The 72,089-nt window shown below is 40.7% G+C and overlaps 2 protein-coding genes across 2 annotated transcripts; both read right to left on the minus strand.

The window, feature by feature from the left end:
- Window positions 1-1,124: 1,124 nt before the first annotated feature.
- On the minus strand, window positions 1,125-2,804 carry LOC131256717 (transcription factor bHLH146-like). Its single transcript, XM_058257727.1, has 2 exons — window positions 2,634-2,804; window positions 1,125-1,919 (listed from the first exon to the last, which is right to left on the minus strand). Exon 2 carries the CDS (start codon window positions 1,893-1,895, stop codon window positions 1,218-1,220), a length of 678 nt encoding a protein of 225 aa, XP_058113710.1. The 5' UTR covers window positions 1,896-1,919; window positions 2,634-2,804; the 3' UTR covers window positions 1,125-1,217.
- A 21,700-nt stretch (window positions 2,805-24,504) lies between these two features.
- LOC131256718 (plasma membrane ATPase 4) lies at window positions 24,505-34,789 on the minus strand. Its single transcript, XM_058257728.1, has 16 exons — window positions 34,552-34,789; window positions 29,860-29,979; window positions 29,533-29,769; window positions 28,689-29,450; window positions 28,119-28,241; window positions 27,913-28,017; window positions 27,678-27,822; window positions 27,426-27,590; window positions 27,077-27,315; window positions 26,937-26,969; window positions 26,769-26,850; window positions 26,530-26,690; window positions 26,179-26,352; window positions 25,491-25,673; window positions 25,180-25,361; window positions 24,505-24,876 (listed from the first exon to the last, which is right to left on the minus strand). The coding sequence occupies exons 1-16, from the start codon at window positions 34,606-34,608 to the stop codon at window positions 24,780-24,782; spliced, it is 2,865 nt and encodes a 954-aa protein (XP_058113711.1). The 5' UTR covers window positions 34,609-34,789; the 3' UTR covers window positions 24,505-24,779.
- Window positions 34,790-72,089: the final 37,300 nt, after the last annotated feature.

The raw sequence follows: 72,089 nt of genomic DNA on the forward strand, positions 1-72,089 counted from the left end.
ATTGCACACTTGCATACAAATAATACACTGAAACAATCCAATCATCGGCTGTATTACTAAAATCACACCCATTGAATGTTCCAAACGTTAGTCATTTAAATGGACATTTAGAAAGGTATATATTTTAATGTGCTGATTATAATTATTCCTGTGTTTGTAGCCCACCCATAGATTGAAATTTTCTCATTCATGGTAAAAGTATATATTTTAATGTGCTTATTATAATTATTCTGTCAGATGCCACGTATCTACACTAATTTGAGATATTAATATTGATTTAGTTAATTAAATTTAGATCTGTGTGAATATGCTAAAAATTTTGCTAAATGCTTACAATTCCAATTACAAGTTACCAAATATATTGGATGATTCGAATGTAATCCTGAATTTGGATTCCAATCATTTTCAATTATAAGAGCCTGCACTTAATGCAGTCCACGGCGTACCAACTAATGTGAAATCACTAATAAAACCTCCAAATTTTAAAAAAGTGTTGTATGTTTGAGCTTGGATCAGCTTAATTTTACTCATGTCTCTTCATCCTGATGGAGGTACCAGATTAACTGGTTGGATGGACTATAGACAAGAGGTGGGAATCAATACATGGTAGCGACTCCATCTTCAGTCTTCCCTGTTTTGTGGTCCACTTAAGTCGTGGATCATGCTGATTTTTTGTTAAAGGGCCTATCATTGGGATTTGAACCTTGTGAACCGAATGGATACTACACACAACACCGTGGGACCCAGAGCTAGGGTGTTGAATACGCTGCTTGCAGCAGGTGTTGTAGAGGATTCCGGTCCGGTTCACCTTGCTGCCTTACACTCCAAAGACACGAGGTTACAACAACATAAAGAGATGTGCATTTGCCAAAACTTGCTGCATTGTTGCAACTTCTAGCTCCACCAACACATGCAATACATTGATGCCAATCCGGACCATCCAAATAGTGGACCCCATTGTGGATGGAGAATGGTGCGAAGATCGAATTCATCGGGCATTCCTATCGATCTGATCTCCCCCTTTAAATACTTTCACTCTAGAAATACATAAGGCCACCTATTAGATGGCTAGGATTATCCATTCAGCATCATTTTTTGATTATTCTCCATCAACAAGGGAGCCATGATCTAAACGTTATTAACAAAAAGAACGCATTTACGTTTAAATGTCATTTACATTGCTTATTCCTTAGAGAAATGTCCTATCTTAATACAATTTAATCTGCATTGACTAGGCTTTGAAGAACACTCACCTGCAACTGAAGACAGATGATGTAGCTCTGCACTTCAGAAAGCAATTCATGCATTCCCATCTCATCGCCGCCGGGCAAAATCCTTCTTAGAGTCGTTAAACGACCGCCCAACCCCTCCTCCTCCCCTATATTAATCTTACTTGGCTCCTGTTTTCTTGGTCGATAAGATCGCCGTGGCTTGTTTCTTGAAGTTTTAGGGTCAGGGTTAGGGTTAGGGTTCCTGTGAGAAGCAAAGGAAAATGAAGGGCTGAGAAAAGGTGGAGATGGTGAATGGTCACGGATCATTTTACTGACTGTGCAATTTCTGTTACGTTCACACGTGGGATGAAGGGTTAGAGATGTTGGTTCGTGTGTGGGAGTGTTACAAAGAGATTTTACGTTCATGTCAGTCTGGAGCTTGTGCTTTAATGCATGGCTCCAGCTGAACCCAGCGGCCGATGATATTAATGCCATGTCGACTTCGAACCGTATCATCTTCTCCTGCTCTTCATCTTCATTTCTGTTGGATGATATATTGCTTTGGATTTTGAGTAGAGCTGGTAAGAGATAATTCAGGTAGTTTTGTAAGAAGGATGCGCGCAATGTGGTGTTTGGATCAAATGAGTAAACCCTCTTTCGTTTATGTCTTTGAACCTCCTCCATTGCAGCTAAGGGTGAAGATGAGTGCTGTAATATGGAAGAAGATGGTGATGAGAAAGAAGAAGAAATTGTATGATGATGATGAGGATGGTGGTGTCGTAATAACACTATAATGGTAGCTTTTCAAGGGGGAAAAGGATAAAAAATGAATTTTGAAGAGAATAGAGTAAATGAGAATAGTATAAAGAAATGAAGAAGAAAGAAGAAAAGAAACAAAGGGCCTGGTACGAAGAAGAACGGAGAGAGAGAGAGAGAGAGAGAGAGAGAGAGAGAGAGAGAGAGAGAGAGAGAGAGAGACCAGTAAGATGTATTAAAGAATATAGAAAGAAAAAGATGAAAGAAGAACGTGAAGAAAACGAAGAAGAAAAAAGAAAAGGAAAGTGAGAATGAAAAAGAAAGAAAGAAAAGATAGCAAAAGGGGCAAGAAAAGATACAAGAGTAGTATTTATGAGAAAGAGACTAAGGAGAAGTAAAGAAAGAAAGAAAGAAACATAAGGAGTGGAGAGAGAGAGAGAGAGAGAGAGAGAGAGAGAGAGAGAGAGAGAGAGAGAGAGAGAGATAGAGAGAGAGAGAGGTGAAGAAAGAGGAGAGTAGCAAAGAGAGAGAGAGAGTATCAAAGAAAGATAAGAGGAGAGAGAGAGAGAGAGAAGTGAAGAAAGAGGAGAGTAGCAAAGAGAGAAAGAGTATCAAAGAAAGATAAGAGGAGAGAGAGAGAGAGAGCGAGCGCTATCCTTGTTCTACCTTGTAATCGTTAGAGCTTCATGCATGCAAGCGTAAGCTGAGGAAAAAATTTTAAAAAAATAATAATAAAAGCAATTCATGGGAAAGGCGAAAGAGCCAAAGCTTCAACTTATAGAAGAGCCGCGCATTAAACTCCAAAAAGCCCAACCTTTTCTACTCCCAATATCTATCACATGTGCATGCCAGCCCGTGAAATAATTGACAGACAGAAACGCCCAGTCTCATCTACTGAGCTGGCCAAAGGACATTAGTAGCCCAACACGTGACACGTGGCAGATGACAATCTAATGGATTCATGTCCTTGGATATTCCTTGGTAGAAATAACCCATAATCAATGGATGATCCTAGCCATCATTTTCTTCTTTTGACTGTCTTCAAATCCAAGACACTGCCCAACTGGACAGCAACCCCTATTTTGGGTGACTTTCAATGCATTCAACCCATGTACAGCACCCCACCAGATGGACGGTCTAGATCTCCCTCAGCCACTCCCACATGTCAGATTTCAACAAGGAATTCTTCTATTGCATGCCCAACCCAAAACCCCCCCTAAAAAAAATACATAAAAAACATTAACAAAATTGAAAAATAAAAACAAAGAATTCAAACCGTTCATCAGGAACTTCTTTTTCCAATGCCTAAATGGCCAACCAGAAACACAAATCAGCTTGGACTTCAGATACACATGCCATGAACGACCATGATCTCTTACACATGGGTCTCATTGACACTTGTGAGCACAATTAGGGGTATTTCAACACCTACTCGCTCCAATCATAGGGTCTGTGTGCATGTTGGAGATTGCACATGGTTGCACATGCAACCCTTTTGCTTTCCCACACCAACCAAAGGTCAAACACACGGCCATGTGCACTGGAAAACAACACCAAACCCAATATAAATGCATTCACATGATCCCAACCCCAAATGCCACCATTTTCGCCCTTTCCTCAACTAATTCACATGCACTCTCACACCAACTTCTACAGTGGTTTAAATGTCATCCGATCGATTTTAGACATTATTTAAAAACTTCTATAAAGGTTGACCTGACTCAACTAAAATTTCAATAAGACTCTAGAAAAACTGATGCACGACATGAAATTAAACATGATGTGTGAGATTTCAGGCTTAAAATCACCTTAGTCTAAAAACAATTACACAAATTTCATATCCCACATAAAAAGTCTAAACATTCAAGTAAAGGGGAATCTATGCGGGTCTAGGCCTACACAGATTAAGGCTGGACTAATAAAAATTATAAACCAAATGATACTCAAAGGGAAATAGAAATCAACCACACATGCATAGCAAACAGTCCATAATCCAAGAGATTTTTCAATCTCAATTTAAGGAACCCTAGGGTGAAAAAATGAGTAAATAAATTAGGGCTAATACAAACTAAGGCTATAGTTTAGGAAATACGAATGAAAAGAGAAAAATCAGAGGAAAACCTGACTCGAAGAAAGCTCCTGCGTGTAGATAGTGGCCCGGGGCTGATGCACGTGCGCGGGTGGGCTGGCCGCACGTGTGATGGAAGCCCGCCTCCCCAGAGTGACACGTAGGCCTTGATTGGCCAGGGGAGACCTCTAATCCCTCCAAGTTTGATGACGATCCGATGTAAGGTCGAGGTATAGTGCTCCGCCGAAGTTTCAGCCCTCTTACAGGTGAAGATTCTGAAAACTGACTGTAGGAGGATGAATAGTTGCAAAAGATAGAAAGTTCAAAGCAATAATGATGATAGAAGATGAGATATATGGATGAGAGAGGGTAGAGACGAATGAGGATAGATGTGGCTTCACACCACGTAGTTTGCCATTTGAAAAGGGAGAGCTTCGCACCCACTTTTGAATTATTTCACAACTCACTAAAAGAGTAAAAAACTAAAGCAAAAATTTTTATTAAGCTTCAATGAATCAAAAGAACTACAAGGGGTGCCTATTTATAGAAAAAATCATATACCCCTAAACTCGTGCTATGTGCGCAACCTCTTACTTTCTTTTTTTTTTTTTCAATGATGAGTGTACGCAACCTCTTACTTGGCGATGAAGTAAACTAAAATAAAAACCAAATAAAGAAATTCAAAGCGGTCATGATATTCTAAATAATAACAATAAGCAAAACCTAAAATATGAAATCAATTCGACTAGTGGGTCACGATCATGAGATCCTATAATGGGCTTTTCTTGACTATCGGGCCCACTCTTTTGAATCAAAACTTCGTCTTCTAGTTAGGAGGCCCTTCATGGACGTCGTCATTGAGCCAGATCAATGGTGGGACCCTCCTTCTCCTTTCGTACGTGCGTAGGGGGCGACGTGCATGCGCGTGATGTCCCCATCAAAAACTCTATCTAATTGTAAGTTGAATATAAATTAATTGAGAAGAACTCGATTTTAATTGAGTGAAAGAAACTCAGCTCGACTCGACTCGAACCCATATCAAATTAGCATGATTGGATCTTATGTGTTAGATTTCTTTTTAAATGTAGCAGAATTTAAGATTTTTAAGATTCAGATTATTTTTTTTTTAATTTAACCTATGGAACCCATTTCGATATTGTTAAATTTCTTAAAAAGATAAAAATACAAATTTTATGGCTAAGATTGCCTTAATCTATGCAAACGAGAAAATATTGATTTGTCGACATTGATCCTTCGAGTCAAATGGTCTCCCTTCAATCTATTCCAAATAAAGGAGAAAATAAGAGTCAATACATTGGACCAAGAGGTGGGTGTCTGATGTAAGGGAGGACGTGATTAGATTGATCACCATCTTCCTCGATTGATAACTATCTTGAATTCACAAGGATCTCTTGAATCCACAAGAGCTTTCTCAAATCCACATGAAGAAAGAAGAAAATTTCTAAGGAATTGATTTATTAAAGTAATAATAAAAATGAGTTATTACTTTTTAAATAACTCTAAATTAAAATATGATCAAAGAGTTCTAATCAAATAAGGAAACAAATTTCAAAAAACGTATAAATTTTTGTCGTCTGCCAACTTGTTGTAGACCTGTCGAGTCCACGAGTCGAAAAAACCAAAAAGTGTCAAGAGATTTAAATCGAAAATTCTACTATTTTCAACTTGTTGACCCATTCTATCGACTTGTGAACAGTATTTCGACCCGTCGAACAAACCTGTGAACAATATTTTGACGTTTCTAAACTGACAGAAATCAACCAGCAAGCAATTTGGAATTTCAGGCGAAATTTTGACCTGTTAAATCTATGCTTAATTTTGTCGATTTATCCTTGGGTTTTTCCGGTCCATGTGTGTTAGTAATGTGCTTGATTCTCATCCTACATCAGTGTCCAGGTAAGGACCCCACACATGTGGAACATGTGATCATGTGGAGGAGGGAAGGTTAAACACAACTTTGTGTGTACATGTGCACATGCACATCTCTCTCTCTCTCTCTCTCTCTCTCTCTCTCTCTCTTTCAAGTGACAAAGGGGGCAGAGGGTAAGGCTCTCTTTCGAATCTTTATGAAATATAATCTATTTATAAAGAAAAGTTAGGTTTCGGAGAGAGCCACCAATGTGATACTCTATCAATGTATAAACTTAAGTATGCCCTATTACATCTAAAGTCTATGATCTTACCTATCATTGTAGTTAATTATTGATCCAATCTCTCTACTATCATGGCTCTCCACCATTGCCCAACTCTCATGCAAATCAAGTGGTGGACCACAAGATCTAAACTATCAAGGGAATTTTTATTTTTATTTTACAATTAAGCAAAAGTTTAACAGTTAAAAATAATTTATAACATTTTTTAATATTTGGACTAGTAGAAAAATCACTTGATGAATGCATGTTCTCAAAATCTAAGCCATAAGATGGTTCATAAGAAACCAATGGATCTCTTGTTAAGTCATACGCCTCAACCGGACATTGATATATGCACCCAACTATATATACTCACTTTCGTTAGTCATAAGATCACTTTGGAAATCAAGAAAAAACATATGTTATCAAGACCTTAAACTCCTTACATGTCCTTAGGTCTCGGGATTAATAAAAATCTAGTTTATCCACAACTCAACCATAGTCTAAGCATGATGAACCTTCTAGTCTACAGACTTAAATTGATATACCAATGCAAGTGTCCAATAAATCTAACACCATGAGCGTATCCCCATCGTACACTATGCTCACGCTCTCTACACGAGGCAAGCGCGAGCGCACTAGCAATTAGTACAATGGTGTATGGATTGTTTGAATGCATTTGTAAGACTTGGAGTCACCGTTAACAAATTTATGCCTAGAAGCTACGTTGAGCTAAACCCGTAGAATCGCATTGAGTTGGGAAATTAGAAACTCTCCAAATGAAAGATAACTCCCACATAAAGTCTATGATCGGAAATTATAGGTAAGGACCACATTGATGGAAAAAGAGGGTTGTCAGGCACCCTTGTTTGCTTCCACTTGCATACGGTTTCTATTTGCAGGATTTTAGATTATTTTTTTTAAAGGATTTTCAGAATTCCAAAAAAAGCCTCATACTAACTGACTAGCTAGTTGCTGGCAATCTCAAAATTTGACTAGTGAACCACTACTTGAACTAACACCAATGAGATCATGATGTCTCACCTAGGTTAGATTCGAGAAGATATTAGCTATAAAAAAGGAAGAAAATGAGGACAAATATGATATATATATATATATATATATAAAGAGTGTCCAAGCAAGACTTGACTTCTGATACATCAGGATTCGAAAGTTCGACAAGTTGTAAAACATATAATCAAGAGTTGTTTAAATTATAAGCAGGTGGTGTATGAAGGGGATGATATCCAAATGCAAAGACAAAGTAAAATGGTCGGTTGGATCACTGCCCATGCATGTGGAGATATGTGAGATGGAAAGAAGAGATATGATACTCCTCCTAAGAGGACATGATCGTAGATCTTAATTAGATCTCAACTTTACTCCATTGATCTTGAACTGCAAAGATCACTTAGATGTTAATATAAGCTGGGTTTGGAGGTTTTGGATGAATGGGGTACACTCTCATTCATAGCTTTACTCTCACTCTACTCTTACTCTCACTTTCTCCACTCACTCTCACTGTCTAAGCACCTAAGTTGGTTTCTTTCATCGTGTATTTCTCCTCTTTGAGATGAAATGGGTAGACCTCTATTTATAAAGGTGGCCTGTTTTTTGGTTGGTAGCAACTTATAGAGGGCAATCATTCCATATAGAGTGATCTGATTAGTTGGGGGACATGTGGCATAATAGACTTATTTTAATAAGTGGTAAAGCAAGTAATTTTACTTCTTTGGAGAGGTAAAATGATTGTTTTACCGTTGACTTTTCTTTACACATTTTTGTAAAGACTTTTGGGAGAGAGCCTAAGATCTTTTCAGATTTGCAAAAAATTAGGTGGCAATGACACTGCTGCTCTCTCATAAATTTTACATTATTAGGCTTAGCGACTTTGAGGTGACCCTCTTCGTGCTCAAAGTTGTTGAAACGGGCTTAGATCACAATATTATTGCCGCCCATGTGGACTTTTCCATCACAGCTTGAGGCAACTTCCTGACAATCCATTGTGTTGACAGATTGTCAAAATAGCCTTGAGCGGCAATATTATTGTCATCCTAAGTAAAGTTTGCCTTCTAAAATTCTACTTAGAGTTCAACAACTCTAAAAGACCTTAGGTCTTATTATGGATTTGGGTTTTAGATTGAATGGGTATGCTTCCTAAGGGTTTTGAGCTCACAAGTCATCTATTCAAGTTTGAGATAAGTACACTATTTGTTAGGGTGGAGTGTCTACATACTTACACTCCTATGTGGATAGGGCAATGCACCAACTTAGTGTTGAAATTGATGGCGGAGATTTTTCATTCTAACTTGCCATTAGTCCGCTCGCACGGGATGAAAAGATATAATAATGATAACCATATATTTGTTCTATAATTTGGTAAGTGATCCAGAAAAAACAAGGTATTGAAATCCATCACAACAAATATCCCCATGTCATTAACCATTGTGTCCAATTTCAAGTTTCAAAGACAGCTAAAAGAATTCCTCTCATTCAATAAATATTTTCTTGTATTTCAAGTACACCTACATATTAGTCATGGTATAACCACATATTCATGAAGAATCAATGGTAATAATGATCTATGGACAAGATCCTTGATATAGCATCCATGTTGTTAATGGATAAGATTTACATTGGTTTTTCAGGTACAATGCCCCTAATTTATATTTTACATTAGGGTGGCGATGTGCTAGGCAGCTCGATCACCACGATTGAGAGGTTTGAAATCTAGGGCTGATCTCGGCCATGGGCCAATGATGCATGCTCCATTTGACCTCATGACCTGGTCTAATCATTAAGTGGGACACTATGACAAATGAAAAGAAAGACTACTTAAAAGACACTTGTGAGCAATTCAAACGCTAGCATTTTAAAGATGTGTTGGATCCTAGTCATATTTCAATAATCCAAACCATTCATGTGATTGGACTTGTCTTACCATTTCATTTGTTATTTTTTTCTTTTTTCATATTGGATTATTTCATGCCTCTCCGATCATTTAAAAACTTTTCTTGACCTAACTGGCTCTAGCCCGCCAAGGGCAGCCTAAGCCAGGGTTTTGGAGAACAGGGCTGTTCTAGGGTCAATTCCAGCCGAACTCTAGCCTGACCTATTGCCACCCCTTTCATATATATATATATATATATATATATATATATATATATATATATATATATATATATATATATATATATATATATATATATATATATAATCATTTAAAAACTTTTCTTGACCTAACTGGTGCTGGCCCACCAAGGGCAGCCTGAGCCAGGGCTTTGGAGAACAGGGGTATTCTAGCGTCAATCCCAGCCGAGCTCTAGCCTGACCTATTGCCACCCCTTACACACACACACACGTTCATTTAAAACCTTTTCTTGACCTAACTGGCGCTGGCCCACTAAGGGCAGCCTTGAGCCAGGGCTTTGGAGACCAGGGCTGTTCTAGGGTTCTGGCACATGTGTGTGTGTACTTTTAAATATTAAATAATGCTGAAAAAACTCCCGGTAAGTGATACGAGTTTTGTCTGAGTCCAGTCCAGCTTTTGAGTTGGGCGAGTCGTACTGGTTTTGATCTCCAAGCGAGCCACACTCTTGCTATTTAAGACCATGTGCCAGATGTGGTCAAGGACAGACCCAAACCGGTTAAAAGTGCTAACAATAGGGCTAAATCTGGTGAAATTTCCTACAAAATGGTAAGTGGGGCCCATCTAATTTCTCAATGAGGTGGCCTCTTTATAGCCATAGGATGGTCTACTTCTAGTATTTTTGTTAGGTAGACTAGATGTCCTTAGCTCCAGGGCCGTAATAACTCCATTTCTTTTGCTGACGTGTGTGCGTAGGAAAAGGTTCTATCAGGTGGGCCTCAAGGACCTTCCCATGTGGTTGAGTTCTGTGGGGCCCACCATAATGTGTTTCATACATCTACACCATTAATTAGACCGACTATCTCATGATGGACCATGGAAGCAGATAGCTAGCGTACTGAGTAAACTTTGTGGGGTCCACCTTGGCTTGTGTATTTTATCCACTCCGTTCATCCATTTTACCAGATAATTTTAGGACCAGACCCCATATTTGAAGCATATCCAAAGCTCAATTGGACTACACCTTTGGAAACAGTGTGAATTGAACGTCCACCGTTGAAAAAATCTTGGGGGTCACGGAAGTTTTGGATCAAGCTGATATTTGTGATTTCCCTACATCCATGTCTTTGTGATCTTATGAACATATTGGATGACAAATAAACATGACTTTGGGCCTTAGGAATGTTTCAACGGTGGAAATCATTATTCTACTGTTTCCTGTGGTGTGGTCCACTTGAGCTTTGGACATGCTTCAATTTTGGGCTCAACCCTCTGAAAAAATGGATGGACGGCGTGGATAAACTACCAAAATTCACGGTGGGCCCAATAGAGTTTACTAAATACGATGGGCTTAAAAATTAGGCCAATCCCTGGCTTAGGTGAGCCACACAATAGACAACGGTTGAGAGTCTATGTCGAACCCATTCATTACGTGTGTTCCATTTAGATGAAGGGTCACACCAAAACTGGGGCCATTGCAAAACTTAGGAGGGCCCCACCAAGTGCTTTTAGATGTTTTAGGCATGATTGCATGGTTTCAGATTGTGTGGCCTATCTGAATTTTGGATACAACTTCTGTTTGGGACATCCCATAACCTGGAGGGGACTCGTCAAATGCATGGTGTGGATGTTCAGCATACATCACGGTGGGGCCCACAGAGCTCAAACTCATGGGTAGACCCACAAAATCCGTAATTTGAGAGGCTAATGGAAAGGTAGATGAGGTGGGCCACTGCATGCACTATAAGCATTGGCAATAGGAATTTTGTTAGTGCACTTTCGGTTCAAACGTGTGCACGTAGCTCACTCGTGCGAGATCCAATATGCCCTCGCCATATTGATGCCCTAGCTCAAAAATCCATTTCTCCACTCATCAGGTGGGCCACACGTGTACAAAGGAAATAGGGATGGTAGGGCTGACTTCACGAATGGCATGGATCTTACGCACGTGTGCAATATTGGAACGTGTGGAGCGAATCTGGTTTCGCATCTCCACACACTGCTCAATTGAGTACACCATGGAGATGATGTGGACAAGACAATGGAAGAATGAGGTGGGGCCCACTTGATCAGAGATCCCCACGTGAAAACTCTGAGTGGATGTACTAAGGCTTTCACAAGAACCTGGAGCTGCATGTTGATATGCAAATCGCCTTAAATACGAGCTGCTGCACCCTCCACTGAGAAAAAACACACGGTGATCTTATCACATGCTACAACATGGGCCCCACACGGATTTTCGTTCATTGCCATCCACACATCAATGTCTATGAGAGAGAGAGAGAGAGAGAGAGAGAGAGAGAGAGAGAGAGAGAGAGAGATGGTCTTTGTTGTTTTGTGAGTGGTGTAATTGGAAGCTAGAAGGCAGCTAGCTTTGTAGATAAGCTTAGCCTACAACGCTTTGTGTGGGGTCCATAGTGATGTGTTCATGAAATCCAATCCGCACATCATGTTCACCACCTCATATTCCTTTGGGGCCAAAAAAAATCATGCTGACCCAATATTCGGATAGGGCCTAAGACCTCTAAAATGACTTAGTGTGGCCCACTTTTGTTTCTTATAGATTGATGGATTTTATATTCATCCTGGTGGGGCTCACCTTTTGAATGGATTGGATGGAATATAAAAAGCATGGTGAGGTCCATGAACAGTCTGGGAGGTTTTCGATGGTGGTTACCCTTATCCCGACTGTTCTCTGTGGTGTGGTCCACTTTAGGATTTTAACAGCATATTTTTTATTTTTCAGAAATAAAATGATAGGTCACATATGATGGACGGAGTAGATTTCATGAAAACATCATGGTGTGCCCTACACATGGCGTTGTACGTTAGCTTAAGGTAGACAGCTTTGGAGTGGCTCCGACTTCAACATCTTTGTGCGTTACTGTGGTTCCGTGATTGCTTTGAAGCTCTTCATTCATGGTATCCATTGTACCGTCAAGATTTCCATGTTAGTTCGGCAATATTTTACAAATGGTGGTGATTCATTTTCCACACACGTGGCGCTGACTTATAGCTATCCAGACCATCCAAATTGTGATCCCCATTATGGATATGGAGACTGTATCCAAAAGCAGTCTCATAAATCAATCCTAACCATCCAACTAATAGCTATGAAACGAGTGGTCCAAATTTGAAAGGAACAAAAAATCAGATGGATAGTATTATCTTCTTGCTATGTATTCTTGGTTACAATCCATCCATAGTTGGATGAGCTGTTTGAACCGTCTACGTTTTTGTTCGACCAGGTATTTTGCTTAGTTGAAGAGCTAGCCCATGACAGGTGTGCAAAGGTGCACACAGGTTCACACGTAAGAAGGTGCGCATATGAGCATTCCTCCATACACATACTTATCTATGTTATAATATTACACTATTTTCTTACATTGCACATGTGCCATATTTGCTATAAATACTACATACCTTCCCTCTTTTAAGTGCACATGCTACATTTAATCTTCATGTACTATATTTGCAACATATGCTAAGTTGTCCATCATCACATATATTGTTATAATACATGTCAAGTACCCCACATGTTCTATTGTACGTCTTCAGGCACTCCACATGTGCCACATGTGCCCCCACATGTTTTCAAGCACTACACGTATTATCTGTTGCAATTTTTCTTTCTTTTTTTATATTACAGACAAAAGTACTACAAGTGTCAAACATTCATTCCTCCTAAATATTTGATAAACAACATGAGAATAATTAATCATGGACAACATAACCCAAACACAAAAATATCTGAACAAGCTAAAAAAATATGTGGACAGCCTAACCTACAGAAGCTATCCAAGACTAATTAACCTTTGCCGCTACGAAACCAGCCTCAAATATCAACTAATAGCAGCCCACGTATCATTTTATGAGCATGGCCGGCCACATGCATGGACAGGGTGTACGAACTATTCACCACCACATGTGCCAACGTGGCAGATAGGTGCAATGTCTAAGCCATTCATCAAATGGGTCCAACCGTGTAGACTTTCTCTCCCTAAAATAAAGCTGGTTCATTCAAGAGGTGGGCCATGGTTAATATGAGCTGACTGATTGGATTTGGATTTTAGTGAGGAGGAGCACATGGGGTTCTTTCAGGTGGGCCCCACTACCCTGTATGCTTGGATGGGTCATAGATGTAGATAATGTCATCACATGCATGGACCATATGTAGCCAAGATTCAAATGGCACAATCAAAGACTCAGGAACGTGAGTTGGGATAATTTCAGTGAGTTGTGATGGGGCCCACTCAATATATGGAGCTCAGATGAAGAGATTGCACAATGATCTGAATCGTCCATCTTCTGGGAGCTATGATGAATGGTCTACTGTCAAACTATTATGCTGAAAATATGATCCTAACCAATGGTTTGTTGAGATCATTGAGAACCGTTGAAAATTTTCTTTTCAATGGTCCACATTAAGTTAATGTAGCTACAATAAGAATCATATGCTCGAGATGGGTTTTTTTTTTTTTTTTGTGGACCATCCACAGTAGCATGTGAAAGATCGATTCCAATGCGCACAGGGAACCTGGTGCGCACATTATCTCAATCAAGGTTCCGTCCGTCAGTGGGCCCACTGGCATGTTGGGCTTTCGGGCCTGTCAGACTGAAATACATCATGCTTGGTGGGACACACTTGAAGAAGAGCCCAGATCTTTACAAAAGTGGCTGCCCGGCCCGTTGGGAAGACAAGACTGTTGTGTATGATTTTCAAATTGCTGATTTTGAAATTCATGCTGAAGATTCTCGCCTGTCGATATTGGATGGTGGGCCAGGCGGAGGTCAGCCCAAGCTGTCCTCCAATCAGCCAACGTGGGTCTGATAATAGGCCCAAACTGGGCCCATGGGAAATGTAAGTAGGGCTAGATTGATCGGATCCGTTAATCAGGTGTATCTCCATGAAGATGGGGCATATGGAAAATATGTGGCTATTGGACAAATCCTATCAGTTCGTTCTTTGTGAATTTCCTCTGTTGGATATAGACCATTGATCTCTTTTTTTCTCATTTCTCAACCTTCTTTTAAATTCCCTACATCTCAAGTCATTGATGCAACAACTAAGATAAATGGACGGTCCGGATAATCCGTGCTTTGGGGTCTATTCTCTCTGCATTTGGTGGTACCGGATCAACAATTCCTACCCCATGAACAATCGCCAAGTGTACGGTGGAGATGATAGAAATATGGGCGGGGAGAATAATCAATGGTTTAGTTTTTGTGTAACAATCGATCACTTAAGAAGCTGTTTGGAACTTGAATTTACAAATCTAAGAGATTTAGATATTGGAAAATTGGGCATCTTTAATATCGACAAATCTTTTGTTTGGTTAATATATAGTATTGAGAATTGGAGCGTTAAATAGGTGGGCCATCCTATCCGGTCCGTCTTCTATTTATAACATCAAAAAATAGAGAAAAACCCTTACTCTTACCTTTATAATATCAAAAGATGGAGGAAAAATGCAGGGGGCTTGCATTTGAGCGAATTAGCTTTAGTTGAGCGGGGCTCAAGAGGGGAAATGATTAGGGTTTAAGGTTTAGGGTTTAGAGTCCGGCTTTTTCGCACGGATTCTAATGATAAACCCATGATAGATTTTGGCCTTGCCAAGATTATAAAAGAGGCGGATTGCCTGGGTGGATCCCACCATGATGTTTGTGAGAAATCCCACATCCATCCATTCACTAACTCATGTTAGGATATGAGCCCAAAAATGATGAACATCCAAAATTCAAGTAGGCCACATGAGAAGAAAAAGTGGGGATTGAATGCCCACCATTGAAAATTTTGTGGGGACATGGAAGTTTTGAATCAGGCTAATATTTTTGTATTTTTAGTTCATCCCAATGGGAATGAGCTTATGAGCAGTTTGGATGGCATATAAATATTTCAATGGATCCTGATGGATCTTTGGAAGGTTTCAACAATAGTCATTTTCCTCCCCACCTTTTGTTCATATAAATACTTGAGTTTTGAATCTACTTTGTTTTTTTCTCACAAATATAATGGTGGGACCCATCTAGCTTCGGACTGCAGATGTAGAAGACAATCCACATGGACTAGCAAGTCTTAGTTGGAGCCCCGTTACGAGAGTCACAAAACATGGGGTTTTGTAAATTGTTGGATGGTTGAGAGACTTACATAAAAATAATGAAAACATGTCCGTTGGTAAGCGATTCCATAAGGTCGGATGGCAACCCAAAAAAATGAGTGGATGACAAAGTTTTAAGTATTTTAGGAAACAACTATGATATGACCTGATATTGATCAGTACCATCCACACTCGATATGCCTGGGGCCTGTTATACACTTTGGTTTCGGTGGCAATAGATATGGACCAGAGGTGTACATGAACCGAGCTAGCTCAGTTAGCTTGCTCAACTCGACTCGAAAAAGCTCGATACGTCTTGATTCAAACCTATTCGAGCTGATTTTTTGAGCTCGAAAATGAGTTCGAGCTGGCCCCAGCTCGACTCGACTGAACCCAACTCGAATCGAACCAGTTGGGTGACTCGATTACTTTGATATTGATGTTGCTCACCAAGTGTTTGATGAAATGACTCAACGATGTGTGGGTGGTGGGGTGTTTGGTCTCACTATCAATCCAGTCTTTCCATAAGAAGTGTATTCCTCTTCTACGAGGAGTCCAACAGTTCTGTTGCCTAGTTATCAGACGCAGCGGGAAGAAAGAGCAGCAAATGCAGAAAGTTATTTCTGGATTCAGATTGCTTAGGAATTCTGAGATTTCAAAATTGGTGGTGGATTGGAATGTGTGTTGGGATATCGAGTTTGAAAAACTATTTAAATAAAATAAATTTAAATTGAGAAAAAGAGAAAACTTATCGGTTTATAGAAGTCGAGGCGTGACGTGAGTCACTCAGCTTGAAATCGAATTTGCTCCCCTTGGACAGCGTCCCAAGTGCAACAGGTTTCCAGAGCAATCGACCTCCAGGATACAACGACTATGACCCGGTCCCAGCGGTGCACTTACTGTACATGGGCTCGAACCACTTTGTAGTCTTAATCCGAATGAGAAAACACTTAAACCGTACTTTTAATATAAAACAAACTTTTTCTTATTTTTTTAAAACAGATGAGAGAAAGTCTATTTATAGACTTTGTGAAGACACTCTTTCACAAAGGGTTGTGACTATTGGGTTTAAACCCAAATGGTGCGACCCTTAGGCTTCAAAAGACACAACCTTTCAATGAAAAGACACATCCGTAAGGCACATGCGCACCTATGGCCACAGCCATGGTCCGTCCCAACGGATATTTTGAAATACTAAATTATTTTAAAATAATTTAAAATACAACAATCCCCCACATGTTTCAAAATTTTTGACATTTCGGGTTAAGATGGAAGAGTTGTGCAATGGTGCCGGTGTCATCATAGACTTGAACCGACATTAGAGTAAACATGACAGGTCTACAAGAATCAGGTGACACCATAGTCTTTAACCTGATTTCTTTTGATGTAAATCGCAAGTACATGCCACTCACACAACTTTTCCGCTACAAGTAATTATGCGATTCGATACGTTTCGGCCATACACCATTACTTGAATTTCATGAGTGCTCTAAAGAATTCACTTAGATTCTCATAGGAAGCGGCCTCCACCTCCACACCCATATAGGTGAATTTCATCAAGTGTACACAGTAATCGGGTACACCACCAAATATATGGCTATGGATTCATTAAGAGTTCAAAAACTCATCTTTCTTCATTGTTGCTCGCACTACACCATTGAAGGGACTCATTTAGATCAGTGCAATCGTCTACCTTGTATCTTGTTATTTACTCATTGAACTCATCTAATAAGATCTCAACTCGTATAGGTTGGGTTGCCAACACTGGTAGCTCATATATTAGGCTCAGCCCCATTCCCTTCGATGTATCATTGACTAATCTTTTAGATAGTTACTTGGTCATATGATTTATGACTCGTAGGCCTTTTACCTCTACCCGTCTTTGCTCCGTCAGGCTTTCTTCTTATACGAGTTTGGCAATGTCTTAGTCTCATTGTAGCTAATCATCCTTTCAAATCAACTAGGGATCATCGTATTGGCAAGCTATTGGCTTACCAACTAGCTACTCATAAATGAGCTTCTGCCTAGACCGATTCCTCCTTTTGCTCCTCAATCAAGTCTTTGGTAGTCAGTTGCAGCCTCTTTGATTATTCATATCTCAAGCCAGAGCATACTGAACTCATTTCTAACCTCACAGAGTCAACAATTATGACCCCATCAAGTAACAGATACTGAGCATCACTTTTATTATGATAGTTGTTATATCACCGGATCTAAATACAACCAACTTTCTTAGTCTTGAATGTACTCTTACAATTCAAGCAACTTCACTAGCCCACCATTCAACTAACTGGTGGTAAAGTTAATCGATCTTATTATATCTGTAATACAAAGAGGTTATAGTAATCTGTCATGCATAGACATATGACAACAAAAATAAAGTATAACTTTCATATAATCATATCTCAATGTTATTAATTATGTTATCATATGTTCCCTAACACATGAAAGGTTGGTCAATTTATCAATTAGTGATTAGAATTCAATACAATCAATGAATATTTGGCAACTGAATATGGAGGAGAAATGTCCAAGTTCATTATCAAGTATCTTGATCGATGGATTGAACAATGAGCTCCATATGTGTATAAGTTTGGCCATTAGATACATTTGTTGATGATAAAACAACACAGTTTATTACATAAACTTATAGTCTCATATGAATACTAATATCAAATGTCCAAATGTAGCCTTCAATGAGAATAGAATATAACCTAAAAATCTCATTGATCTAACAATTATCTTATGAATTCATACCGCTATCAATATTCTTTCTACCATTCATTTGATGGCTACCAATTTGATCATTAAAACATGTAATATGTTTAATTACAAACACTTTGTCTCAAAGACCTATACATCAACGTAAAACATGTGTATATTGATCCATAACATTCAACATATAGTTTCCTTAGTGCAAATCTTTAATTTTATATCAACCCATTTATCAAATACATATTGACTAAATTTGGATTCCATGCGTTAAGTAGTTTATGCATCCGAGTGCACCCCCACAATTTCATATTTAGTCTTGATAGATATATCTATGGCCCACCTGATAAATCTATTAAAAAAATCTTTCATAGGAACCATCATATGAATTGACTAACACATGTCTTAGGTTGACACATGATCGGATGGAATTAACATTTCCTCTATCTTTCTAAGCAGGTAATATTGTTTAGAAAGTATTGTGAACGATGCCAAAAATGAATGTTACTTATCTCATAAATTAGGCATGCGTACTGGTCACCCTATGAACAACTTTATGTTTAAGATCAATAATATGAACCGTTTATAGAAAAGCGACAATAAGTGTGTTAAACAGTTAAGTGATATGTACCGATGGTCTGTCTGTTATTGGACCCAATATTGTATAATATCACTTTCTATATAATAAAATGTAAGTCAGAATTAACATTGAATTAAAACACATTCACTACTAGTCCATTTGATAAACTCAAGCTACCCATTGTTTCATGGTAAGTGAAACTCCAGAGAGACAAGCATTCATATAATGTGACTTATCAAGTATTTAATATTCATAAAAGTAATACATATGTAAGATTTAAACCTTTCATTTATTGGGCCCGCAAAAGGTAATATTTTAAAAATGCACCAGCCTAATCATCCCACATGAACCAATATAATATTTGTATGGAACGTTGTAGTGCATATAAGTATATAACCCCCATAATTTCAAATATTTATAAATGAGAAGTTTTCCACATATGTACAAATTCTAAGTGTCTATGTATCAAGAGTCATACATTGTTTAATGTTTCATATTATAATGGGAATAATATATTTTGTACATATGGCGCGCACATGGATACAAGATTCAAACATATCAATCATCAATCTACATAGGATGTATTAAAGACCACAAGATACATGCAATTATACAAAATGAATAATGTGTGTTGTCTATAGATACACAATGATAAGTGAGCCCATGGTTTGATAGACTTGGTCATTGATCTGATTAAGTTCAATATAATATACTCATTTATTCCTCGTGTGCACTCATTATTATAAAAATTATTCATACTAATGGTTGGTCCACATTATAACTTAATTTTTAGGTCACTATAAATACAAAGAATAACCCACTAATGAACTATTTATGTTACAAACATGCATGCAGCGACGCCTTAGTGTGAAACCGTGCATTCTACTGTATTTCTAAATATCACGTCAATATATGTATTCATTCTATACGCATCAATCACACAAAAATCAACTTCTTAACATGCACTTGATTAAAATAATATGTTATATTTGTTCTAGCACCAAGAATATAGTAGGCCTCATCTTTTCACGATTTAGACCATGCACTCTTGTGTCACCCACCATCAGTTGCCATCATATATCTTCCCAAAATCTCTCATCATAAAGTAGACAGTAAACCATCCACTTATAGTCCATAAGTTGGACATGTAAGATTGTCAATTGGGAGAATATTTTGGTGACACAAATTATACATAGTATGACACATTAGCTGAATAGTTTTGATCATTAAAATTGGGCTCGAATTAGATTATCCAAAATATAAAGTTATAGAGTGCATGTGTATGAATGACGGTACTCTACTAAAGTAGTAAAATATTACCTACGAGAGCAAACTCACAAGAGAATAAACCCACGTGCAATTAGGATAGATGATTCTAACCGACATTTAAAAAATAATAATAATAACCCACAATTATCCTTTGTCTTTAAAAAAAAAAAAAAAAATTCCATCGTGAATATTCAAACAGCAACACACGTCCAACCCATAGAGATCAACAAAACTCTTTCATATAAGATCTCTAATTTTTCTTTTTTAATTTTAAAATTAAAATGATTATAATTACCTCCCTTCTCCATCTTCTTTCAATTCCTAACAACTGATGGTAACCGTTGCCAACACAAATGATTTCATTTGCACTCAACATATCTTCTTCATCTTTCCATTGTCCTCTTTGCACCACATCCACCATTATTATTAGAGATTGAAATAAATTCATAATTGGAGATGTAATGTATTGGCCACAACCTGACTCGAACGTTAGATTAGACCATGTATAGAACTTTTGGAGGATCATAGGATTGACAAAAGATGTTGTGCTCAAAATAGCAGATAATTGCAAATGGGGCACCAGATTAAGATCTTGAAAATCATATTCAACAACTTCCATACCACAACATAATTATCCAGAACATTCTTCTAACAATTCTCACCATAAATAAGACATATCAATATTTATGATACCGTAGATCACAATATGCCCTAAAAGAGTTAAAAACTATAGGCTGAAAAGAACTTTCAAATGCAATTTCACATGAAAGTTGTGCATGCTGAGGATATTTGATCAGTCAGATTTTTTCTTTGTGTGTTGCACTTGATGAAGATAGTGTTCGTGTGTACAAACCAACATTGGTTCACATGGTTCCCACCATTTATGTTTTAAAGATAAATGCAACCATAATTCTTAGATAGTTTTTCAAACCAAAATTCGATTTCAAGATTGTTGGGATATGGAGTTTGAAAAACTATTTAAATAAAATAAATTTAAATTGAGAAAAGGAGAAAACTTATTGGTTTATAGAAGTCTTGGCGTGACGTGAGTCACTCGGCTTGAAATCGAATTTGCTCCCCTTGGACAGCGTCCCGAGTGCAATAGGTTTCCAGAGCAATCAACCTCCGAGATACAACGAGTATGATCCGGTCCCAGCGGTGCACTCACTGTATACGGGCTCGAACCACTTTGTAGTCTTAACCCGAACTAGAAAACACTTAAACCGTACTTTTAATATAAAACAAACTTTTTCTTATTTTTTAAAAACAGATGAGAGAAAGTCTATTTATAGACTTTGTGAAGACACCCTTTCACAAAGGGTTATGACTATTGGGTTTAAACCCAAGTGATGCGACCCTTAGGCTTCAAAAGACACAACTTTTCAAAACAAAAATTGAAAGGATATAACCTTTCAGTGAAAAGACACATTTGTAGGGCACATGCGCACCTATGGCCACAGTCATGGTCCGTCCCAACGGATATTTTGAAATACTAAATTATTTTAAAATAATTTAAAATACAACAATGTGCGGGCATGGAAGTCTCTCAAGCTTGACGTCTGTGATGAAATTTTCTTATAGCTATATGCAAAAGCTCTAGAAGCATCTCATGCATGCATAAAGGTTCTTATAGACAGAAGTGAACAGAACGCCGCTTACTTTAATGGCAAAAATGGAATGGAAAACTGGTAATTTGATAGAAGTTGTATAAAAGCTATAAGGAAAGATATCGAATCCGATGGCCTGCATAGCGGTAAAAAAAAAAAAAGTGTAGGTAGTGGCATGGAAGGTATGTATATGAAACAAATATCCTTTTTTTTTTCTTGAATTTTATGTTGCTTAGAAGGTGTTCGATAAAATACCTGTAAAACAACTGTTGTTGTATGTAAAACAATAAGATTTTGAAAGATTTTGAAGGTGCAGTCCATGTGTTTGTGAAAATGCTGCACAAGCGAACTTGACTCGATCTTGGCTCGAACTAGCTCGAGCTGCTGACCAAACCGAGCCAAGCCGAGTTCGAGCTAGGGTCAACTAGTGGCCAAGCCGAGTCGAGCTGAGGCCAGCTAGACTCGATTTGACTCAATGTACACCCCTAGATATGGTACACCGAAAATCAATTTTCAAACCTTAGACAACCTTACAATTTATTTTTACAAAATGATTCAATAAAGATTTGCACAAGTTAACATGCTAAGAAAGACCTCTTATACCGTTTTATTTTTTTTTGAAAATTTACTTGGACAGATGATTTATTACCTGTTGCACGTGCGCATATTTTTTTTTGTGTGTGTGTGTGTGTGTGCTTGTTGTTGGAAGAAGGATCCATTCTTGATCAAACATAGTAATATTAGAATTATTATTATTATTATTATTATTATTTTAAGAAGATACAAACCACAATACAAAGCTTTACATGATTCATTTTCAATACGTCTATGGATTCACACTAATCGACTATGTTCGAAGGTAAAAAATGAAGTGACTTTCAATACAATGATAGCAATCTCTCTCTCACAATAGAATATATATTACTCCAAACAAACTAAAGTTTATATAAATTTTCATGTGAAATTGGGTTTATATAAAATTTCATGTGAAATTATGAAATTGTCAACCAAGTCGGGGGTTATGCGCCCAAACCCCCAAGCAAATGAGCACTATCCCCCTACAACTCCCAACGAAGCTCGAACCGTGAAAGTGATAGATGGATGAACAGTACATCTTTGATGATTAGGCTTCACAAATCTTAACATATGTATCTACATACACCACAACTTCGAGGAGCCATTTTCATGCAAGAATGAAAATAAATTTCTCACCACCAATCTCTCAGAGGATTCTATGTCTTCAATGCATGACATGTTGGAGGAATTACTAATGTGGAGAGAAGAAGAGAAGATGCTAGAAGAGGAGAAGAAGCACATGAAATATGAGAGAGAGAGAGAGAGAGAGAGAGAGAGAGAGAGAGAGAGAGGAGTTTCATTTGTAGATTCAATTTGTAAAAGGCCAATATAAGAGAGCAATGCTCAATCAAAATATAAACCTTTTACTAGTCAAAAATGAGTATTGAATGATTCATTTATTTTTTTAATCCTTCAGCTTTTACATAGAACTAACCATTAAAGCTTTATTTACATCACACAGGTTCTCAAGAGTGCATGCCTTTGATTAGTTACCTTAAAACCACATGATCTGACATTAAAACCACACAGACTAAAACAAATAACCTCTAGTCATCTATAAAATCAAATTTTACATATTGAAATCACGCACTAATAGAGTTCCTAAACAAACACCCAATAACATAATTATACTTAGGAAATATAATGACATTTATTCTCAATATAATTTTCCAAATGAGGAATGACTTCATCATGTTCTTGAATTTCCAACCACTTTCCATAGCCAAGTAACATACATTAGGGCCCACCACATCTTGCACATGTTGCCCTCTTGTAACAAAGGTGTACCCCACCATATGAGCTGGCATCAATTGTAGTGCTTGCATGTTATTATTTCTCTCATATATTTTTTAACAAAAAAAAAAAGAAGGCAATGTTGAATGATACAATTTGAGGACATTTTTGGGTAGCAAGTAAAATCAATAACAAATAATCCTCAACGACGAGGTAACATCCCTCAATTACATTGGTCTTGCTTTTTGACCTGCATACATGATGTTTTGTACATCCTGTGTAGGCACCCATAATAGAGTAGGTGGAAGATGTGAAGAGCTTATAATGGTTAGTGACAGATTTTGCATTATAAAGCATGTGTATTGATTTATGTGTTGCACATGTAAGGGCCCTGAAGATTGGTGGTGGTTCATGACATGATAGTCACACATGTAAAACCTTTGACATATGTAATATAAAGAACACAATCTTCTTATATATTAGTCTAAAGCCCTTATCTCTGATATATAAGAGGCACTGCAGTGCTCCTATTTGTAATGGTTCACTTGAATTGTCCAATGTATTGATCTGAACCATCCATTAAGTCCACAACACATTTCATGCACTGCCAAGCAAAATTTGCACTGATTAGATGATCCAATCCATCCTTAACTTGGTCTTACTTTATATAGCCAACATTTTCTCGAGTCATGGATGAGATGGTTATGATTGCCCAACAGAAGTGATTCCTTTGAATCATAAGCAATCCATGATGGGCCCTAACAAATGGATAGACCAATTTGTTCATTTGAATCGATGTGATGTTTTCTTGGTAACCCTAGAAATATGACTTGGACCTAATGAGTCTAGATCATTGGACTGCACTATTTAAGTGTCCAAATGCAACTAAGGAGTACTGTAACTTATAGTGGTCTGAGACCACTAGAGCATTTCTCATTACATAATGAGATAAGGTCAATAGTAATTATGAATTAGAGATCAAGAACACTAATATATAATTAGAGCTAACTAAAAAGAGGTGAACTCATTTTCAGGCGTCTACCAAACAGGGCCTAATAGTCTCTAGCCTTTGAGGGTTAAACTATCCTCGTGTGTGTGTGTGTGTGTGTGTGTGTGAGAGAGAGAGAGAGAGAGAGAGAGAGAGAGGGAGAGAGAAGGGGCAAAAACGAGTGCCATTGATGTTATTGTGCTCCTACTACACAAGCGAAAAAGAAAATAAGACAAAGCCCATTCAAACGCTGCTCCTGCCAGAAAATGAAGCCAGAAACAGATCAGAATTACAAGGGCATAGCATTCACTAGAAAACCATTCTACTCTAGTTAGAGCTTTTGCTTCCTCTTCTCCTCCTCTTCTTCTTCTTCTTTGAGCTTTTTTTCTCCCCACACTTCACTTTCTTGCCTTGTTTCTCATAATATGTATTTATTTTTATTACACTGTATAATGCTGCTGGATGGTATCGATGTCGAGCCCCTTCAGCTTCACCACCGACTCCACATGCCCCTTGAGTGTGTGCAGCTCACGAAGCCTGTAACAAGAACAACAACAACCGGCTCGTCAATAACCCTCACAAGAAGTTTACATCCCCACTTTATCTTACAAACAAAGCTAAGTGGCTACATCAGACCCCATTCTGTCCATGTGGCATATCACATGGGCGAGATCCGAGACTGTTATCCAATGGACCGTATCAGCCTTCTTTTGCTGAGTAGGACCATCTGATGAATAGCACAGATCTCACACTGGCTACATTGGCTGGTATGAGCCATGCAATGCAAGTAGAGACACATGAAATTTCAATGATTTTTATGATGGAGGAGGTGGTTCATACCTAGCGACCTCGGCCCGCCTCTTGGCCTGCTCGGCGATCTCGGACAGCTCCCTGTAGCTGCTCTTTTCATTGAAGATGTTGGAGGCTTCGGGGGGTTGAAGCCCATGCAGGGTCCTCTGTGCTAGAGCCCACTGAGCTTCCCTTTCTTCCCTGCCATAATCCTTCTTGCTAGTGAAGGCAGTCTATATGACAACGACGACGATGACGACGACAACAACAACAACATTAGCAACATCAGCGCATACAAAGGATCCAACGATTAAACTTGGGGTGTACTTCAAAAGAAGAATATCAAAATCATGTTAACATACCTTATTCTCTATCAGAGTATCCCAAGCCTTTCCACTTAGTGCGTAGCGGATGGCGAACTTGATAAAGTCGAGCGGGACATAGAATACCAAGCTGTAAAGCCAGATGACTCCAGCCCAGCCCCAACCCACTCCTTTGATCCTAGCAAAACCCCAGTTGGCATAGACAGCTAAGACAGTAGCCACCTGGCAAAAACGGGAGTGGTTACTGGCAAGTGCGGTGACAACAACGTGGTGGTTGGAAAAGAATTTCTTTTAAATGAGAAATGAACAACTAAAAGAGAGTTCTCAATGGGTGGTGAGAAGTGGACCTCAATTGATCCTACAATGATGCTTCCTAAAATGCAAGTGAAAGCAGGATCTGCTTTCAATCACCATCAGATCTAGATGGATGTGGAACACCCATACCAGTAGTAGGGAATTGCTACAGATAAATATTATTACCATCCAAATAAGAAGAGGTGGAGATAGGAAGTGGGCTCGCTTCATCGTGCCAAATGCTAAGAAGTGAAGACATGGGATCAAGGCTCAAGGGAGGAGCACATCCCATTAACATCCGTTCAAGATCAAATAATGGTATAGTTCACCCATATTGAACTTTCAGTGGCATATTCTGCCAGGTTTATTTCATGTTCTAAAGAATAAATAGGCAATTTGAAGTCTAGATTAGAAATTACGTAGAGAGCCTTACCAGCTGAGCAGCTATGAAGGCGGTGACCAAGAGAAGCCCAGGACGTTCTGCATAAGACCAGCTGCGAGATCGAGTGACAAATATGAGAGCCTGGCTTACAATACTCACTTGCAGGTATAAGGCAGCCATCTTTTCTTTGGGTCTGTCCTTCAGTGATCTAACTCCAAATTTATCCTGCATCAGAAGAAAAAGAAAGTAGTTTCTGTAAGAAACCAACCTAAACAAGCTTGAGAAGAAGAATAAATAGAGGGGGAAAAGAAAGCATGGAACCCCTAATATTAAGAAGTATGCCTGAAAGATTATTATTCAGCATGCATGAAATGAAACCTAAATTGATGTCAAACACATTACCGAGAAGAAATCAGTATCATTCATAACCCAGAAGAAGACCACTGTCATCAATCCCAAGTAACCTCCCAGAACCACACCCGTCGCGAAGATTTCCTTCAGCTTCCAACTGTCTGGCATAGGAGATGGCTTCACTCGATCTTTTGAGATTGTCATGATCGTTCCTGCAGGAAGGAAAAAAAAACTCAGTCGTGTTTACATTTTAAACAACTCAATTCATGGTTCTTTGACATACAACTCACCATCATTGAGAATGGCGATGATCAAAACCATGAAGGGAGAGAAATCGAACTTCCAAATGAGAGCAATAAGCATAAAACCAAGCTACGAGATTGAACAGAAAACAGTGAGTCAATGCATTCATCAGGACAAACAAAATAAGACATGATGTGGCTGTTATCTCTACTAACCACAATACGGATGGTGATAGAGACTGCATATATCTGAAAATCAAAATAACCAAAATGAGCAAAGGTCAATTGCTATTTACATAGAAAAGAAAGTGTGAGGAGTGCTCAAAAGAACAATGGCATAGATATATAGAACTCACTGTGTAGTTCTTCATCCTCTGGAAAATGGCTCTGCTGGTGAGAACAGCACTGATGATGACACTGAGTCCAGGTTCTGTGAGGACAATGTCGGAAGCACCTCTAGCAGCATCAGTGGCATCAGCAACAGCAATACCAATATCGGCCTTCTTTAAGGCAGGAGCATCATTCACTCCATCTCCTGTCATTCCACAGATGTGCTTCCTCTCCTGTAGCTTCTTCACAATTTCATATTTATGCTCTTTTTCACACAAAAACAAACATGAATCAGGATAAGTAGTTTAACAATAATGGAAGCTGAGCAAGGTACTGTAATTTCAAGTGATCAGGAATGTTCAATTCAAAACCTACCTGGAAATACTCCGGCAAACCCATCGGCCTTCTCAATCAATTCATCAATAGGAAGGGAGGCGATGGATGCATCCTTGTCTTGGCCAAGCAAGGAAGATGAGGGATACATGTTTGTTCCCATTCCAAGCCTCCGGCCTGTTTCCTTAGCAATGGCTAGCTGATCCCCTGAAGTATGAAGAAACGCACGCGAGGACATTAGTAAATGGGGATGGAAATCGTAAATCAAGGACAGAAGGAGAAAACTAGAATTACCAGTAATCATCTTCACGTTCACACCAAGATTGAGAGCCTGACGGATAGTTTCTGCACTGTCATGCCTAGGTGGATCAAAGAGAGGCAACAGACCCACAAATTGCCATGGTGCTCCTGGGCTCTCCTTTGTTTTCTCAGGCACTTCCTGTTAAATGCAGTAATAAAAATCATGAGATTGACTACCATTCGATCATACAAACAGAAAGAAAATATTCATTGTGTCATCATCACGGACCTGTCGTCCAACAGCTAGTGAGCGAAGCCCACGTTCGGCAAACTTGTCGATCACAGAATGAACCTTGTTCCTAACATCTTCCTTGCAGTTGCAAAGGTTTAATATCTGTTTCCAAATACCAATCAAGTTTTGAGTGTTTAAAATACTAGTCTGGATTAATGTTTCTTTGATCACTAGCAAAAGACAGAAAAGGAAGAAAAACATACCTGCTCAGGGGCACCTTTGGAAGCACGATGCCAGCGCCCATCTCCATCAACATAGGTGAGAGCAGTTCTCTTGTCGACCGGGTTGAAGGGAAGAAAATGCACCTCCCTAATTCCAGCTCTTGCCTGTAGAGAGAGACAAGATAGATCAGCATAAGCAAAGAAAAATTTAGGATTTTTATAATAGTTGGTACGGAAGAGTGTGCTGCTGTTGAGCTGGGACAGCTGATTTGAGATGGATGTAGCTCAAAACATTGGTAAGAGACGTATTTTTTTGTGTGGATAGACTTGTAGAGTGATAGTTTAGGAAACTCTTTCCACAACATTCCGACTTCCCAAATCTGGCAAAATGGCCCTCTAATCTGGCCGGTTTGGATTTATATTAGATGTGGGAGAATAAACATAGCTAATCGTTAGGGCTCCCAAAAATTGTGATTGGACCTAATGGCCACACTGGCCAACAGTTAATTCATGAGCAATGTATTTACAGGCTTGTTTGAAGATTAGATCTCAGCTTCCAAGAAAGAAAGAAAGAAGTCATGAGTAACTAGACATAAGAATCAGCCGATATACCTCCTTTGGATCTGCGAGCATTCCAACGATGGCAGTATCAATTGCATCCTGATTTTCAATCCTGGATGCTCTTGCTGCAAGCAGAAGGACGTGCTCTTTGTCTACACCTTTTGCAAACACCTCAACGAGGTTTCTGTCAACACTCAGCTTGTTGAGGGTTAGAGTCCCAGTTTTATCACTGCAGAGGACATCCATGCCAGCCATCTCCTCAATTGCAGTCATTCTCTTGGTGATGGCCCCCTGCTCAGAGAGCCGGTGGGATCCAATAGCCATGGTGACAGACAAGACAGTAGGCATTGCAATTGGTATTCCTCCAATCAAGAGTACCAAAAGATTGTCAATCCCATCCCTATACCTGCGGTGCTGGATCGGGTACATGACAATGATCTCAACCACCATCCCAATCGCAATCGAGCAAATGCAGAAGTTACCGATTGCTGTAAGAACCTTCTGGAAATGTCCCACTTGGTTGGTGCTATCCACCAGATGAGCAGCCTTTCCAAAGAAAGTGTGAACGCCAGTCGCGATGACAACAGCTTCAATCTCACCCTGCTTGCAAGTCGAACCCGAAAACACCTCATCTCCAGGGTTCTTGGTGACGGGGAGTGATTCTCCGGTCAATGCAGATTGGTCAATCTTTAACGGATCGCCTTCGAGGAGACGAGCATCAGCAGGGACAATGTCACCCAATTTGATGCTTATTATATCCCCCGGAACTAGAATCGCAGCATCTTGTTCGGTCCATCGACCATCTCTAAGAACCTGCATACATCACAATAGCTGATTCTTAATGGCAATCAAATGAAATGGGTAATAACCTAATTTCAAATTTCTTCATTTGTACCTTTGTTTTCGGTGCGAGACCCGCCATGAGAGCAGCCGCAGCATTACCGGCATTGTTTTCTTCAATGAAACTGATGGTTGAGTTGATGACCAGCAACACAATAATTCCGACAAAGTCCTGCCAATCTGGTGGTTTCCCAGATCCGTTTGCTAAGACAATAGCCATCAGAGCAGCCATTTCCATGACCCATGACAGGGGGTTCCACATAAATCCCAGAAACTTTAGGACTTTGCTTTCCTGTTTTCAAGAGGCATTCATCGTTAGAAAAGGATATGAGACAAACAGACCAAAGAAGGAGAGGAAGATCAGAGTTGCAAAATAACCAACTTTTTTCTCTTCGAGCTTGTTGGGTCCAAAGATCTGGATCCGATTTGCTCCTTCCTCCGATGTCAGACCTTCTTGAGTACATTTCAGCTGCTCGAACACTTCCTCGATTGGAATCCGTTCCTGGAATACCACCAAAGCCAGTCTCACTACCAAACCCGTAAAAAACAGGTAAATCCGCCTAATACGGAAGAGAAACCACAGTATAGTTGCCCCAAGCGGGTAACAGATTCGGGTCGGAGGCGGGGAGTCCGTTTTAAAGTACAGGGACCGTTAACAGGAAAAGTACAATACTGATCCACATTCGGCAGGAAAAAATAAAAATAAAAGACCAATGGTCTGGATAACCGAACCATAGGACCCACCACTCAAGAATAGAACATGCTTCCCGTGAGGCCGGTTGCTCCCGAAGCCCTTCTAAAATAAAGCTTTTCTAGAAGTTGTTCACCCGAGTGCCGCGCACAATATACCTGCACGGCCATGTGTGCCCGTGTGCACGCCTTCTAGGGTATCTCATTCACCTGGCTGTTCTTATCAATAGGCACCTGCTTACATGCTACAGCTTGTGATGGGCCCACAGTGTTATGTGTATGCCATCCAACCCATGTATTAAGTGAGTCCCACAATGATTCTGGTTCCTCGAAATCAGGGCTATCCAATCATTAAGTGGACCACGTCATGGAAAACAATTGAATACAAACTAAAAACCTCCAAATTGATGTGGTGGCCCACATGAAGCCGGGATCAACCTGGTTTTGAATCCGTCCAAATTTCGAGGTGGAGCGACCATCTGGGTCAAGTTAGCTGCCGTGGGCCCAGCCGCAATCCTTGTAATGTGCTTTTTCTACTACAAGCCATTTACGTCAACAGCCTAATAGTAATCTACAGTAGGACTATTGGTAGGGTTAAACTGGGCCAAGAAGATGTATTTCCTTCCCCATCCAGTCGATGAGCCCAGTACCTAAGCCCCGGCCCACTGTCAGGCACAGCGAAGCTGATCAGATGGAAAATGGGGCTTGAGCCAGCCGGCCAAATGCTCAGTCAAGCCAGGTTCAATGAGTTGGTCCAGAACAGACACACTAATACAACTTAAGGACCAGCGCAGTTAGCTATGCGGCCCAAACGCCAGGTCCACAGCCAAAATACGGGCCTGAGATCCAGATCAAATCTGGCCCAATGCAGACCTAGTTGAAGGTGGACTATGGCACTAGCATGCCCACACTAACACTTGCATGTCAAAGCTCCACGGGGCCCAACATGATGTCCATGTGACATCTCCTCTTGCATCAGTTTGGCCATCTTATGTTAGGATGTGAGACCAAAATTAAGCAGATCCAAATTCAGTATGAATGAAAAATGCCCACCATTAAAACTTTCTTGGGGCCTACCGTGATTTAATATGCCATTTAACCATCCAATCCGTTCTTCCAGCAGAGGTGAAGAGAAAACACATATATCAGCCTGATCCAAAACTTCTATGAGCCGAGAGAGTTTCAATGGTGGTGTTCAATCCCCACTACTTCTAGTGTGGCCGACTTCAGTATTGATCTGCCTCATTTTTGTGCTCACACCTAACAAGAGTTGTCAAAATTGATGGACTGAGCAGTGGTGCCCACATAGCTTACCGGTTAAAGTGTTCACTTTAACAGGATTACAGGAAACTCGTGAGGGCTTACCAAATTCCCCAATTTTCACCGTGAACTTCCTATGACAGCCGTTGACCATTGAAGAGAGCCGTGCAACAAATGCTGTGCGGCCAATCTTGATTACTATGTGACATCCAGTCCGTCCACCAGTTGTCTGGCTCATGCTAGGCGAGTGAGCCCAAAAATCAGTCAGATCGAAAACACAACTGGACCACACCACTGGAAATTGTGGGGATGGAACCGCCCACCATTCAAACTTCACCGGGGGCACCTCAGTTTTGGATCATGCTCATATTTGTATTTACAGTTAATCTTAGTTGGACTCAGATCATGAACGGATTGGATAGATTACAACATAACGGTGGGCCCCAGATGATTTCAATGGTGGCTATCCCATGGCCACTTTTTTCCTGTGGTGTGGAGTGGCCCACTTCAGTCTTGGCCCTGCCTGCCTTTTGGGCTTAGGTCCAAATAAGAGCTGGCACAAGTGATGGATTGAGTTGATGCCACACCGACATCTAGGTGGCCCCGAGAGCTTCATGGTGCTCGCGCTCGCAACAACGAAGGTCGCTAGTCGCTTCCGCCATCTTTTATTGAAAACAACTGACGGAAGGTACGGCCAGACCGTCCCACATGCAACAAACGCAGCTACATGTGATGGGCCCGTTTGTCGCACCAAACAAGTAGTGTCTATTTTACCATTTCAAAGCTCCAATTGGAATGAAGAGTCGGTGCAGGTCAGGTGACATGTTATAAAATGAACTGGCCCTACAAACCATCAATTGTGCTTGTGCACTGAAGCTAGTTGATAACGGTCAAATACGTTGGGCCGCTCCAAAAGCCGAATGCCCGGATCTCAACTTGTAAGGGAGCGAACGCGAATTGCAGGAAAGCTATGTGGGGTCCATTGGGATGTCTGTGAGAAATCTACTCCCCTCTCATATTAATTAGGCCTCACCACAGGAAAAGGTGGGGACAGAAACGCCCAGAAACCTTTCAGGGGCCACAGTGATGTTTACATGCCATGCAAACCTTTTTAACGCTATTCCCACCGAGATGAATAAATATCAGCCTAATCCAAAACTAAGTCACTCCACAAAGGTTTTAACGGTACGAGTTTCCATCCCTATTGTTTCCAGTGGTGTGGCCCACTCGAGTTATGGATATGCCTCGTCTTTTGCCTCATGTCCTAGTATGGAGAAACTAATCAACGGGTTGGATTTCTCTCGTACACAGCGATGGCCCCCACATAACTTCCGCCAACAGGAACTTCCGCTTGACGGGGGCACAGGCATTCCGCGTCCCAACGGTGATGGAGTACATTTTCCAAAATCTCAGCCCAAGGGCACGGGATCCGGTCCCGTTTTATCCCGCGAGATGCTCCCGAGAAATTGCTGAGGAAAGTGCCGCGGATGGTCTGTCCAGCACGGGAGGCCGCATCTTAAATGACTCGTGTCCTTCAAAACGCGGGACCATTTCCCAAAATTTCACCCGAAGTGCACCGGATTTTATACCAATTTTCCTGTCTCGTGGCCGAGAAACTGACGAGAAACAAGTACCACGGAAGGGGTACCACCGCTAACTAAAAGAGAGAAGTATCAAGTCTAACCAGTTGGGAACGTAATTCAAGGTCCAAACAGCAATAGTTTCCAACCTAGCATGTGCATGTCACATTCAACTTTTCCAATAGCCTGGCCCACCACAAGGATCGCCTTGTGCTAAAACCATGCCTATCCATCGTCAGGTGGGCCATACCATAAAAAAATATGTGTTTCCATTGATAGAAAACAAAATACAAGGTACGCTCTATTAGATCAACGGATATGGCTGATTATTGCCAAAGGTGATCTGCATGATGTGATAAACCTATTGGACGGGTTGGATTTCTCAGGCACAAGAAAGGTTGGACGCTATCTAATAGGTGGACGGTAACTTACGGTCCAAACGATCGGATTTGAGTCCTTCTCCCTATAAACCAAAACGTGCTGATTTAGCAAAGAGACTTAAATCTCGTAATATACAATTTTCAACGACCGAAAAATTAGGAGGAGAAATCTCGGTGAGAATCTCTCTCCCTATTTTAAACGACCGAAATCTCGGTGAGAATCACTCTCCCTGAAAATCCGTTGGGTAAAGAGCCCTCTTCTCTCTACCTAAAAAATCTACGTAGGGATAAAGATAAAAGAAAGCCTGAAATAAAGAAATCTCCCCTATTTCAAGAGGAAGAAAAAGGAGAAGAAAATCTCTGATAATGTATCAAATAAACCAGAATCAACACATAAAATCAGTAACAGAGACGAATATCTCTGGTTCTGTTACCGCCAAGGAGAAGGAACTGGATTCTAATGCCATTAAAGCAAAAAGATCGCTGGCAATATCATTATTAAGAATATAAAAGATAAAAATAAGGAATTTCTTTTCATTTTTTTTTTTTTCAAAAGATCTTCTCTCGCTTCGTGTCTCCGTAGAGATTATCGAAATCCTGTTTTATAACACAAAATGAAGAAATTCGAACATACACAGAAAGAGAGAGTAGATCGATCTGCCATTACAGATTGTTTCCAATATCATCAAGAAAAATCAGATGAAATAGGAGTAGTTTTCGCATTAAAATAAAAAAACAAACTGAAAATCAACCAAAACGAAAGGAATCTAGGGATTTTTCACACTTGGGATCATTAAAATGCAAAAGAAATCCCAAATATAACTATTATCATTTCCAGATCTGATTTTTCAACTTGAGATAACTAAAACCAGCAACATAAGTCCGAGAAGTTAAAGAAAATACCACTCGAAAGCTGCAATTTCTTCTCGGATCAGATCTAAAACCATTAAGGTAAAAAAAGAAAAATGAAATCGAACCACAAAAACAAGACAGCAGAGCACCATTTCATGCATCAAATCGCTAAAAGATCATTCCAACGCCAGAACAGAACAATCAACCAAAAAAACTCAGATTCGATCAAAAACCAGCAAAACAACCAAAAACCATAAAGATAAACGTCGAAATAATCAACAAGAAGATATAAAGATCGTTTCGATCGCTTACCAGATCAACTGCCTCGTTTTTAATCTGCTCGAGGCTGATCGCCTTGTCACCTCCCATCTCCGCCACAGAAAGAAGAAAGAACTCGCAAGAGCAAGAAATGAAGAACAGAAACCCTAAAAAGAAACCCTAGAAAATCCTAAAAAAGCCCTAGCAGAGAAGCAGAAGAAGAAGCACCCATTGCTCTTTCTCTCACAAAGATGGAACGCAGAGAACCAAATGACTGCTTGGCTGTCTCTCTCCGCTCTGCTTCTCTCTTCTCTATTTATATACCCAGCGCTGTGGGACCCACCCTTCCCCTGCAGCAAAGACCTTTCGCGGGCTTTTACCGGTGACGTGTAGGTCGCTCTCTCTCTCGAGAGGCGAACCTTCCCTGCTCCGCGCCGTTCCAAATACGATCTCCCGGTGGACCCCACCCGCCGGAGCTTGTAATCCTACGTGGCAAGCGACGATTGGTTAATTTACAAGAAATCTCAAAGATATTTTAAATTTATACTCTGGTGGAGTACGATGGATGATACTCAGGCACTTGGACATTGCACAAGAGGCATTCAAGGACTTAAGTAAACTGTCCACGTTATAAATCTCAGCTTATGTTTATCACGAACAACAATCACACTTATCTGACCATGGGATTGGTCGACAGACGGTCAAAATGGAAAAAAAAATAAAATCCAATGGCCCGATTTGAATATACACGTGTCCACGAATGAAACAGTGGTCCAAATTTGGTCGTTTAACTTGGGTGGATGTAGCCACGCTTACCATTTCTGAGGGCCTGCACATCAAGCGGCTCACGCTGCCCGAGTATCATGTAACTTCCCCTTCATTTCTTATTACGAGGGAAACGTTGATACTCTGGCGGAGAACGATTATATATACGCTCGTGCATGGAGCTAATGTGCACGTGAGAGATATACATACATTAATCAAAACCGTTCAAAGTCTTTCCCTCATAGTATTAAGGACACCAGATCGAAATAGATTTAGTTGAATCTAGACCATTTAAATTTTTATCTAAGCAAACCACTGTTTGGACACATATCAGAGATTCCAGACCATCCGTTCCGTGTGCTTTTATAAGTCCAACGTCATGATAGTCACGATTTGAACGGTTCGATTAATGTATGACTTGGTTTCGAATGGTAGGTGCACGTGTATGAATTTACAAACTCCGGCGGGGCACCAAATATCTACTCTTCCATATTATTGCTAGTTTTTAACTGGGGATTGACTTGAGTAGGTGGGGCCCACTCAAAAGAAAGTCATCGCCCCCTCGACGGGTTTAAACAACGGATTCTTTCCGCCAATAATACAGTAAGCGGCGTAAGCGCCGTTGGCCATGTGGGGGCACTAGCTGACCGGCTCCCGGCCGTCCGATTCTCCAAAAGGTGTTACGTGGTATGGAAAGCTTCTTTTTTTTTTTACACACGCACCCGCCACACACCCACGGGGTATGGAAAGCTAATCGCGCGAGTAGAATTGGATTCCCACCGGCAGCTACAAGTGCCAACACATCACACGTGCCAGAGACCCGAGTCGTTGATCATGAGGTCATCGACGTGTATGTGATACGCCCAATAGACCGGGTTGTTGGTGCATACGCCAGTTCTCCGCATGCAATATACATGTGCACGTTATCAGCAGACGTTGATTTTTGGGATATGGGCGCAGGCCCACTTGATGAACGGTCCTGAATATGCAACTTGCCTGGATGTAGGCAACTAAGCATGTGTGTCGCCTATGCCATAATTAGTGGCACTCTTACGCTTAGCAAAATAAAGTAATCACAATCACACAATTAAATTCAACGGTGGATGCATTGTTATGAAGAAAAACTATAGCATAAAACGATAATATACTATCAATAAAAAAATTATAAGAGTTAAATCTTACCAATTCAAAGTATATGAATAAAAACTGTAGCTTTTTCTCTCTCCAAAACTTCCTCAAAATTTTTATCATATCTAGCGATAACCCTAATCCAAATTACACCCATGTACACAAGTTAAAAACGAAAATAAAAACAATTCATATAAAACTGGACAAACTGTGCAATCCGTCAACCAGTTAAAGCATCAATTGATCGAGTCGACTTGTTGAAAACTCAAAAAACTTTCAAGAGAGTTTTGCCAAAAAATCGAATATTTTCGATATCCTTCGACTTATCAATCCAAACTATTGATTGATCAATGGCCCATGTCTTAGCATATATTTGAGACATCTTATTTTCAACAATCTTTACCATGACTATAATCTTCAAGCTACAACACGACATGTTTAATCCTCCATCTTTACTTCGTATCCATCCTAGTTATACAATCATCGCTCATCATGCACACTTCATCTCTACTTTATTTTTTTCGGTATCAAGATGTAGTCTTGCGTACTTCGAATATATCAAAGTAGCCATTTTACTACCTCCCAGTGTTGCTTGTCGGAGTTAGACATGTATCTGTTAACAACACCCACCACGTGTGAAAGATTTGGTATTGTACATACCATGACATACATCAAGCTGTCGACCGTACTTAAATAAAGCACACGAGACATAACTTGTTTTTCTTCATTCATTTAAGAAAACTGCTAAGAAGAAAGCTGAAAATGAGTCACATAGGGAACACTGGCCGGCTTTACCTTCTCCTTTCCATACTTCACCAATACCTTCTCAATGTATTCAACTTGAGATAACCATAGCCTGCTCCTATTTATATCTCTATGTATGTCAATGCCAATAACCCTCTTTGTAACTCTCAGATCTTTCATATCAAATGTCTCTCAAAGCTGAGTTTTAAGTATGTTGATCTTTCAATCTCAGACATGCCATGAATGGTAATACGCATGTTATCAACATAAAGTACTAGGATAATTAACTTCCCATCACTCAGTGTTTTGAAATAAATGTAATGATCATATTCACTAATAAACCTCTTACTCATCATAAAAGAATCAAATTTCTTATACAATTGCCTAAGCGACTACTTCAGGATATACGAAGACTTCTTCAACCTGCAAACATTTTTCTTTGCCCCTTATAATTTGAATCATTTTTATTGCTTCATATAAATCTGTCCTTCAAATTTCTCATGTAGGAAAGCAGTCTTTATATTCATCTGTTCCATTACGAGATTGTATCAGGCAACTTGTGCCAATACAAATATGATAAATGCTTGCTTCACTACAAGCGCAAAGATCTCAGTGAAGTCGACACATCTCTGAACATATTCATTCACTACCAACCTTACCTTATGACTATCATGTTTCTTCTTAAAGATTCACTTACTCTCCATCACTCTACGGCCAACGGAAAGTTCCACTAGCTCTCACGTCTCATTCTTGTACAAGAGTCCATCTTGTCATGCATCGCTACCTTTCACTTTTCGGCATCTACATCGTTAATGACCTCGTGAAAGCCAGACGAATCCCTCTCATCCGTAATGAGAGCAAATACAACATTCAAATCATCCCTGCATCTCTCTGATAACATATGATCCCTTGGTGAATTCCTTCTCATAGGTGACTACTCCATCTATTATCGTACATTTATTCGTGTATTGGTATCAACCTGTGTCTCATCTCTGTCTATCTAAATATCAACAACTGACTTTTCCACTTTAGGGTCTGTTTGGGCGGTGGGATTAGAAGGGATTAGGTGGGATGGGATTCAAAAAACATAATTGTTACCCATGGCACGGATTGTCCCCTAATACCATGGGAGAAAATTAATACCATGCTTTGTTGATAATACAGTGGTATATTGAATGAATATACCCACCATCATTTAAAATTATTGAGAATAACACACGTGTTATATCTAAACCGTTCATTTATTTTGTAACCTCATTTTATGGCATGGGCCTAAAAATGAGGTAGATCCAAAATTTATGTGGCCCCAAAGAAGTTTTCAACGGTAAGTATTCAATCTCTGTTGCTTTCTATGGTGGGGTCCACTTGAGCTTTAGATTTACCTGATTTTTTGGCCCACGCTTTAAAATAATCTCAATAAATGGGTGGACGGTTTGGATATAGCTCACACATCATGGTGGGACCTACACAACTTGCTAAACATTGCGTGAAATTGGCACGAGACCCAATGCAATTCCATTTAATGTAATACCAAGCTTTCCCATTCTTCCCAAACATGGAGTGGAATTGGCACATGACCAGATGAATCCCATCCCACCTAATCCCTTCTAATCCCATCGCCCAAACAGACCCTTATTGTAATCGTCCTTATAGAACAAGGACCCCTCGTCGAATTTAATGCACAACTAAGGATAATGTTCCATGTGACCCGATCATATAGCCTGCACGCCTTCACACAATCATTGCAGACGATAAAAGTGTACTTTTTGGTCATGTCATGTGACGACTCCAGTACTTCAGTTTGCCTTCGCCCTTCTACCTAGATTTGGATATCGATATTGAAGATCATATCCCACTCAGAATTTCCCTCCCTTGTAACCAGTGCATTTATAGAAAAACTCATGCCATCGCTTTTCTTTTTCATCATCTTCGACTGAAGATCAACTGAGATAACGGTCTCAACGCTACTAGTCATCTTACTGGCGCATAAAGAGTCTTTGAACGGCCTATACAATTCTGGAAGAGAATTCAATGGAATAAATGCTTAACCTTTATCACTCTTCACCTCATCCACATCTAATAATTTACAAATAAGCTTACTAAAGTTACTAATATGGGTTTCAACGTCAACCCCCTTAGCCATCTTCAGATTGAACAATTATATCTTCAGATACAAATGATTCTCAAGAGACTTTTTCATATAGATGTTTTCTAACTTCACTCATGTATCTGTTATCGTTTTTTTCTCTCATAACATAATAAAAGACCTTTTCCGTTAGACACAACTGGATTGAGATATTGACTTTCTTATCCAACTTGTTCCATTCTTCTCATTTCATAGTTTCTGGTTGCTTTATAAGAAGTGTATCTTCCAATTCATCCTGAAATAAGATGTCATTCATCTTAACTTTCCATAGCTCAAATTTGTTTTTTTTCCTAGATTACTTCTGTACATCAAACTTCTTACTAAATGCCATAGATACGTTGTTTTTAGATTTGATTTGCTTCCCAACGTCAACTCTAATACTACATGTCGGGACTCACGGAAGTACATATGGAAGAATCAAACAAAACAATCACAATCGCACAAGAAAATCCGAGAGAGAACAATTCAAATTTACAATGGTACAAAGTGATAATACACTATGAATAACAAAGTTACAAGAGATAAAAACTTACCGATTCGAAGCCACAAGAGAAAATCCCTAGCCTTTTCTCTCTCCAAAACCTTCTCAAACCCTTTAGTACGTCTACCACCTATCTATGCCCTAATCCCACTTACACTCATATACATAAGTAAAAATGAAAATAGAAACAAGTAGGAGAGATTCTTGGTAAAAAAAATTAAAATTTAGAAAATGAAAATTATCATTTGAGAATTTAGATACTATGAGGGAGTGTGATATTTATACACATGCAATTGGAGATAACACGTGACATACTTATCACTCAAACACCGTTCAAATAATGGGATTTGGTTTAGATGGGTCAGATATCAAACATGCATTTAAACCAATATTCTTGTATGTTGCTTGGTGGACATTTTAAGGTGTAGTTAAAATGAGAAACAATCAATAGCCTTAAATAACACCTAAGTGTCCCCCAAGGCTCTAATCATTTAGTAGGTCTGATTTTGTAGTTATGACAGTGTGTCCCATTGTCTGGATGGTGTGAATTGAGTTATATGAATGCAGATGCGACAATCCAGGCTCTTAATCAGGTGGTCCCGTTGTATATTGCCCCATGGGCTTGAAGGTATTTGCATAGTGATTGAGGTTGTTATGTTGCAGCTGTTACCAAAGTAGGCCCCACCCAAAAATTGTAACAAGGAACTTGGAACGTGGATTGCGTTCGGAGTAACTCAGTACGCAATAACGTACTATGTAAACTCTGTGGAGCCTATCGTGATGCACGTGTCTTATCTACGCCGTTCATCTATTTTAGCAGCTTGTTTTAGGCAAAGAGCTCAAATTCGAAGCATATCCAAGGCTCAAGTGGACCACGCCTAAGGATAGAATAGCCACAATGACGTCCAACGTTCAAACATTACTAGGCCCACAGTGATCTTTCTGTCATCCAACATGTTCAGAGGGCCATGTAGACATGGATGAAGGGAAAACACAAATATCAGCTTGACCCAAAACTTCTATGGCCCCTAAGAAGTCTCCAACGGTAGTTGTTCAATTCCCACTGTTTCATGTGGTGTGGTCCACTTGGGCTTTGGATGCTTGGATTCTGGGCTCATGCCATAAAGTAAGCTCTAAAAAGGGATGGACGGCATGGATAAGAGATATACATCACGGCACGCTATACTGAGTAACTCAGTAGGTAATATGTGTTCTAATCAGACGATCGAAACCATTCAGTCGATTTTAAATGAAACAAAACCAGACATTTCTTAAAATGAAAAATGACCAAGGTACATATTCAACACATGAAATTTCATTCAATGACTGCGAAGATCATCCAAATAAGTAGAATCTATCACTAACTAGTTATCTATCGTGAGTCCCACCTTTTGAACGGTTATGATCACCTACCGGTTCCGCTCGTATGGGCCATAACTCACAAAATTAACTTAATGGATGATCCTACGAGCCTGATTGTGTGGATGTTTAATGGTTGATCAGAACGGAACATAATTACTAGCCCAAAAATAAGGGGGGAAATGTCCATTGTTCTAGCTGTTGGATGGTCCAAGACGTTCAATTTTAGGATAGGCCATGGGGCTACAATTTGGACCGTCTATCTAGCCTTGATTTGGAAGCTCAACGATTGGATTGAATGGATCATCCAACGTCCATTTGAAAATAATAGATGAAAGATCTTCTTCTTTTTTTTCTTTTTTCTTTTTTGACACTTCTCACCTCATACGGTGGAGAGATGGTTGTACCATATCCAGCTGTTTTCTGTTCAATCTGGGTCTGCAAATGGATACACAAAAATAAAATGGTCTAGGAATAAATTTGAATGGTTACTATCAAATGGATACAATCTTACTTTGAAATTGCAGTCCAAGTTCAATTACCACTATAATGGGAGCTAGAAATTATAACTAAGTATTACAAGAGGTGAATAAAACCTTTTTAAATTTTCAACTTAAACTATTCCAAGTCATCAACACAAATCTAAAGTTTCTACAATGAATGGACTAATCGAGATACACAAATATGCTTACGCATATAAATTAAGAGGATAGTATTCTTGTGGCCAATGAAACAAGCATGCAAGCTCCATTTTATCTAAGCAATCATAAAACTCTACTTATAAGCACAAGCATGGACAATTTTTATCTAAATCATTACACACAATATATAGTGCTTCAACTACTTGTCAACTCTACTCCTGGCCGTCGCACTCAAACTTGAGTCTGCAGAATTTTACTATCACATATAGTTTTTAAAACATGTTCACCATAATCTTTTACATCCTACATAAGGATTTATACGTATGCACTTTGTTGGGGACAAAAGATACAGAGTTCGGAGACTCGGACTTAATGCCTAGGGTCGCCAAAGGATGTGTCAGATCCGAGGCATGGTTCACTAAACCGAGACAGAAGTTAAGTCGGTTCGGACGACACATCAGCGATCCGGGCATGCATCGGGCCGATCTTCTTATCAGATCGGTCAGCGCAAGATAAAGCCTCATCCCGAATATCTTGGGATAAGATCCCCGACCCCGAAGCTCACGAGATCGGATGAAGACTGGAGATGGGCACGATCCTATCTCCGTGATACCAGGAGAGGATCCCGCACACGATATCAGGAGAAGAATCCTCGTACGATTAAATACTCCAGCAGCTATAAAAGAGGAACCTCCATCGTCTTGTGAGGTAAGGCAAAAATTCTTTCTAAAAACCCCTCAATACATTTAGACCCAGAATCCAGCCCTGACTTTGGCATCGGAGGGTCCCCTGCTCAAGCCAGGGTCTCCTTTGTCCTCTTTCCGTGCAGGTATACGAAGGTCTAAGAGGACGAACCAGATTTTTGCATCAACAGTTTGGCGCCGTCTGTGGGAACCGTACAAAAAAGCCATCTCATATTTCTATATTGAATTCCATGGTGATGACTAGAAGGACGGTCCCAGAAGAAGATTTGAATGAGATTGCAATTACAGGGCCAGCGGGTCCAGTCGTGGTCCCCGCAGCCCAGAACCCACCTAACAACCGCCAACGAGGAGCGACCAGAACAAGCAACAATCAGCGGGGTCGCAACGATGGGCGGTTGGACCAGGAGGTTCAAGAAATCCAGTCTGATATGAATATGATGAAGCAGATGCTGGAACGAATGTATCAGCAGCAAATGCAGCCACTCCCGCATCCTCAAGGGGAGACAGCGCACGTACCGACTGCGGCGGTTGATCCTCAACCTTCCGCGCCGCAGTCTTTCCGGCCGAGCCAACCCCAAGGCGAATCAGAACCATCTCCAGCGCAGTCGGCCAACGCTTCCCTGCCCCCGACGGATCTTCGACACGAGATAGAGCGAAGAAGGCGCAACCGCCCTTCCATGGAAGGCACGGCAGAGAGCAGTGAACCTTGGAAAGCCGATATTCAAAATTTTAAAAGAGAAGTGCGGGAAGAAATGGCGAAAGAGATGGCGGACATGAAGCATGGCCAGAATATGTATTCGACCAGATCCGAAGCAAAGGCGTCCCCCTTTGTGGACTCGGTAATGAAGGCTCGGTTGCCCGAGAGGTTTCGATTACCTCAAATCACTCCTTTCACCGGCAAGACCGACCCGACGGAGCATATCGAATGCTTCAGAACCTATATGGAGCTCCACGATGCCTCGGATGCAGTAATGTGTCGGGCCTTTTCTCTTACATTGACCGATGTAGCTCGACTGTGGTTCAAACAGTTGAAACCAAAGTCCATCAGCTCATTTGTTGAGCTGAGCGACGCCTTCCTCACCAACTTCATCGGTGGAAAAAAGAAATTGAAGCCCCCTGCACATCTGAACAACATAGTTCAAAAGCAGGGAGAGCTATTGAAAGATTATATCAAGCGTTTCAATTTCGAATCCCTTCGAGTTCGAAAACATTCAGAAGAAACGGCTCTCAATGCGCTCATGCAAGGAGTTAGAGATAAGCCATTCCTGGCATCTCTAGACAAAACTCCGCCCGATACTCTGGCAGAATTTATGGCACGGTCGGATAAGTATGCAAACGCCGAAGAAACGCGACTCTGCGTGAAACCAAAACTTTGGTCAAAGAGTCGGCCAAAAGGAAGCCGACTCGCGGAGGAAGGAAACGCATGGATGATCAAGCGCATGATGAGCGAAGGTCGGGCAACGACCAGATCAAAGATTTTCCACATATACCCCCTGAACAAGACAGGAGCATGTATTGATGGAAATCAAAAGTGAAGGCTTTGTCAACTGGCCCAGTAAGCTCAGGAGTAATCCTAATCGGCGGGACAAGGATAAATACTGCCATTATCACCGTGATCACGGGCATAACACAAGTGATTGCCGTCACCTAAAGGAAGAGATCGAACGACTCATAAAGGACGGCCGACTCAAAGAACATGTGGTTAAAGCTGGGGTAGCTGAGGGACGTCCGACCGAGAGTCAGCCTATGGAAGAAATCCGGACAATTATCGGCGGTCCGCGAGGTGGGGGCGACTCAAACAATGCTCGAAAGAATCATGCGAGAAAACTTAGTCAGCCTAAGTCCGAGCTTATGATTATAGATCGGCCACCAAAGGAGAAGAAAAGGGAAAGATATTGCATTTCGTTCACAGAGGAAGATGCCCGAGGTATCTATCACCCCCACGATGACGCATTGATTGTCACCCTGACTATCGCTAACCGAAAAGTGTTTCGGATACTCGTCGATACGGGGTCATCTGCAGACGTGTTGTTTACTCAGGCGTTCGACAAAATGGGGATCAAACGATCCATGCTACGCCCAGTTCGGACCCCGTTAATCGATTTTTCGGGAGGACAAGTACTGCCCGAAGGGATTGTCTCGTTACCACTCACTGTTGGTAGTGCCCCACATTAGACGACGATGATGGTCGAATTCTTGGTCGTCGATCAACCCTCAGTATACAACGCAATACTCGGCCAACCTTCATTGAGTCTCCTCCAGGCCGTGGTATCCATATACCATCTTTCACTGAAATTCCCGACTGAGTCGGGAGTAGGAATTGTCAAAGGAGACCAGCAAGATGCGAGGCGTTGTTACATGATAGCTGTAAAGGGAACCGCCGACAAAAGTCCGATCAACATATCAAAGATCGAATCATTGGACCCTCGGGGCGAGAGTCATGAACGAGGGCAGCCGGTCGAAGATCTTATCTCAGTCCCCTTGGTCGAAACAGATGGATCCAAGACGGTACGAATTGGCTCGTCTTTACAGTCCCCCTTGAAAGAAAAGCTGATAGCCCTGCTCCGTAGGTACGCCGACGTATTTGCCTGGTGTCATGGAGATATGCCCGAGATCGACCCCTCTGTGATGACTCACCGACTCAACATCGATCCGTCATATCGACCGATCCGACAGAAGCGACGACCACTCGGCCCTGAACGATACGCCATCATTGAAGAAGAAGTCAACAAACTCCTCCAGGCTAATTTCATAGAAGAAATACACTATCCAGAATGGGTCGCGAATGTCGTGCTTGTAAAGAAATCCAACGGGAAGTGGCGAGTCTGTATTGACTATACTGACTTAAATAAAGCCTGCCCGAAGGATAGCTTTCCGCTTCCGAGGATAGACCAGCTAGTAGATAGTACCGCCGGACATGAGCTCCTTAGCTTCATGGATGCATATTCAAGGTATAATCAAATTTTAATGCATCAAACAGATAAATCAAAAACTACCTTTGTCACCGACAAAGGTCTTTATTGTTACCGAGTGATGCCATTTGATCTGAAGAATGCCGGCGCAACTTATTAAAGATTAGTTAACAAAATCTTTGCTCGGCTTATAGGCCGAACCATGGAAGTATACATTGACGACATGCTCGTCAAAAGTATACACGCGGCAGATCATGTGAATGATTTGGAAGAAATGTTTCTCATCCTACGAAAGTTTCGGATGAAGCTGAATCCGAGTAAATGTGCTTTTGGGGTGAGCTCTGGAAAGTTCCTCGGTTTCTTGGTAAGTCAGCGAGGAATAGAGGCAAACCCTAAGAAGATAAAGGCTTTGATTGATATGGAATCCCCTAAAACCATTAAGGACATCCAAAGGTTGACTGGACGAGTCGCAGCACTTAATCGGTTCCTGTCCAGAGCCACGGATAAATGTCTCCCTTTCTTCAACAGTTGAAAGGAAGATAAACAATGGGTTGGACGGAAGAATGTGAAGCGGCTTTCCAACAATTAAAATCATATCTCGGTTCTCCACCTCTCTTATCAAAACCCGAATCAGGGGAGTCCCTGCTCCTTTACCTAGCAGTATCCGAGGCAGCGGTTAGCTCGGCTTTGATACGAGAATCCGAAGGAAAGCAACTGCCGGTTTATTACGTCAGCAAAGCGTTATTGCCAGCAGAAACGAGATACCCAAGCTTGGAAAAAGTGGCCTTGGCTTTAATAACTTCTTCTCGCCGACTCAGGCCGTATTTCCATGCCCATACCATCATCGTGATGACCGACCTTCCGCTTCGCCAGGTATTGCAGAAACCAGAAGCTTCCGGCCGACTCACGAAGTGGGCTATCGAACTGAGTGAGTTTGACATTCAATACAGCCGTAGCTAATTTTATTGCCGAGGGAATACCACAAATCGAACTCCCGGTCAACGATATGCCAAAGGATGTTGCAGTTCCAACAACAACCGCTCCCCCGACCCTACCCTGCCATATTCCCTGGAAACTGTTTGTAGACAGTTCTTCCAACTCGAAGGCAAGTGGGGCTGGGGTTGTGCTGGAAACCCCCGATCATACCTATATACAGTATGCCTTACGACTTGGATTCCAAGCGTCGAACAATACAGCAGAATATGAAGCATTGTTACTCGGCCTCCGACTCACCGCTAGCATGGGAGTCACGCACCTAAGTGTTTTCAGCGATTCTCAGTTGGTTGTTAATCAAGTTACCGGTGTATACAAGACACGGAAAGACCAATTAAGAGCATACATGGAGAAAGCGAAAGAACTTATCAATGGATTTCAACTCTGTCGTGTCACTCGGATCCCTCGTACAGAAAACGGCAAAGCCGATTTATTAGCAAAGCTCGCCTCCGCCGATGAAGATGATATACCCAGGTCCGTCCCTATCGAATACGTCGATAAGCCGAGTATAAATGAACCAATTAGCGAGACCGTCAATACAATCGACTCGGAACCATCCTGGATCGATCCAATCCGCCAATACCTTGACAAGGGAAAGCTGCCTGAAAATCGTGCCGAAGCTCGACGAGTTAAGATCCGAGCCTTCCGTTACACCATACTCAAAGGAACCCTCTATAAGAAAGGTTACTACGCTCCGTTGCTGCGGTGCCTCAAACCCAGTGAGGCGAACTATGTATTACGTGAAATCCATGAAGGAATCTGCGGAAACCACTCTGGAGAGCGATCTCTCGCCCACAAGGTCCTACGACAGGGATATTACTGGCCCACTATCCAACACGACGCTCGCAAGCTCGTCCAAAAATGCGACAAATGTCAACGGTTCGCGGCAATTCCGAGGCAAGCCCCCGAGGCACTGTCGCCGATGACTGGTCCCTGGCCCTTCGCACAGTGGGGTGTCGACATCATAGGTCCACTCCCTATGGGAAAAGGTCAGACCAAGTTTGCTGTGGTAGCAGTGGATTATTTCACGAAGTGGGCTGAGGCAGAGCCATTAGCTAAAATAACCGAGCAGAAGATCACCGAGTTTGTATGGAAAAACATTATCTGCCGATTCGGAGTACCCCGTACCATTATTTCAGACAATGGAAGGCAATTTGATAATAGGAGCTTTCGCGAGATGTGCGACAACCTCGGAATCAGAAACGTCTATTCTTCACCCCATCATCCTCAAACTAACGGACAAGTTGAGGCGGTTAACAAGATTATCAAGCAACATCTTCGGACCAAGCTTGACCGGGCCAAAGGAGCATGGGCCAAAGAGCTCCCGAAAATTCTTTGGGCTTACCGAACTACAGCTCGAACCGCCACAGGAGAAACTCCCTTTTCACTCGCGTATGGCTCGGAAGCCGTCACTCCCGTTGAAATCGGATTACCTTCGGCTCGAATCACTTACCTTCGGCTCGAATCACTTCGTTCAATGCGGAAGAAAATGAAGAACTCCTTACACTCGGGCTCGACCTTCTGGACGAACAAAGGGAAGTGACGCGGCTGCGCACGGAGGCACGGCAACGACAAGTGGCTCGGTTATACAATACCCGAGTTAAGATCAGGAGGTTTCGAATGGGAGATATGGTTCTCCGAAAAGTATTTTCCAATACCAAGGAATTTGGATCGGGTACTTTGGGACCCAATTGGGAAGGACCCTATATCGTCTCGGGCACCATCCGACCAGGAACGTATCGGTTAGAAGATCTAAACGGACAATCATTGCCTCATCCTTGGAACGCTGAGCACCTCAAGATTTACTATCCTTAGCTCGGTACTCAATGTTTAAAGACTCTGAACTAAGAAAGATTAAAGCCAAGTCAAATGAATAAAACTAAGCGTTTTCTTTCATTCATCAACCACATGCGAGTACAACATGTGAATACATCGATTTAAAAAAAAACACAAGGGGCCCTGGTTACTGTCCTCCGGTAGGAACGGTACCCGAAGCATTCTCGCAAGTACCGGCCTCATCCCCAGCAGTGACTTCAGCAGCGGCGTCCGGATTCTCGGATTCCGAGGCTCCTCCACCCTCGATTTCTGAGAGATCAAGGTCAGGAAAAGATTTCTTTATGTCTTTGACACATTCCAGAAATCCACTTTGGAACAAGCGATCCCTCTCATCCTCGAACTCCGCTGACTCAAGGAAAGCTTGGACGGCTTGGTCCCTAGCCTTCTCAGCCTCCGGAGTCTTCTCGTTGGCCTGTTGAATATGCCCCGCCGCCTCAAGCTTAGCCCGAGCCAAGTCATCTGCACAAGAAGCATGGACTGCGAGAACTCGTCGGTTCTCTTCTTCAGCTCTGGAAAGGAGAACCAATACCCTAGTAACCTCGGCTTGCGCTTCATCAAGGGCTCTCCTGGAGAAAGCCGCCTTTGCTTTTGCGTCTTCGGCAGCTTTCCGGGCAAGGGCCGCCTCGCCTATCAGAACGCCGACCCGAGTTTCGGCATCCTCGCGTCGCCCTTCGGCTTCCGACAGAAGAGTCCGCAGCCGATGAGTCGAAGATAACTCTTTGTTGGCCTTAACCAAGCAGGGAGCGAGTTCAAAAAGCACCCTTGCTGCATGGCCGATGGTTTGCGATGAAGGAGCGTTGTAGAGACTGATGAACTCTTTTTCTCTCCCATGGGCTAAGGCCCAGGGAACCATCCCCGACACCACCTTCTGCAGGACGGACGGCCCTTCTTGGTTCGTTTCCTCCCCTCTGGAGGATGCAGTCCTCGTCTCTTCTTCCTCTCTGGAAGACGCAGCCCTAGTCTCTTCCTCCTGTCTCGGAACATCCGTCGCAACGTGTCCCGAGTCGGGTGCCGCCTGAGGTTCCGAGGCTGCGGCCACCGTCACTTCCACCCTTTCTTCCGGGTCAGAAATTACGACGACAGTAGGGGCAGAAGAACTCGCAGGCTCCTTCTCCTTCCGCACCACTCTTTGTCTCTTCGGCGGCCGAGGCTCCGACAGAAGAACTGATCGCGGAGGAGCCTTTACTTCGAAACCGCCCTAAGAGGAGGACGAGCTCCAGTCATTTTCGAGGGGGCCGATTCGGGAACAATCCTGAGATGGGGTCGAGCTTCGGGCAAATCTAAAAATAATAATAAAAAAAAATGAAGTAAGTCAGGAAAAATTCAGAAGATACATGAAGGTACATTTTCAATTACCTGTGACGGCCGAGTTTAGACCTGCGAGATGAAGACGCTCTGGCTGTAAGAGCACCTTCCAGGACCTATCTGCCGGATCCAACGTCCTCAACTCTTTGATCCGAGCTGAAGCACTGGAGCCGAGCTTTTGCCGCTTCTTCGGAATATCTGCCAGACACAAGCCCGTCAGACTCAGAATATTACAAAAATAAAGAAGGGTAAGAGAGAAGACCCAAGTCACCTGCTCTCTGGAACGCCCGAGGAACACCGACCTCGCAGACCGGACTCAGTAGTCTCCCGGCCGCAGCCCAAAACCAACGTTCTCTCCAATGTTTGTTGGAAGTGGGAGGGTCAGTTATTAGGGAGCCGCCTCCGCCCCGCCAAGCAGCGAAGACATAAAAGCCGGGGTAGTTCGGGTTCACGCGCACTTGGTATAAGTGGAGAAATTCGTCGACTGTTAGCGGTGGCTGTTCCATCTCAGCCCACAACACCGCACACCCGAATAAGTTCCTCCACCCATTCGGAACTATTTGCCCCGGGGCAATAGATAAAACTCCCCGGACAATGGCCTGAAGGGGCAGACGCAAGCCGCATTGCATCGAGACTTGGTAGATCGCGACCGCCCCAGCAGGAGGATGATCCGGCAAGTCATTCGGACGGGGGAGATAAGTGATAACCGATTCGGGGATGTGATACCCGATTCGGATTCTGTCTAAATCCGCCTCAGTTAAAACTGAAGGAACCGGGCCGCTTAGATCATCCCCCGATCCTTCTCCTTCAGACTCGGCGTGTGCCGACTTATCAACAGGAACCGGCCCAGAGGTTCCCTCGGCAATCAATATTTCCTCTTCCTCCTCCTCTTCTTCCTCCATGCCCCTTGGAAGATTAGGCCTTCCCAGGCGGGTTATTAAAGACGACCCACCACGAGAAGGATCAATGGAAGCAGGGCGCTCTGCCGGAGCTTCAGTGACCCTCTCAGAAAGAAAAGCAGCGTTCGCATCAACTGCTATCTCTGTCAGTAAGGAAGGCGATTCCGCAACATTTCAAAAACGTTGTGCTTCACCTTCATCTCCGGAAACTCCCTCCTGGGGACTTCGAGAACCTCTAGCCGCCATTATTACTAAATAAAGAGAAAGGGGAGACTCACCGGAGGGAGGAAGGAAAACGGAAATGGCGAAAGGAGCCGCTGACAGTTAAGAAAGAGGAAAGGAAGAAGACGAAAGACCGAAAAAGCTCCAAAGGAAATGCAAAGCGGGAATGGCAGTAGAAGTTCGAAATGCGGGACCCCCACCATTTTATAAGATTGCCATGTGGCGGAAGCAATTAATGGGGAAATGATTCGACGCCTGCATCGACTCCCCCACTCGACACGTGGCGCACGCCGATCGATGAAGAAAATGCCCCTGCTACGTGTCCAACCCTCATTGGTGGGGTGAGCGATTTGACGGCTGTCGGCGCATGCGATGTCAGAAACTGAACCATCTCCCGTCAAAGGCGACACAGAATGCATTAAATGACTACTTATTGTCTCGGACTAAGTTATGAACCGACTCAAAACTCGCTACTCCTAAGTGTCATATGAAACACACGGAGTAAGGGGGCTTACTGTTGGGGACAAAAGATACAGAGTTCGGAGACTCGGACTTAATGCCTCGGGTCGCCAAAGGATGTGTCAGATCCGAGGCATGGTTCACTAAACCGAGACAGAAGTTAAGTCGGTTCGGACGACACATCAACGATCCGGGCATGCATCGGGCCGATCTTCTTATCAGATCGGCCAGCGCAAAATAAAGCCTCATCCCGAATATCTTGGGATAAGATCCCCGACCCCGAAGCTCACGGGATCGGATGAAGACTGGAGATGGGCACGATCCTATCTCCGTGATACCAGGAGAGGATCCCGCACACGATATCAGGAGAAGAATCCTCGTACGATTAAATGCTCCAGCAGCTATAAAAGAGGAACCTCCATCGTCTTGTGAGGTAAGGCAAAAATTCTTTCTAAAAACCCCTCAATACATTTAGACCCAGAATCCAGCCCTGACTTTGGTATCGGAGAGTCCCCTGCTCAAGCCAGGGTCTCCTTTGTCCTCTTTCCGTGCAGGTATACGAAGGTCTAAGAGGACGAACCAGATTTTTGCATCAACACACTTGTCAGTGGCCTACACAAGGTCTTTTAGAGTTTTGATATCAAACTCCTTACTAGTTCTACACAAGAACTACCTACATTTACTTCCACCGAAAGCTCTCAGACAGACTTATAATGCTAGTTTGGGTTTCAAACTCTGAACCCAATTCTCCACAAGAAATGGGGTTAAGACATGGACTCCAACACTAGACTTTTTTAGCTAGATATCGCAATGACGAGATACCTCTTTTTACATGAATCGGCTCCTCTTTATCTCCCACAAACAATACCTTGTTTGAATATTCGAATGTGATGCCAAGGTTGGGAAAAAGGGGTTAGTGAATCTTTCTACAAAGTAGGGCTCTATAGGGTAAGAGAGTGATTCACCTAGGCTTGCATTCAATGGTCCTTAAACTAAGGATTTGCCAATTTAAATTGGGTCAGTGCCTTCAATGAATGCTAAAGATCACCATTCAATCCGAGATTTGAATGTTCATTAATAATCCTTGATCATGAGGATTGAAGAATGATCTCTATGGGAACGAGGCTAATGATAGAGGATATGAATGAGTAAAAACCTGGCCAACGCTCTATTCTCGATTCCCATCTAAGTTGCAGGAAAAAAAAAACTATCAAAGGGTTAATTAAGTTCAGTTTGCAATGGTAAAAAAAAATTGACAGAAAATATCAACCTCCATAGAATCAAGGATTCCCTCAATAGGATTGAGAATATCGAAGATTTAACCATTTTACCCACTGAATTATTTTGTCCATGTTCAATTTTATTACGGGGTCTTCAATAGTATAAAAAAAAAAAATTTCAAAATTATAATAGTTTAATCGCTGGACTGTTTTTCGTTGTTCTTTGATTCTATTGAGGGGAGTCTTCGATCTTATCAGGTCTCATCAATGGAATACAGATAGAATCGAGACCCACTCGATCTAAGCTTTGCTCATATTTTCAACAAGTCCATTTGATTAAATGAACTCCTCCTTTAGGCAATCAGGACTTAAGATATTTCTATTAAGGTGGATCCTTTTAGAGGATGGTCTTTTGGGTTCTAAGGTGTACAGGGTCATAGTTACTAAGGTATGCACTTCATGTATTTAATCATATAGTCTCTGATCAATGGAGGTCTTGGATTCTTAAGTCTTTGGCTTCATCAAAGTTCATCAGACTCTTAAAGACACCATACACACACTAATTGACAAACACACTTTAATTGACAAATAATTACACTTACCCCGATAATTAGATAATAGGAACCAAAATTTGGACGGCCTGGATTGACTTATACGCATCCTACCGGTAAGCTGGCTGAGCCACCTCTGTTTAAGATATGGTTGGAAATGCTCGGTAGGCTACCCCACCACCGTGTGAGGCCCACCTTGATGCTGCCCATCCGTTTTCTCAGCTCATTTTAGGACGTTACCCTGAAATGTAAGAAGATCCATATCTTCGGTGGACCACACCATTAGAAAAGTGGTGAATGACAATTAAAAACTTTTGGAGGTCATAAGAGTTTTGGATCAAGCTGATCTTTGAATTGTCCCTTCATCCAGGTCTTTTTGACATTATCAACGGATTGGATGTAAAATAAACAATACTGATCTTGATCTTCTTTCGGTGGGCCCTGGGAAGTTTTTAATGGTGGGTCTTCAGTCACCACTTTTTCATGTGGTGTGGTCCACCTGATATTTTGATCTGCTTAATTTTTTGTACCACCTCCTAAAATGGGCATTATAAACATATGGACGGCGTGGATAAACAACACATAATCAATGTGGGCCCCACGGTAGTGTTACCCGGGTAACACCTAATCCGCTCCCACATTTTCCACGATTTTCACATGCAAGTTGCAACTGGCAATTTCATGTGCATTGAAAGTCAAATAGCAAACGTATATACTGGCTCGAATTTCCATTTGGGTAGCTAATCTTCCCACGCGTGCATAGCATGATCTGGTCCGTTCATCAGGTGGGACCCACCTGGTATGTGAAGTGGCCCTAAAATCAGGTTAGTCTAGGCAATCTTATCTAGCTGTCCATGTGCTGCCCAACTGATAACCTTAAACCAGCCCCGCCACATAACCAGTGGGGCCTACAAGGTGACGACCCTGATCTCGCCAGCTCAGCAAGTTGCAGATTTCCGTTGAGATTGCCCCGACTAGTCCTTGGAATTTTTAAACCTTGGATCTACAAACGGGACTAAATTTCAATGACTTCAGAAATAAATTTCTTTTCAGAAGGTATCAAGTTCAAACGTTTGTACCATAAGTTTCCGTCCATTCAGCATGTAAATTCTAACTTATCATGTGTGCTATAAATCCAGCCCATCCAATACCTTTTCCCGCTAATATAATATCTTTGGATAAAAATTTCTACACCACTCATCATGTGGACCACAATTATATTTTAACTTATCAACGTCTAGAAACTATTTCCTATGGTGTAGTCTGTTTTATGATTAAATGGAATTTTTATGAATAAAAAATATTTTCATCTTGGGATAAATCCATTGGAACGGTTGGATTGGAAGTCATACCCTCGGTGGACCATAACTCACGGTCCAACTAGTTGGAATTGAGACCTTCTCGTTTTGAAAAGGCCAAAAAGCTCTTGGACACTCTGGGAGACTATGATTGTTGATACAAAGGCGCTGAGAAGTTTTTAAACGTATCATCAATCGAACCGTTCAATTTGTGGGCCAAAATTTTTATGGATATAGCAAACCAATGATAATATCCTTCTTTTATTACACTTACTCTGATCAAATAGCTTCCTAATTAGTAGACATCTTGTGGACAGCTGACATGCAAAAAGCGACGGTCCTAATTCAGCAAAAAAGTGTCCATTAAATCAGACGTTAGAATTGTTTATCCAGTCAGATTTTGGAATTTATATTTATCTACCACGGATACCACATTTTGGACAGTTCAATTTGGCTGTGACATGCGCGACGTGTATGATTTATTACTGACGTCTATTAACCAACATGGTCTGCCAGAGTATCAAATAACTCCTCCTTTCTGTGTGTCACATACCAAATAATACTCCCATAGTTTATAAGAACACCAACGGCATTATGATATGATACTCGGCCCAATGCATTATCCACGTGTTTTCAGTTCTGGCAAAGTGGGACCCACAGATCAGTACAGAGATTTTGGTTTGTTGAAACATGGAAAATCCTAGACATCAACCTTCCGGACTTTCTGTATTTTTTAACCCTTTGTTTTCAACCAAAAATTGAAAGGCTAAGATTGTCCTACCATCGAAATTTGTGGGTCATGATCCGATCAAGGTGGGACCCAACATATGAACGGTCCTGATTACCGGATCATGTGGCCCACTTTTCAGAATTGAAAAAAGTGGCGTATACCGTGCATCCCCTCGTTAGGTACATTGAGAGAAGACATTAAAATACTGCAATTTTTTAACGCTCCGACTTAGATTCATGTGCGCGTGAATATATTAAGTAATTTAGTATTAAATACTCGATAACGTACATCGAGTTGTATGCTAACCTAGAATACAGCCTCTCTCCGGTCAATTTATAACCGTATAGAATATCAGATCAATCAATATAAATTGTGGACCCCTACAAGCAGAACAGGAAAAACAGACTGATCCAGTCACCAGTCAGGCACACGGTTGAATAAATGGTAACCGTTGGTTTGACTCAATCTACATGGCCTAATAATCTTGACCGAGCATCACTTTCAAGAAGTACTATCTTCACGGTGGGGCCCACTGTATGCATGGTTCGGATTTCCTGCTTTAATGACATTTTCGTGGAAAACATAGGGTTGCATACTAAGTTATCATGCAGCCAGTGCAGATGACCATTTCTTTAAAAATGCTAATTATCGTATTGTCATGAGTGTATTAGGCTAATATGATTCTGGCTTTCCATCGTGAAGAATCAACGGTAGAGATGCATCCGTTCGTGGATAGTATTCTGATGTGCCCATTCCATACCCATTTTCTGATATCACAGGCCACTAGTCTGGTGGACCCCTTTGTGTATGTAGAATGCCTCGAATATCATTGACTTTGGATGATCTTAGATTTATTTCCTCTTTCAGGATGCTCGCTTGTTACCTCTTTTACCATGCCCGTCGATTTTTAGATTGCTGATTGAAAGGTTATTATCATCCAACCATGGAGATTTTTGGAGAATCCACCATCTAAAAAGGGTCCCAACAACTCAAGGGTCTAGATCATTGAACCAATCATCCCCACCTAGACAATCGGACAAATCGGGCATCACAACCCTATAAATCTTCTTTTATCATTGAATTTACACGAGGAATTAGAGAAATTTACGACTGTACGGCCCATTTACGAGACCAAGCCCACCTCATTTTACCTTGAAAGAATAAGCCCCAGCTGTACGGACGCCTTCCCAAAGGTCGAAAATGCCCCTGCTTTTTCCTTCAAGCGGATCGGCCGCTGATCGGCCGCTGCTCGAAGACGAGTGCTGACGCTCCTCGAACTCCGAGTTATACGAACGGTTCAAAAGAGATCAACGTTACATGGGCCCCACAGGTATGTATTTATTATATCCACAACGTTCATCCATATTTCGTGATCATTTCAGAGCCTTATCCCAAAAAAAAATCATATCCAAAGATCAACTGGACCACACCACAAAGAGCAGCAGAAAATTGATTTTCACCGTTGAAACTTTTGTAGGGCCCACCATAACATTTATTTTCCATCTAATCTATTCATAAGGTCACAAAGACCTGGATGAAGAGGAAAAACAACTTTCATAATGATCCAAAACTTCCGGGACCCCTAAAAGGGTTTCAACAGTAGACGTTCAATCCTCCACTGCCTTTTACAGTGTGGTCCACTTGATAGCTAAATCTGTCTTATTTTTCTTCTCAAGACTTATTATGAGTTCGGCAAATAGATGGACGGTTTGGAGATAACACATACCTCATGATGGGACCCAAAAAAAAACCAAGATTCGACGTTTAAATAAAAAAAAAAAAAAAAAGAAGCAGATTTTTATTTTATTTTATTTTATTGGATACAAAGAGATTTGCCTACGAATTATAACCGTAGCTACATCTACCAACATCCGTACCAGATGGGGCTGTCTAGGGTGGGCGCGCCGAACTAGCGGCGCCACCTATCCAGCGAGGGCGCGCCGATCTGGCGTGGGCACACCCATCTGGTGACCCCCATAGCTACGGATTATAACCATAGTTATAGACGATAACTGTCTATGCAATTTTTTTTAAAAATTTTTTGCATGGAGAACTTTATTCCACCTGTAATTTTCTCAAACACATATTTATATAAATATGTATATACAAGCATATAAAATTTTTTCTCTCTTTTTTTCATTTCTTTCTTTATTCATTTAACAAGAATATCTTCTAAACCAAAATTAGTTACTTAATGTACCATATATGATTTTGGGGTAGAAAAAGCTACTTTAGCCAACTAACCTAGTTATTTTCCAAGATTCCATCAGGTCGATGGTCGAAAATTCATTTCATTCACTTTGCGGTCAATTTCAATTAGTTCACGGTCAATTTCATTCATTTCATTTACTTCATGGTCATTTTCATGCATTTCAAGGTCAATTCTGACGATTTCGTTTTGATTCACGGTCATTTTCATGCATTTCACAGTCATTTCCCTTCACTTTACGATCATTTCTATGCATTTCATGGTCAATTCGCTTCACTTCACGATCATTTCCATGCATTTCACGGTCATTCCCGCCTATTCCGTGTTGATTTATGGTCATTTCGACGCATTTCATAGTGAAGTGTAGCGATTGGACCGTGAAATGCGCGGAAATGACTGTGAAGTGAAGGGGCATGACCGTAAAATGTGCCGAAATGACCGTGAATCAACACGGAATAGGCAGGAATGACAGTAATATGCATGGAATGACCGTGAAGTGAGGCGATTGGACCGTGAAATGCACGAAAATAATCGTGAAGTGAAGGGGCATGACCATGAAATGCGTCGAAATGACCGTGAATCAACACCGAATAGGCCGGAATAACCGTGATTTCCATGCATATCACGGTCATTCCTACCTATTCTGTGTTGATTCACGATCATTTTGACGCATTTCACGGTCACGCCCCTTCAATTCACGATCATTTTCGCGCATTTCACGGTCAATTTGCTTTACTTCACTGTCATTTCCATGCATTTCACGGTCATTCCCGCCTATTCTGTGTTGATTCACGGTCATTTCAATGCATTTCACAGTGAAGTGTAACGATTGGACCGTGAAATGCATGGGAATGACCGTAAAGTGAAGGGGCATGACCGTGAAATACATCGAAATGACCGTGAATCAACATGGAATAGGCGAGAATGACCGTCATATGCATGGTGATTGGACCGTGAAATGCGCGAAAATGATCGTGAAGTGAAGGGGCATGACCGTAAAATGCGCCGAAATGACCGTAAATCAACACGGAATAAGCAGGAATGACCGTGATTTCCATGCATATCACGGTCATTCCCACCTATTTTGTGTTGATTCACGGTCATTTCGACGCATTTCACGGTCATGCCCCTTCACTTCATGGTCATTTTCGTGCATTTTATGGTCCAATCGCTACACTTCACGGTCATTTTCATGCATATCACGATCATTCCCGCCTATTCCGTATTGATTCACAGTCATTTCAACACATTTCACGGTAAAGTGTAGCGATTGGACCGTAAAATGCGCGGAGTCAAGTGGACCACACTTTAAAAGGTAGTGGGGAATTGAACGTCTATCATTGAAACCCTTTTAAGGGTTACAGAAGTTTTGGATCATTATGAAATTTGTTTTTCCTCTTCGTACAGGTCTTTGTGACCTTATGAATAGATTGGATGGAAAATAAATGTTATGGTGGGCCCTATAAAATTTTCAACGATGAAAAGTAAATTTCCCACTGCTCTTTGTGGTGTGGTCCAGTTGATTTTTGGATAGGATTTTTTTTTTTTTTTTTTTTTGATAATGTTCCGAAATGATCTCGAAATATGGATGAACGTTGTTGATATAATAAATACATAACCGTGGGGCCATGTAACGTTGATCTCTTTTGAACCGTTCGTACAACTCGGAGATCGAGGAGCGTCAGCGCTCGTCTTCCCGCTTGAAGGACAAAGCAGGGGGCATTTTCGGCCTTTGGGAGGCGTCCGTACAGCTGGGGCTAATTCTTGTAAGGTAAAATGAGGTGGGCTTCGTCTCGTAAATGGGCCATAAATGGGTCGTACAGTTGTAAATTCCTCCGAGGAATTATATCATGCACTGGCATGATACGGAGGAAGATAGATGACAGGGTGTATACATCGCGCATGCATGTCTGTCAATGTAGATTGTCGAAAAGGTGGGGCCCAGTCTGGAAGTTGGATAGCCTCAAACCCAGACTAACCAACCAATCTTCACCGTCCAATTTTATCACGTACAGCCTTTTTCCCCCTCTTTAATGCAAGCCATTCATGGTCATTGCCCATAACAAATGCCCATCTACACGCAATCACACGTGCCAATATGTAACACATTAATGATAGCTTAGTTTTCATTTGGTGGGCCACCAAATCGTTCAGATTTTCTGACCCGAAATTCAGGCCGTTCCAGTCCTTGGGTGGACCACTGTCTTTAAATGGACGGCTAAGAAATTATTTTAGCCGTCCATTTCTTCCGTGGCCCGCCTGGCAGAAAGTTCGGCTCTCACACGCGGCGTACTGGAATGTCGTGCGTGCAGATATGTACAGGCAGTTCCTTGCGGGCGCGGATTAGCTACTTACAGGTTGCGCAGGGAGACTAGCTACTGAAGTGACGTCACCAAGTTCTGTGGGGCCACCATGATGTATGTGTTGTATCCACACCGTCGATGCATTTGGAGAGATCATTTTAGGCATGATCCAAAGAATGAGGAAGATACAAGGCTGGAGTGGACCCAACACAGAATATAGAGGAGAGAGTGACACCCACCGTTGAAACCTTTCTAAGGTCCACCATGATGTTTATTTGAGATCCAAGCTATTCATATGTTAAAGAAAACATGAAAGAAGGGAAAACACAAATATCAGGTTGATCGAAAACTTTCGTAGCCATTAAAAATTTTTAATGGTGGGCATCATTCTCCCCACTCGAGCTTCGGGTCTGACTCGTTCTTAGGATCATGACCCACTATAATCTCTCGAAATGGATGAACGGTGTGGATACAAAACAGATGGGCCAAAGAACCTGATGACGTCACTTCAGTAGCGAGTCTCGCTATTCAACCTGACAGTACCGAATCCGCGGCCGTCCCTTGCGCGCTTGTATACTGAAAGACCTCTCAATGTCCCGTCACCGTAGGGAACGGTTGGTCTCTGATGTGTGTATTACATCCACTTCATCCGTTCTTTCGACTAGCTCATGCAAGGACATTAACCTAAAACATACGGCCCATCCAAAAATTAAGTGGGCCCCACTAAAACATAAGTCCCCTCCAAAACTCAAGTGGGCCACACCACGGGGAAGAGTAGAGACGAGTAGTACTCTCCATCCTGATTTTTATATGCCATCCAATCCGTTCATAAATGAAACTTCGGTGGGGCCCACTTAAATTTCAATTAGGCTTGATTTTTTAATTCACATTCAAACATAAGCATGAGAAAATGATGAACAGAGCAAATGTCGTACACATCACGGTGGGCCCCACAGAAAACTCTGTTGCACGTGTTCGAGTTATATTTGGGATATGCCCTAGAAAAACAAGGTGGGGCCACGTTACTTTTGTCTGGATTGAAATAGATGCATGCCACGTGTACATTAGATGTATACATGAGCATGGTCCAGCGTACCGTGCCAAACTACCGTGCAATTCGTCTATCCCTGTACGGGTGTAACTGAAGCAACGTAAAGACGCATACACCTTTATTAAATTGTCTCGTTGAAGGCTATTTTTGGGCCTTGTGCCCGTGACTCGTTTGGCTGCTACTGGCCTTGAAAGCGAAAGACCGACTTTGGTGAGGTCGTGATCATGGGGCCCACCTTCATGTATGTGTTATTTATCCATACCGTCCATCCGTTTAGACAGATTATTTGATAATATGAGCCCAAAAATGAAATGGATCCAAATGTCAGGTGGACCACACTACATGAAAAGGTAGTGACTTAATGCCCACCTTTAAAAACCTCCTGAGGTCCACGTGATATTTATTTTCGATCCAACCTGTTCATAAGGTCGCAGATCTGGAAGAAGGGAAAACACATATCAGGTTTATTCAAAATTTTTGTGGCCCGTGAGAAGTTTTTAATGGTGGGCATTCAATCAACACTGTTTCATTTTGTGGGGTCCACCTGTGATTTGGGTCTCCTCCATTTCTAGATATATTTACTAAAATAAGCTGGAAAAACGGATGTACGGAGTGGATATACAAAACATACATCAAGGTAGGCCCACGGTCACGATCTCACCGAAATCCGTGTTTCCCGGCCTCAACGAATACCGATCTGTTTAACGAACGTTACGAGAGCCGTCGGTGCTTGTGGCCTGATCTGCAGCCACGTGTACCGAACCGTTATTGTGGTCACGAACTCACGATTCGAATCTAGAGAGAGTCAGAGAACTCTTTATGGTTGGATAGTAGCGGAGACTCACGGATGGTGAAACATAAAAAGAACAGTTATTTGATACTCCGGAAGAGCACAGCTATCCATGCTCATGCACAAAGCCACCTAGGTCATGATCACATACATGGGAATGTGTGAGTGCCATCCAACCCGTCCGTTGGATGCGCTCCTAGATTCTAAATCCAGCTTGATCTATAACTCAGATGGGCCACACCAAAGGGAACTACAATGGACGTTGGGTAAGGGGATGCCTGTTATAAGAATTTCCGGATTGAATGTGGGGCTCCACCGTATTGTGTACATGTCACCCAGCCCAGTCATCAGGCATGGCCTACTAAGATTAAAGGACGCAAAGAAATTCAGGCTGTTAAAAAACTCAGGTGGGATGAAATAGGTGAATATTGCCGTGGCTTGGTTTGTTTCTAGTCACGTGAGGGGTGTGCGGTCGTGTCATAATTAATTGTGTGGGACCCAAGCATCAAGATGGGCCGACACATCGAATGTGATCGTATACGAGCGAAAACCCCATAAGTCGTTCCCATATTCAGCCACAACCACAAAATTGTGATGAGATGATCAGCCTACCATCGAACAGTAGGGTTCTTTCTCTAAGATGGATTGTATTTTGACCTCCGTACAAAGGGACTTGGTGCATCATGCTACCAAAAACAATCACATAAAAATGAAAAATGTACAATTAACCATAGGGCAATATTACAAGTAATTTTTCTGAATGAAGAACTATAATTGTATTTAATCGGAAATACTTCAACGTAAGAGCATACAATTAAATTAAAGCTAAAAAGATTACTGCTTAAGGTTATTGCTACTCATGAGATAGAGCTAAAGTTATGATAAGTAAAAATAATGTGACTGATTTGTTTGGTTAGCATGAGACGGCTTATTTCATTGATTTCTCTTTTATTTATGAGCATCTCCGCTCCATAAATACTCTATATCCGTTTTTGTTTTTTTATTTCAACCATTATGGAAGATGAATTGTTGCCACATTAGTCTTTCATATCCTTCTGATTATTTGTATACTTATAATCACTCCTTTTCTCTCGCCCACTTTCTATCCCTTGAATTTTGATTGTGCCATGCCATTAGATGATGTATACTATCCAGTTCAACACCAAACGTGTTTATGTAAAGAGTGTTCGAAATATCTTTGAAGATATTTTCACGTGCTATATTATTTTGTGCAACAACACATGTGATTCCTTAATTAGCTATTCCAAAAATGGCCATAAATAAAGTACAATAAGTACATGGGTTTTTGGCTGCTTATACATGTCTCTGAAGGTGTGAACCACGGGAGTTTTGGCTCAGATTATTCTTGAAATGTACAACTAATGTTAGGGTGGTAATTGATAAGATTTGGTAGTGATTGGTGTTTTGGAGGAGTTTATTTGATTTGAATTGGAATAACACAAAATGACTTTGTTTTTGTTTTTTTTTTTTTTTTTTAAATAATAATAATAATAATAACAGGTTATCTCATTTTACGAATTTCAATTACCACAAGTTCACAATTCCTCTCCCTACCGGTGTATTTCAAATTCGAGTTAGTAAACATAATAAGCTAGATTTTAATAAATTTTAATTACAAGCTATCAAATCAAAATTAGTTATTCAAATTCACATGGATTTTATGGTAATTAGCAATGCATAACAACCACAAACTAACAAAGGAGACCTTGGGGGCTTTTTTGGAAAGTAGGATTAGATGATATGTAAATGAATTTGGTCACGTGTAAATTACACCTGGTGTTTGGAATTAATACGAAGGATTAAATTAATCCAAGTATTTAACCTTCTAATCTAGTAGGAGAAATAATAAAATTTCTAGCGGAATTCAAAACCTACTACACTTGTGGGGCCCATGTTAATGCATGTGTTTTATCTACATCATCCATTCACATGCACCTTTTACATGTGACACTCGAATTGCATATGAATATAAATAATCATATTAATTGTCAAATCCAATTTGCCAATTACAATTTCGATATCCACTAAACATTGATTTCATGAAATAATGTTTTTCTCAAAGAGAGAATTGGACCCCAAACGTGAAATGTGAAATAGGATGTTCAAAATACCCAGATATATAATTATTCTATAATAATGGTGTTAATTCATTCTATAATAATGGTGTTAATTCCATCCAATGCAATTTAATACTGCTTAACCTCACATTCCAAATAGGCTAACATAGGAATCCAATGAATGGTTTAGATTCCACATACACATCACAGATGGGCCTCAAAGAGCTCGATGTGTATGGTCATTATCATACATGTGATCATCATTCATCTTTATGTCCTCCCATCATGTAGTGAGAAAAATACTACGCTGAGCAATGGTGCTAACTTCCTGATTGGTTGACATCAAATAAGCCGCTTTAATCTATAAAGATTGATTCCGAAAATCGGATGAAGTCAATATGATTTTAGTGCCTTATATATAGTGGGCCCAGTGATCTGGACCGTTATGATCAATGCTTCTTAATGCCACGTCATTACATTGGTAGCATGCATGTGTATGGATAGTAATACTCCACAGAGTATCATTGTTTTATCTGTTCACATGGAAATTTTAAACTCAAATGACTGTTTATTTTTTACACTTTCTCTGAATTTATTATTGTTAAACATCAATGATTATGATTTCATGATACGGATATACATTCATGCAAGTGGACCATGTTTGTTGATCCTGACTGTTGATTTTATGGACCCGCATAAAATGGAGGATGACTAGAATTGTTTCTACTTTGAATATCCTAGCCGTCTAATGTTTGGTATTTTTTTTTCTGGACAGTTGTACTTTTCTCACTCATTTTGGGGACAGGCAAAAACCATTTTTTTCTCATTTTCCATGCACAACAAGCTCTTAGGAAAACTAACTCATGGTTCAGATTTCTCCAATATCTATGGGCCACAGAAAAAATGGACTGATGCAATTTATTACTTAGTGTGTGAACTTTTTGATGGAAGGTTTAGATCCAATAGACAAGATTGGTCCACATAACCCATTTTGCATAAAGTAATTCAAGTCCTTTTCATTTTGAATGATTTAATAGCCCCTCTTGCCCATCTATAGAACATAAAAAATTTTAACTCGATGACTCAGACTCATGACTCAGACTGACTCATTGAGTCCTGAGTTGAGACCTCAACGGGTGATTTGGATGAGTCAGGCCCAGTCACCCTCTATTCTCAACACCAACTCATGGTCCCAAACTAGATCGGATTCAAATGAATCACATTCGACTCGGACCAGTGGTCGAAGAATATCTGGGAGACCTTCCTGAAAATGAGAACACATAATACGAGCGAGTATTGAAATTCATAGAGCATTTGGGTTGTATCCACTCAATATAAGCATCCATTTCACTTAATAATTTTAAAATTGACGTGACATGAACTTACATTAGTACCCAAATTAGAACATAGATTATCCTCCTATGATTGTAGTCAGCTAAATTCCCTATTTTTTTTTTTAAATGACTGTAAAACTGAGTTAATGTTTAATTAAGACTTTGAATATTTCAGAAGATAGGCAAAAGTACACGTATTTTTAGTAAACCCAATTAAACATTGCTTCTTTTAATAAAACATCTTTCGTAAAAAAATAATAATAGTTTTGTGGCAATTTAAAAAACAGGTTGATGGCCTCCACCAATTGATAAAATTAAGTCAAAGGTGAAAACTTTCAATAGAGACAGACTAACCTATTGGAGCATTACTTTCAAAAACTAAAGAATAGTATTGGAATATTTAAATACATTATTGTCCATGCAAATAGGAATTTTTATTATTTAATTGAAGCTTTCTATTTTGACCTTTTATATATAGTATTGGGCTATTTAAATACATTATTGTCCATGGTACCATGAGGTCGACCTCAGCTCCCATGAGGTCGAGCTTTGTGGCCCCACCATGATGTGTGATGGACATCCACTTCTTACATCTGAGACTTAGGTGGGCCACACCATCTGAAATAATGGGAAATTGCCTAAAGCATCTAAAAGCACTTCCTGGGGCTTGCTTGAGTTTTGGAATGGCCTAAATTTTAGTGTGACTCCTCGATTACGAGGACGTAAAAGCGTTGAGATATCAAGTGCACAATAGATCACCTTTATGAGCATAACCTCTCTTCCACAAGCTTCCTCTCTCTCTCTCTCTCTCTCTCTCTCTCTCACACACACACACACACACACCTTTGATAGCCCTAAACCCTTTAACAAACTCTTGTAAAGTTTTAAGAAACTCTATTGCATACTCTAGAAAAGCCCTAGGAACCACTATTTATAGTTTAGGTAACTCTCTTTCGCACCATAACGAAAATCGCCTCAAATTTACGCAGTCCACACAAAATTCGAACATGAATCTGTGTAACCTCGACTGGTCGAGCAGAGTCCTCAACTGGTCGAGCGAACCCTCGACTGGTAGAGCAGCACGGAGGATTTAATTCAATTGGTCGCTGGACTTTGAGTCGAGCCCCACTCGACTGGTCGAGCGACGAGGAGAAAATCCTCATCAGAAATTAAAGGCTAAATAAATTAGAGATCACAAAGATGTTCTATAAAGATGTTATTTCTAATTGAAAGGATAGGTCGGCAGCTAGGGAGAAGCTCATCCGACCTTATCTGAAGGCCGACCAATCTGCTTAGATTCCCGATTGACGTCCGACATTATCCGCATCCGCAGTCCGACCTTATCCAAGGGAACTGTCCGAAGTTCTCTCTAAGGATTATGAAGTGTAATCCACGGTTACTCGGAATCCCAAAATATCCATCGGGGATCTCGGGAAAATCTCAAACAATTATGAGTCCTAATTCATGTACAACACGCACCTATTAAACCGAGAGGATCCCTCTACGTTACTATTCATCCTCAAGTATAAATAGGGAGATTCACAATGGTGAAAGGTATGTACATGTACTGTCCCTACCCTTAAACTACTTCTACTAGACACAGATTCCTAACTTTGGTATTAGAGGGTCTCCTGCTCTAGTCAAAGTCTCCTTTGTCTTCTCTCTGTGCAGGTACTCGAGGGCCTAAAAAGGGTGGACCAGATTTTTGCATCAACAGGCTGAATGTCTAAAACACATCTAATTGTGCCCTATATACAATTAAAGAGGTTTTAATTGGCAAGGCAAGCATCCACTCTCGATTGTTATTTTAGGCCATGAATTGGCCTGATTTTTAGGCCCATTGCTTCATACATCATAGTGGGGCCCACATAGCTCGATCTCATGGGAAGCTTCCTATAAGGTCAACCTCATAGTACCTTTTCCCATATATATATGTATGTTCAGGCATGATAGCTTTTTACTCATTTTTTAAAGTATAAACTTGTTACGCCTTACCCTTTTGTTCTCCATATTTTTGGCCTTATCCTTAATTTTTTATTGTATTTCTAGCTATCATAAGCAAACTCAACACAAACATCTCTCATACCATTTTGTCTTCGTATGCTATTTTGCTAACAATTCTTATGATAAAATCAAGCAACACATCATAATGAGTATTTTGTCAAGCAACCTTTTTTGAATTTGTAACCTTAGCACCTGGGAGCAGGTTAGCAGGTTCCATGTAACTTAATATAATATACATATATTTTGTAGTGTTTGTGTCACTATCTTAACACTTGGTCATTTCATTTTTTTAATATTTCGTTGGTCATAAGCGTGAGAAAGCTCACTAGAAATCACATCATGATTCTTCCATCTCTCATTTTCTAAAGGTTGGCTAAGCCCACACGCGTATGAGACCATGTCCATCAACATGTCGGCACACGTGCTAATATGGCACATGAATGTGAGATCTAAGCTTTCCATATGTTTGGATGTAGTGTTTTTATAGTTGTTCATTTGTCTTTATGCTCTGTGGTTAGCCTTAGGAGTGAGTTGCCCTAATTTTTAGGTAAGAAGATCTAAACCATCTATCCCACCTGATGGAAAGCATGCTGATAGACATGGATCTCCCACAAGCTTGTGACCTTAGCAAACCTCTAGTTTATTCATGATCTTCCTTTGAATTTTAATACTAAAATGCCTTAGTAAACCTCTATTTTGTATGTGATCTTTGAATTTTGATACTAACCTGAAGTTACAAGTATTTAGTATATGAAGTGCATCACCCAAAAACATCTCCATCTATGTTAATTTGATATTGTTATTTGAAGTTATGACATGTATAACTAATGTGAATCATATCCATTAATGGCATGATTGGTATTTATATTGATGACTACACATTCTAAATGGATATGTGATTATGATATAGTTAATATATGAGAATATCCCATATATATAAATATGAGTTAAAATAGAGAAATTTATCTAGTTATCCTCACGAACATAAAAGTAAATATAATAGTTATTGACCAAGGGAGAGTTGTAGGTCATGAATCTCAACAACCTTTTTTTTTTTTTTTTTAAACCCCATAATCACTTAACAAGTTATAGTACAAACTTGTGGTTATAAATTTGTATGAACCTTATCCTATCACGTGTGAAGTGATTGATGATAAACTTAAAATTAAAATAAAAGATCTTCATCATTCGACCAATGAGTCGATGTGCCTTTGCTCTATCCTAATTTCGTGGGCCCCACTATGATGTATGGGTTGTATCCACATTGTCCATCCATTTGGAGAGATCATTTTAGAGCATGAGCCAAAGAATGAGGTAGATCCAAAGCTCAAGTGAACCCCACCACATAAAATAGTGGGGATTGAAGGCCTACCATTAAAATTTTCTTTAGGCCACAGAAGTTTTCGATCAAGCTGATATTTGTGTTTACCCTCATTCCATGTATTTGTTAACTTATAAATAGGTTGGATCTCAAATAAACATCATAGTGAGTCCTAAGAAGGTTTCAACGGTGGTTGTCACTATCTCCACTGTTTTCTGGTGGGGTCCACTTGAACTTTGGATCTACCTCATTCTTTAGCTCATGCTGTAAAATGATCTTTCTAAACGGATGGATGGTGTAGATACAACACATACATCATGGAGCGCCCAAAGAACATAGTGATGTCACTTCAGTAGTCAAACTCCTACTCCCAGGTACTCTCAAGTTTAGTAGCCAATCGAGTGAGTACTCATCTTAGTTCAGATCATGCATACTTAGGGCCTGTTTGTTAACGCTGAATTTTTGCACTTAACGCGAAATTGAAAAAATATTCCGTGTTTAGTGGTGTTTGTTAACGTATTGTTAACGCGGAAGAAGGAAAGCGCTAAGTGGTTTTTCACTGAATTCTTTCCATGATAGGAGTCTGGCTTAATGGTGAATTCGAAATGCGCTCAATGAATTTTTCATTAAACAAAATTTTTTGCTTCCAAAATTACCCCTTTTCAAGTTGCCATGGGAATTTCTTCTCTTTAAATTGTCTGCACAATACAAAATCAACTTTTAAACTGTGAAATTTCTTTATGCCCCTCCATGATGTATGTGTTTCATCCATTTTTAAAGATCATTTTAGGGCTTGATAGCAAAAATGAGAGGAATATAAATCTTAGGTGGGCCATACCATGAGAAAACAATAGTGATTGGATATCCACCATTAAAATTCTCCTAAGGCTCAACGTACTGTTTATTTGACATTCAATCTGTTAATTAGGTCATACAGACCTAGATGAATGGAAAAAACAAAGATCAGCTTGATCCAAAACTTTTATGGCCTCCAAAAAGTTTTTAATGGTCGACATTCATTCAACACTGTTTTCCTGTAATGTGGTCCACTTGAGAGTGGGATATACCTCATTTTTGGTCTCATACCATAAAATGATCTAGAAACATAGATGAAACACATACATCATGGTGAGGCCCACATAGCAGCGACCATCAGCCATTGGCTAGTGGTAGGGGAGTACTCAATTTGTTTTCGCAGACACGGATTGGATACTAACAGGTTAAGCAGTGAGACTCACTTACTGAAGTTACGTAACCAAGTTATGTGGGCCCCATCATGATGTATTTTTTGTATCCACGCCGTCCATCCATTTGGAAATATAATTTTAGGTAAAGATGCAAAGAATGAGTCAAATCCAAAGCTCCAGTGGACGTCACCACAAAAAACAGTGAGGAGAGTGACGCCCACCATTAAAAACTTAAATAGGCTACAAAAGTTTTTGATCAAGCTGATATTTATTTTTTTTCCCTTCTTTCATGTCTATGTTAACTTGTGAACAGGTTGGATTTCAAATAAAAATCACGGTGAGCCTTAGGAAGGTTTCAACGGTAGGCATCAATCTCCCCACTGTTTATCTCCCCACAGTTTTTTGTGGTGGGGTCAACTATATATTTGGATCTGCCTCATTCTTTAACACATGCTCTAAAATTAAATCTCCAAATAGATGGACGGTGTAGATAAAGCACATACATCATAGTGGGCCCATGGAACTTGATGACGTCACTTCGGTAGCGAATCTCGCTATTCAACCTACCAATAGCTAATCCGCGTCCAAGTAGGATGTGGATTGGTTGGTGTACCTCACACCAACTATATAACTGCTGTATTGACGTCAATAAGTTCTGTGGGTCCCATTATGAGGTATGTGTTATATCGAAACCATCCATCCATTTGGCGAGCTTGTATTAAAGATTGAGACGAAAAATAAGCTGCAAAAAGTAGCGGGGGGTTGAATGTCTACCATTGAAACCCTTTTTGGGGTCACAAAAGTTTTGGATCAATATGATTTTTTTTCCTCTTCATATAAGTATTTGTGACCTTATTAACATATTGGATGGAAAATAAACTTAAATAGGCCACAGAAGTTTTGGATCAATATGATTTCACTTCATCCAATTGGGAATGACCTTATAAACGGTTTGGATAGCATATAAATATAAGGTGGGCCTTATTTGAAGGTTTTGTTGCAACTGGTGTTTAATCCTGTATAACACATAGTGACAATCTTCCCGCTAAGAGGAATTGAGGGCCTTATGATGATATTTTAGTTTTTTAGTACGTATTTTAGTTTATTTGAATTAAATATAATGATTTTATTTTCATTTAATAAAAAATAATTTCTTTATAATATAAAATATTTCCAAACGAGAGATAGAGGCAAATGTGTCAAATTAACATATTTCAAACATTTAAGTTGTTTGTAACAAACAGTTTGTTTTAGATTCAATACTTAATTTTTAGATTTCAGCCATAATTATTAAATAAGTTTTTTTACTTCAGATTTTAAATTTAGGCTTTAGATTTCAAATTCAGGCTTCAGATTTTAGATTTGGTCTTTAGACTTTAGATTTAACAAACGCGGCCTTACATTGGTAGATTGAAGTCTAGTCTCTAACCCAGGAGACATCCCATAGTTTGCCCATAGTTTGGCCAAGTTGATCACAACGGCCAAAACAAAAGTGAATGTTTAGTATTATTAGTAATCTAGTTTGATCAAACTGTTTATTGGACCATTTTTATATAAATGATATTAATCATCCATATTAAAGGTGAATAGTTATATGGTTACGATTGTAAGATTCATGTAATTGTCTGCATGATAACATGTAATGTATGACCTAGGCAAATCAATTGAACTACCTAAGTGTCCCAATCCAACTAAAATCACAACTTATAAATGTTACGAGAGCATAGAGTATCTCTCATACGAATCAGACTCTGATTGAGAGTAGAAGTGAGGCTGATTGTTTGGTGATCTAGACCGTTGGTGAGATGGACCATACCATGGATGGGGTATGACACAGGTTGGATGTTCCCATCCATTCAATATTTGACCATTTCAGCCTGCTGTTATGGGCACATCAAGACCGTTGACTCATCTTGATTGCAAACTTGCACCATATACGATTATCCTTAAACACACCCAAATCTCCAATTCTAGCCGTTGATCTCCAATTTTTGCTCAACCCATTAGAAAAAAAGATTGCACCCTTTTTCACACCTTTATCACGGGTGCGACAACTAACCGTTTTCATATTTAAAAAACGAAAACTAGTGGCGTGCTTTGCACGTGACAGGTAGTTAGGGACATGTTTTGGAATACGTGCGGAATAAAATGCAATTTCAAGCCATAGTTGTTTTTGGTAAATGATCAGATGCATCGCCTGTATCATAAGTTATCGTACAGCCTTCTTTTCGCGCCAACATGTCACACATATGGAGTATCCTATCCATGCAAAAGGTGGCCCAAACATTATTATCGCCTGTATTAGAACCTCATCCAATCCACTCACAGGTTGGGCCACACCGGTACACTGAATCATACCATTGGCTGTTCATTAATTTTCAATTAGTGTCCTATTTAATGATCGCATAGGTCTGATTTGTTTATCAGGAAATCCTCATGGTGTGGCCCACCTTTTTCAGGGATTGGATATTCAACAAATGTAACATGCTGGGATGAATATAGTGTATGTATCGTACTTATGTTACACCCGTTGTATCTGATAATTTCTGTTCGTTGATTTAAGGGAGGTATGTGGACAGCCACATCTTATTATTTCTAATACATATATAAAACATACAAATAGTCATATGATGTAAGGTTTTGTCCCATCGTTCGGCCACATGAAAAATCCAAACCGGTGGTTATCTTTTTCTATGCTCAGACCCAAATGCCCCGCTCCACACGTGTCAAACCTGTGTAGGACATCCAAGATGTACTTCAGGTGGGCTTGAAAATAAGGTGGGCCCACATGTTGAATATCGCACGTTGGCTGCCTTTTCTATATGTGTGGCCCACCCGACTATCTGAACGACCTTATTTTTGGGGCAGAGCATCTAGGTGGTGGGTCCCCCATGAAGCATGCACCGGATGTCTTGCACGTGT

Source organism: Magnolia sinica, chromosome 9 (assembly GCF_029962835.1).
Source record: "Magnolia sinica isolate HGM2019 chromosome 9, MsV1, whole genome shotgun sequence".
NCBI classification, from domain to species: domain Eukaryota; kingdom Viridiplantae; phylum Streptophyta; class Magnoliopsida; order Magnoliales; family Magnoliaceae; genus Magnolia; species Magnolia sinica.

What these genes read in the sequence shown, in the direction of transcription:
- LOC131256717 (XM_058257727.1), bottom strand. Translation starts at nt 1,895, where the DNA reads ATGGAGGAGGTTCAAAGACATAAACGAAAGAGGGTTTACTCATTTGAT.
- LOC131256718 (XM_058257728.1), bottom strand. Translation starts at nt 34,608, where the DNA reads ATGGGAGGTGACAAGGCGATCAGCCTCGAGCAGATTAAAAACGAGGCA. An exon ending in CACTAGCTGTTGGACGACAG is followed by an intron (nt 27,823 to 27,912) that starts GTCCGTGATGAT and finishes TGCATTTAACAG; the next exon opens with GAAGTGCCTGAGAAAACAAA. An exon ending in GAACGTGAAGATGATTACTG is followed by an intron (nt 27,591 to 27,677) that starts GTAATTCTAGTT and finishes TTCATACTTCAG; the next exon opens with GGGATCAGCTAGCCATTGCT.